This window comes from Myodes glareolus, chromosome 5, assembly GCF_982192425.1.
Source record: "Myodes glareolus chromosome 5, mMyoGla1.1, whole genome shotgun sequence".
NCBI classification, from domain to species: Eukaryota; Metazoa; Chordata; class Mammalia; order Rodentia; family Cricetidae; genus Myodes; species Myodes glareolus.
This window is the reverse complement of record NC_142030.1, coordinates 119,067,078-119,139,166: the sequence shown is the minus strand read 5'-3', so window position 1 is coordinate 119,139,166 and position 72,089 is coordinate 119,067,078. Positions and strand designations below refer to the sequence as shown.

General features: G+C 36.4%; 1 pseudogene; it reads left to right on the top strand.

Annotated features, from left to right (window-relative positions):
* Positions 1-42,141: 42,141 nt before the first annotated feature.
* LOC125406684 (high mobility group protein B2 pseudogene) lies at positions 42,142-42,859 on the top strand (annotated as a pseudogene).
* The last annotated feature ends 29,230 nt before the right edge of the window (positions 42,860-72,089 follow it).

Genomic DNA, 72,089 nt, shown 5'->3' with positions numbered 1-72,089 from the left:
TTTGGGATTTAATATCATCAAAATACATTACAACTAGTCTTCAAAGAATTACAAAATAGTATCATTATTTTATATACATATAAAGTATATTGACAAATATGTAATTATGTTATATAATTGAATTAAACCACCATATTTGCAAAGGAAACTTCTACAGAGGTATCATTTCAGGAATAAAAAAATCTTTATGTGCGGAGATAAAAACAGTACTGCTGTTGCCTACAAATCATAATATTTTATAATGATGATAGTGACCTACTCCACTATTTCAATACTGCGAAAAATATTGAATTCTAAGTTCCATTAATTATACTCCTTGTCCAGTTTTATAAAATATTAGCTCCATGAGCAACGGGAAGAAGGACCTCCAAGTTACTGATAATATGTACTAAAAATATTTTAGGGGCTTAGGTAGGCATCTAGAAATTTTTATTACTTTTTTCCATAAAGCAGTTCTGATAAAAAATTTGAATTGGCTTGGAATGCTTCAGAGTGACAACTTAATGTGTTCAAACCTTATTCAAAAGCTCGGTAATTGTTATTTTTCTTTAAATATATTATACTATTTATCTCTTCATGTGAAATTCAGGTTTTAATCTTCAAGTTTAAATAAGCAATGGGCATTACACATACATAACCACAATTAAACATTATGACATTTTACCAAGATTTATATAAGAAGGATTATAAGTAACTTAACAGTCTCAGTAATTCAATTTTGATAATATTTTACATTGCAATATTCCACTCTTAGTAGCAATGCACAGATAATAATAAAATATTATATTCATGTTTATTATTTCCCTGAAGTAATAACTCTAGCATCAAAAAAATATTGATCCTGTGTCATTTATTTCCACACAAAAGACACATCAAGCTTGCTAAGCCCACTAAGAGCAACATCATTTAAAATGTGGTATTAAAAAAAAAATGAGGCTTGGTACACTGTGAATTCTTTTGAGGAATTAAAGGATTTTCTATAGCTGTAGTATTATTCCTGCTATAAACAAATAGATTTCTTTCTTATTGTCACAGAATTGAAGGGCGTGGTTGATCAGTAGTTAGAAATTAACCAGACTAGCTTAACATAAAAGATTCAGCTTTAAATAAACAGAGGAAAGGAAACCTAAAAAACCAGGGTCCCAGCTGTCAAGGAGCACAGGGAACAAAAGGACAGAGGCGAGCACATTTGGGTGTTTTATCTGTTTTCTTTGGCCCCAGGGGGACACACCCTAAACAGAATGTGATTGGCTGAGCTTCCCCATCACAGAATAAACATGTACTTACAAAAATAATCTGCACAGAACTTTAGGGTTAAAAGGGCAAATGGAAATTCAATGATATCAAATATCTAATAAAACCATTTGAAAAGACTACACTTTGATAAATTGTTGAAGGCATCTTATAAAATATTATTCATGTTGTTTATTTTCATAGTTTAAGTTTGTTGGTGATGTAGTCAAATTGGGTAAACTTTTCCTTAATTTATCAGTTAGTACTAGGAAGTGATAAGATAGTCTTAGATGCTGAATTTTAATTTCAGCAATTTTTTAATATGGTCTTACCAATATTACATTGCATCTTCTGACAAGAATTCTGAGTTTTGTTTTAGCTCAATGCATTGCACAAAAAGATATTATTTTTACACAGAAATATGTACTATTACTTTGCACTGACCATGATGACTCATGTTTGTTTGTTGTTCTCTTAACAGCTGTGCATTTTCAAAGCAAGACATTTGTGAATATTGTAGACAGAGTACTCTGTTAATTGAAATCAAACTTATTATATAAATTACAAATTTTCAATCTTAATGTCTTCTTTACATTAATAAGTAAGTGAATATAACTGAAACTAAAAGAAAATTCTACTTAAGTATAAAGAAAAATTAAATCAAGAAGTTTACAGGTAAAAAGATGGATATAAAAGTATTATAATGAGTGATGTGACTCAGTCCAAAAAGAAAAATCTATTCACTCACCTGTAATTCTTACCTCTAAAGTCACATATATGAGTATAAAACATGGACTAACCACGGAAACCAAGATTTTAAAGGGACACTACATTGGGGAAGATGGACTTGAGAGGGAAAGAGCAGGGTACAGGTGACATAAAATGGGAAACAGAATGACAGAGAGGGAATTTAATATGGTTAAAGGAGAGAGAGATCAAGGACAAAGGTGAGGTTAGGGCAAATAATACCAAAAGTGTCTTTACAAAGCTTGAAGGAATCATATTGTTTTATATTTGCTGAAAAGTATACGTAATACTTATAATGGCATATGTGTCCATATCTATCTCTACTTACCTATAGATCTATCTATACTCGATGAAATATATTTACATATGTGTTAAATAAATTTATATTGCAAGGGCTAAATCACAGACTAAGGTCAAGTTCAAAAACTCTGATCCAAGTTAAAGAAATTCCTTTCAAGTAATTGATTAGGTTTTTCAAGTGACTTCCCAAATAACACAGACTATTAATGCATCTATGGTAACTTCTTAAGGTTTGAGAGTGGTACCTTTATTTGCGGAAGACTATGGTCACTTAAAACAAAAGAATAAGTTGAACATGACCAAACTCCAAATCCTCTTTTATTCAGTCTATTTTCTATGGCACCATAAAGTTTTGCATATGTAGACAGAGGAGAAGAAAAAGTAAGCCACCTTTAACCAAAGAATCATAAAAATGACAAACACGTAAAATATGCATAGTGGTTCAATAAGGGCAAACACATGTTGCTGGAAAATGACAGCTATCTAATTTGATTCAAGGCACACTCATCAGAAAGAAAATTTTGCCTCAATTGGAAAATCTAGATAGGTTCCCCAGTCTAGTGAAACCTAAAAATAAGACTCTATTACTGTGATTTTACTAGACCAGCATGATCACTTATTTGACTCTAAATTATTCTTATACCTAAAGCTAAGTATACCGCCAACTCTCATCAAAAAAGCTTCTTTTTAGAGCAAGTGGAAACCATAAAAATAGAAAAAAAACCACAAGTACATATAATACATTAATCACATATATCAAAGAATCTTGGGGAAACTAGCTCCACCAGTTCATCTTCTCACAGGGAACACTGGGGAAAATGGGTCCAAAGAAATAAAAGAGATTGAATAGGAGAAAGTCTGCAATGAGGAACTTTCTCCTAAAAATGGGTATAAAAACAAGATTAGAGCAGTGGCAACAACATTAAACAGCTAATGTGGAAGTTGGAAAATTACACAGTGATTGAACTCTAGAAAAAGTATATGCAAGCAATGACTGTTGAAGAAAATATTTTGTTCCCAAGAGATGATTCCCATTTCTAGACATCCCTAAACACATATACACACATGTGTTCAGGCATGCATACACACACACACACACACACAATAAAGCAAGCAATTTCAGCATCAAGTATTTATATACTTGTGAATATACACGCATTCACACATGATAATAATTGAAGAAAATGGACTAATAACTTGTAAGTGGGAAGAGAGAACTTGAAAGATGATGGAGGGAAGGATCCTCAGAAGAATTGGAGCTAAGAAAAGTTATGTGATTCTTATCATTTTTTCTTAATAAAGAAAATTAACTGACAATTCCTGACCATCCTTGTTATGTAACCTAATACATAACAAATACATACATAGTAAATCTTTGCTATCTAATTTCATTTTTTTGAAAATATTTGATCTAGAAGAAGTTGGTTGTGTATTAAATGACAATAAGATAGATATTATGTGGCGAGAGAGTCTGAATTGGAGGTTTCCATCAGTTCTCTTTTCTTGGAGATCTGGGAACCCCTCAGAAGAGGGCAAAAAAAGTTATAAGACTCTGAAGAGATGGGGCATACCAAAAGAACATGGACCCCTGAATCTACTAAACAGGGCTCATATGATATCATTGGGCATGTACACAGCCTCCATGAGTCTGTACCAGATTATCTGTGTATATGCAATGTCTGTTACAAATTTGGCGTTTCACTGTATTTACTAAGAGTGGAAGCAAGTTTATTTATCTCTTACTCTTCTGCTTACTTTAGAGACTTTTTTTCTCCAATTTCCCTTGTTAATCCTTGCTATTAGGACTTTGCCTTGCTTTATTGTATCTTATTTTGTCCTGTCTGATGGTTGTCTCTTGGAGAACTGATTGGTGCTGGCATAACTGGATGTCAACCTGTAAAAAAATGAAAGTAGATCCATATCTATCACCATGCACAAAAATCAAGTCCAAATGGATTAAAGACATCAACATTAATCCGTCCACTTTGAACCTGATAGAAGAGAAAGTGGGAAGTAGTCTACAAGATATAGGCACAGGAGGCCTCTTCCTAAGTAGGACCCCAGTAGTGCAGACAATAAGAGAAACAATGAAAAAATGGGATCTACTGAAACTGAGAAGGTTCTGTAAAGCAAAGGACAATGTCAGTAGGACAAAAAGGCTGCCTTCTGACTGGGAGAAGATCTTCACCAACCCCTCATCAGACAAAGGTCTGATCTCCAAAATATACAAAGAACTCAAGAAACTAGACACTAAAACTCTAATTAACCCAATTAAAAAATGGGGTACTGAACTGAACAGAGAATTCACAACAGATGAACTTCGAATGGCCAGAAGACACTTAAGGTCATGCTCAACTTCCTTAGCGATCAGGGAAATGCAAGAATCCATTTTTAATTAAAAAAGAAAATGTTAAAAAAAAGAAATATTGGATTAGTGGCTAAGACTTTTATTATAGGCTATGATTTTCCAATCCCACTGATATTAAATGAGTGCTAGTTGAAGTATCTTTAAGAGTGTCTGAAATGAGAGAAAATAAAACTAATTTCCAGTCTGTTATACCTCACGTTTGAGAGCAGTGCTCCACCTTTGACTTACGGGTAAGTCAACTTGTGCAACTCCATGATGAGAAAGCCAAAGAGGACATAAAGATAAACACAACAGAATTTTATTTGGAATGTTTTATAAAGATATCACTTTAGAACAAAACAAATAGTACCAACCACTGTGGCTATAGATTTAAAAGCTTCCTCAAATAGTGTTTTCACACATGTAGAAAAAGAAGAAAATGTAAAATTTATGTATGAAATCTGGAAGGTTCTTTCCACCTAAGAAATACAATTTAATAAAATAATTGTATACGCTGTTAATGTCTCAATAACAATATGCCTTCATATGGTAGATGTTTGAAGGTGCAAAGTAATTCAGTTACCATCAAGCTTGATCAAACTACCTTTCATTTTATTGACTCACTGACAGTAAACCTGATTTCAAACACATATGTTTATCCTTCCTTAATTTTTTTTCTTTTAACCTTTTGGTCTGTTTAAATTCTTAGAAAATTGTTTAGCTGGAGAGAGAAGGCTCAGGGGGCAGAGCGCCCAACCGCTCCGCCCGAGGACCCGAGTTCGATTCCCTGCCCGGCACTGCATGTAGTTACAATACAGCCAACGGCCCGGCGGCCTGCAGAACGAAACACACACATGACCTCCTACCATCCACCGTAGATCCGCATAGAGTAGTAGGCAAAAAAAAAAAAAATTTGTCTGACAGATTAATAAAAGGTTTGTTAACTTAATAGCTGAAAAATTTTATTTTCTCTTATTTATTTAAATACTTAGATATCAGGAATTATTTTCTTATTTTTGTACATCAAGGTGACTTTTAATTTAATCACGTTTTCTCAGATAAGGACTTTATAAAATATACACCAATGCCAAAAATTTATATATTTCACATAAATAACTCTGTATTATGAAAACAATATGTGAAAGTTTACATTCATAAGTATTTTCAGAATCTGCATGTTTTCTTTTTTAAATAAAGTCCATGAAATGTCAAGGAACACACATAAATTCTTGAATAAATTAATTATTCAATATCAAATGCACTAAATACAACAACAACAGATATTAGTGTTATTATGTGACTAGTTACAGTTGTTAATTTTTATACACATTTTCTTAATAATATAGATAGTAGCTGCTAGTTTATTCCTAACTTCCCAGATCTGAATAATCACACAGAAACTAAATAATTTACAACATTGTTTTGCCTATTAGCTCAAACTTCTTATTAACTAACTCTTACATCTTAAATTAACTTATTTCTATTATTTTTTGTATATCGCTACTACTGAATTCCCAGGTAAAGTTTCAGCATCTGGCTCCTTTTGCAGCAAAATTGTACCTCTCCAACTCTGCCTAATCTCTCCCTCCATCTCAGTTCTGATTTCCCACCTGGTTATACTCTACTAAGCCAGTGACCAAAACACCCTTATTCATTATCAAATAAAAGCAGTACAGATACAAAAGGATATGCCACATCATCTTCCCTTATCTGTCTTATTTAAAAAAAAAGTTTCAATTTTACCATAACAAAACTATATATACAAAACAGTTATTAAGAAAGAATTATATTTAAAATATTTAGTCCATTTACATTTAGCAAATTAAGAAAAATACTGCATCATCAATCTTATCTTGATGATTCTAAAGTTTTATATTGAATGTATTTTTATCATAAATAAGAAAAACTATAATTATAACTATCGATTCTATAACCTCATTCAAGATCCCAGAAGGTTATAACACTACCTAAGTGAATAGGAATTGTATTGTAAGCAACAGCCAAATCTCTAGAATTGGCAGAGACATCTTGCTGTCTGGAAAGTCACCCAAAGTTCTTTTGTAACATTGGGGCATCCATCATCTGCCTTCAGGCCTATCATATTCAGCAGACTTTTCCATGAATCAGGAAATTTGAAATAGTGTTTTGCCTATATTGACAGTTTGTCAGTCACTTTTCCTAGTATCCTGCAGAATATCTTGCAGTTTTCTCTTTGAAGTAGGTACCCTGAAGAACCATTTTGTCTTTTGGAATGTTTAGCAATCACTTTTCTGTAGATCCTGCATGTTCAGCACATATAGAAAGCCATCAAGAAGTTCAGGCAAAAGCAATTTCTTGACCAAATGTCTAATCTTGTCACATTAAAGGCAAATTTTATGTTTCTTCTATACCCTGAAGTTATTGGTGCTGCCAGAAGCAGATATGTCTCACTGTTAAGAAAATTCTAAGTTCTTGAAACATTTTTAATGCAATATTCCATAGTTTTTGAAGTGTTGAAGATTAGCTGTCTAACTGAAATATATCTTTGTATATCTAGAAAAACTAAATAACATGACTAAAAATTTGATTATTTTATATAACTCTCTATTATTCTGTATTTTAAATTATACACTACATTTTTAATAGAGCTTCAGAAACAGAATACCTTAAACAAGTGAATGAAGTCATACACACAGTGTATCAAATTGACCAAAAATTTGAATCAATCGACCGAGATCCAAACCAATGCAGAGTATTCATATTTAAGCCATAACTCCCCCCAAATTTTTTAAAGAAAGAGATTGACCTTGCCCATTTAACAATTTATAATCAACTCCCTTTAAATTAAAACAAGCATTTATAAACAATTATTTTGGGAATTTTGGTAGTTTCCTCCAAACTGCTTTCTCCTAGAGTTGGGTGAAATATTTTTAGGGTTTATAGTGACTTTTGGGGGGATCTTGTTCTATCAAGCCACATTAGCCTTCTCAGTTTCTGTTGAAAAAAAAAAGTCTAACCTCTTTTCTAAAACAACATCCTGAAACCCACATTTTGAAGTGAAGATACTTTATGTTGGGTTAACTTAGCAGTTCCCAAAAACAAATGTCTTTTTTTGCAGTTAAAAAATATAAAGAAAATAAAATAATATGCATAATCTAGACTCTCTGTGTATATTTCACCTTTATGTGGCTTATTATTTTACTCTTTTAAGCTATGACTGTATTCTTTTACATTACTTTTACTGTCCCTTTAAACACTTTACTTCTTTTTATAACTGTTTATACTCTTTTTCTTCTCTTTCTCAAGCCTTTGTACATTTTAAACACACCGAGTCTTGTTTAGAGGTCTTTTATTTCTGAGTCTGTCTTATTGTGTATCTGAAATCCTTTTCTGACAAGAAGTATTTTAAAACTGTAAGCAGTGTTGTAACAGCAGCCTTGGATGCTGGCTTTGCCTCTCTCAGCCTTTCAATATGGTGGAGGTATCTTTACTGCCAGGTCCGGAACCATTTCTTAGGGACCATGCTCACCACTTCAACTCTGGGAAGGAGCATGAAACACATAAGCTGCTTTGATCTGAATAAAGCTAAAGTGCTATTCAGTGTGCTTTGTGGCCTAGAAAAATCTCTTTGTATTAAATGGTTGGAATCTGTCATTCTTTCTTGCCTGTGCATGCCTAGCAGACCCAATTTGACTGGTTGGCCAGGCAGTATGAAGAATTGCTAGCATGCTCTCAACTACTTCTTTCCTAACCCTGTGCATGTGTACAAGGACTCAGACATAAAGTATGTCGCCTGCCAAGCATGTTGGCCCCATGTTGGATGTCTTTTGTAGACAGAGGCTTCTCATTCATTTTCAAGCATCTCAGGTCCTAATAATCATACAGAAACTAATTACAACACTAATTAGAAAACTAATTTCAAAACTAAATAAAACACTGTTTGACGTATTAGCTCAGGCTTCTTATTAACTGACTCTTATATCTTAAATTATCTCATTTCTTTTATTTTGTATGTCACAAAAAGGCTGTGGCTTACAAGATAAGGTTCTTGCATCTGGCTCCTTTGGAAGCTACATGGTGTCTCTCTGTCCCTGACTATTCTTTCCCTCCATTTCTGTTCTGATTTTCCACTGTAGTATCTATCATGGCTCTACTCCTCTAAGCCATTGGCCGAAACACCTTTATTCATATCCAATAAAAGCAAAAAATATACAGATGGACATCCCACATCAGGATAACATACTCTCAAATTATTTCCTTTATTTTTGGTAATTTGAGTATATACAGAATAAAATATAAATATATTTTTCTTCTACTTCTTTCTATATTTCCACATTGCTCCCCTCAACACATTTCACTACCATCAAGTATTTTTCAATTAAAAAACATTTTTATAGAATAATGTGTGCAATTATAAAGGTCACGTGTGTTCATGGATATAGGACCACTTACTGGTACGTATAAATCCTATCAGCATCTACATCCTTAAAATGGAAGTATCCCCCCACCCCCAAGTGTCTACAAATTACTAATATCTCTCTGTAAGGAATGGGACTTGGGAATCATCTCCATCAGGAATAGAATTTTGACTGGTTCAATTTTTATACAGATTTATACAAATTATTTGACTACTATGCTTCAAAGAGTATAATGACCATGTCACATACATTCACAACTTTTTTCTTCACCAGTGCTTGTTCTTTATCTGTGATCTCTTAATGTTGAATTATTCTTGGTTCAGAAGAAGGTGGTCTATGTAGCTATCCCATTTAGGATTGAACATTGATCTCTTATTCTTAAGACTTTCAGAAGGTATTCATATTTCTACTGATTGCTGATCACTGAGAGAATTTTAAGCTAACAAGTTTGGTAGAATGTAGATGTATGGGTACAAACACAAATATTTGGAAGACAAATTGCTACTATGGCCCATAAAACGTTCTACACTGAGGTAGAACCATGCAATTTTTGCCATGATTACAATAATGGGCATGTATTTTTTTCTTATGTATCAGGCTTCAAATGTAATCAGTGTTTGGTTATCTCTTAACCATTTATTCACACAAGTAGAAATATTTAATTTGGTAGTCTAGTATTGTAGCATGGTAAGTTTAATGCCAGGTAATATCACATATACATTTTCTTTCTCAGCAGTCTTGACATTATCTTCTCACATTTAGACAGCTGGAGAGTAGAGAAAGACTGCTTTGGTGTGTTGAGATTTTATCTTTCTTCGTTGGATATTTTCCCCAATTTTTCTGCTGAAAATCACAGTAATTTTATGGTATCCAGTGATACCATTAATTGGGGTCATATGTATGTGCTCTCTGTAATAGTGATTCTATCAAATCTTCCTCTGAATCTGGTTCTCTCCACTTTGGATCAGATTTCTTCTTTACATTTAAAGAACATGAAGTAGCATATGGCAGAGAGTCATAAACTCTTATGCATATCTTTGAAATTAGTCAATAAGGGTTTTTGATATTCAAAAGTAGGATATATTTTTTAGGCTTCTTGTCAAAGTTACTCTGTTCCCAGGAAGTTTTTCCACTAGACTCCATCTTGTTTAACAGAAGAGAACAATTGTCTTTTACCCTTGGCATCTTTATGAGTAGATTCCCCATAGGATTATTAAAAATATAAAAAAGTTGCAATATAAGGGTAGATCATGGATAAAGCACTCAAATTTTGTATAATGGAATAAGGAATTTACCAAATGAATAATGGGATGAGTAAAGGACCAAAGTATTAAATAAACAAATACTCAAAAAGCAAATGAAAGAAAAATAACATGTGAGAATGTAAATAATAATAATAACAACAGTAAATTAACTCTAAAATATACCATGTAACTGTCATTAAATCAGAGTAAGGTTCAAGTAAGTAAAGAAAATAAGAACATTTCACCAAAGCAAACAACATGGAAGCATTTGCACTAAGGAACCATTTTCGCACATGGTTTCCATCTTGGTGTCCCCTCTGAGGAAAATGATTATCTTTTAAATTGTTCATTTGACCCAAAAAATTCCAATGAGAATCATATCTTTTTTATTAAAAAAATAAAAGAAGTTTAATTTTGCTCCGATTACTAGTGGCTGTAGTTAAGGAGCACAGTTTCTGGCTATAATAAATAATATATCCAAAGGTGAAGACAGTTTTATGATATATGTTAGAGATTCAGTGCTAAAATAAATTTTTTAATTAAAGATTTGTTCAAGTTTATCAATGGAAATATCAATTATATGGGATAAAACCCAGCAAAAAATATTTCTGCTATTGTTTTTCAAAGCTATTAGCCTTTTTGGTTAGTGGACTCTAGTGGCACATAAATTAATACATTTAATAATACTAATTGCATGCCTTTCACTTTCTGAACCTCACTTAACACTTCATCCTATCTATAAAATATTTTAAAGTATTTCTCAAATTAACAAAAACTTTTGAGGAATCATAAAAGGATGCTGTCAAATTAATTTAAATATATTGTCACAAATATTGGCATATTTCCTTGAGTTCTGCTCTCTCAAAAGTAGCTCATATTAGTTTGACCGTACTCCAGTGGATGACCATACATCTGAAATAAGATGGGGAAATATGAAATTTCTTAAGAGAATTGGGCTTCTTTCTATGCTTGTCCTCCATATGGATGAAGCAATGCTCATCTCCAAAGTTAAGATCATGACACCCAATGACAAGAAGCTAAAGAAATATGATTTAAGTGCCTTTAAGGTACTGTTCAAGATAGAGATCTCTAGGTGCAGTTACAGGAACTCAATTTCACCATGGTCAAGTAAATTGAAGTTGGTTGTGGTCAGAAAGTTGTAATAAATTTGTACCAGTACCTGTGGAGGGCCGGACCACATTCTCCATTGCTTCTAGGAACAAAGGTAGAGATTGACCTCTGTGACCCCAAGGTGTGGCGGCACACGCCTTTAATCTCAGCGCACGTGCTTTGTAACTCTCTACCGCTGCGTCCCTGCCTACTCCCGAGGTTTCACCTGGGACTGGGAGCAGTCAGCCAATCCGGGAATGACACGTCCAGGGCAGGGTCTGTTTCCTTTATAAGGGATGGGTTCCATCTTATCTGGGTCCCCACGGCCGTGTTGGCTTATGCTCTGCTCCCAAGAGACATAAAGCTATTCTGCAGAAGGATCCTAGTGTTCCGTGTGGTTCTTGCTGGCGAGACGGTAGCGCGGGACATCTGGTGCCGAAGCCCTCGGGACGCCGAGGAATCCTGACCACCGCACCGACGGGGATCTCTTGGATTCACTTTGGATTCAGGAAGGATTCAGAACTGCAGGGTCTGCATATCAGAGAGGTAATGTCTGTTCCTGGATTTTTCGGTTTTGAGCTCGACTTGTCTCCGCATTGGGAAGGTTTCATACAGGCCTTGATGCTTATCTTAGCAATTCTCTTATTTTCCATCAAAAATTGCTTAAAAGATGAATCTTGCCAAGCGGTTGTTGCAAGGGCGGAGGAAATTCAGGACAGAATATCAGAAACTGAATGCAGTGGGAGGTTAGACGCGCGCGTGAGAGAAAAAATTAAGGAAAAAGGACCCTCCAGGAATTCTAAGGAAGTAGAAATGGGGGAGAATATTGGCCCACAAGGCCAAAAGTTTTCTGCAGGAGAAGAGGAAGGAGAAATGGATACAGAGGAGGAAGTAGAATTAGCCAACGGCAGGGCCATGAGGTTATCCCAAACGGTCCATCCGCCTCATTATAGGCTACACCTTCCCTCAATTGCCCCTTCGGCGCCTCCTTATGAGGAAAGCCTTGGGCCAAAGACCTTTTCATTTATCCCTGATAAGGTCAAGAGAAAGCTACACTTGGCTTTCCCCGTTTATGAAGGGGAAAACGGGCGATTACATGCACCTGTGGAGTACAATCAAATCAAAGAATTAGCAGAGTCAGTCAGAAAGTATGGAGTGACTGCTAATTTTACCTTAGCCCAGTTGGATAGATTGGCCTTGTCTGCCATGACTCCAGCGGACTGGGAAACAGTTGCAAAAGCATCGCTCATCAGCATGGGTCAATATTTGGAATGGAAAGCGCTGTGGCACGAGGCAGCCCAGGAACAGGCCAGAGCTAACGCTCAGGCCTTAACTCCAGAACAACAGCAATGGACATTTGACCTCCTGACTGGGCGAGGGCACTATGCCGCTGCCCAGACAAACTACCCTTACGGCGCCTACCGCCAGATAGCCGATACAGCTGTAAGAGCATGGAAAGCCTTGTCAAAAAGGTTAAGTGGAAAGATGTGCTTTCTAATGAATGGAAAGGCCCGGATCCCATCTTATTGAGATCCAGGGGAGCTGTTTGTGTTTTCTCACAGGATCAAGAAAGCCCATTCTGGCTGCCAGAGCGATTGACCCGAACAGTGAAGAGTGATCCACAACACACGGATTCGCCTGAGGACCTGGCTGCTGTTCCTCCTGCCATTTTGCGGATGGATGACAGAGCACCGATGGAGGACACTCTCAGCCTTCCTGAAGTTGTTACCAGTCAACCATAGGATGGCTGTGTCTCCCCGATTTTTTACAACCAATAAGATTTTGGGCCCCCTCCCTACTGTCCTAGAGATGATTTATAAGCTTGGCCGTAGGACTTCAGTCCTGGGCCGTGTCTCTCATTCCCCTACTTCAAAGAATGGGTGGGGGTGGAAATGTTTTGGAACAGTCCTATGCTATGGATTAGTGTTTTTCCTATGGATGGTCTGCTGACTCAAATCCTAAAATTGTAGGGACAAAGTGGTTATTGCACAAGCGCTGGCTGCCCTGAAACAGGGGGCCTCTACTGATGTGTGGTTATCTAAAGCAGTAGGGTTTAAGCCAACCAGCTCCTGCACCCCTAGGACTGTGGTCCATTGCACAGGGTGGAGTGCTTGGCTTAGCTAGCCCTGAAGGTTGTCGAGCTGAAGAGCATCGCACAGAGAATGGCCCTCTCTGAGAGATAAGTCGCTCTGCTTAAGGGTTTTCTGCTGTATATTCCCTTTCCCAGAAAAATGGCAGAGGGCAGGCCGGATAGGTTCCAGGTGTCATGAGCCTAGGGACAGATTCCGTGTAAGCCCATTTTTATGTTTTCATTTTGGGAAGTGCGACCTCTATCTTTACCTTCCTAGGGAGTTGCCTTTCTGCAAAGAAGTAAAAAAAGGGGGATATGTGGAGGGCCGGACCACATTCTCCATTGCTTCTAGGAACAAAGGTAGAGATTGACCTCTGTGACCCCAAGGTGTGGCGGCACACGCCTTTAATCTCAGCGCACGTGCTTTGTAACTCTCTACCGCTGCGTCCCTGCCTACTCCCGAGGTTTCACCTGGGACTGGGAGCAGTCAGCCAATCCGGGAATGACACGTCCAGGGCAGGGTCTGTTTCCTTTATAAGGGATGGGTTCCATCTTATCTGGGTCCCCACGGCCGTGTTGGCTTATGCTCTGCTCCCAAGAGACATAAAGCTATTCTGCAGAAGGATCCTAGTGTTCCGTGTGGTTCTTGCTGGCGAGACGGTAGCGCGGGACAAGTACCTAAAGAGAATGAGCACTGTCCAGAAATTCAAGACAAGCTAGATCACAAATTGGAAGAATAATTTACTAGGATATGCATAGTTCGTTCTTGCCCAGATAAGTGTTGTACCTAAGCCACCTCAACAGTTAAAATAAGGAAAATCACAACAGATGCCATACCTCAATGAAATGCAGGATATCACCTTTGAGAAATTGGTTTCCTTACATGAAATTGTGAGTAAGAAAATCCAATGAAAATGAATGGCAAAGTTCATTTAGACAAAGAACAGCAGAATAACACTGAACAAGGTCAAAACATTTTCTGGAGTCTTTAAGAAACTTTTGTACACATCAAAAGAGGGAAGATGTGTTTGTCACTGCCTGGATGCCGGGAAGCCTAGATACCTAGGATAGAAGCACACATGAAGAAAAAAGCTGTCAAATAAATGGTTTTTAAATATAATCTGCTATTCATATAGATCAGTGTTTAGTTCAGTCATCAGCAGATAGGCTGCATCCATAAGTTCATGAAAGTAGATGCAGAGACTCACAGCCAAAAATTAGGCAGATCTCAGGGAACTCTACATAAGAGGGTGAAGAAGAATTGTAGAATTCAAAGGAGTCTGGGACATGGCAAGGACATAGTGAGAACATGGTTTAAAGAATCAACTAAACAAGTTTATAGGTGCAAACAGAGACTGAAGCAATAATTACGGAACCTGTTTGGGTCAGAGTTAGGATTTCTTCATATATGTCAAGGTTGTGGATGTTGGTGATCTTGTAGGACACCCAAAAGTGATAGTGGAGTTTTTCTTTGACACTTTTATTATTGTTTGAGATACTTTTCTTACTACTGGGTTGTCTCATTCACCATTGATATAAGACTTTGTGCCAAGTCTTACTGTAAATTGTTATATGATGTGCAGTAGGTATCCTTCTGAGACCAACAGAGAAGGATGAATCTGGGCAAGAGGGGAGGTTTTGGAGGAGTAGTGGTGGGAAAGAAAACTGCAATCAGAATATAATGTGTGAGAAAAGAATAAGTTTAGAAAATGTTTAAGAAAAAAAATGATGAAAAAAATTTCATGGCCAGGGAAATTATTTTTGAATTCTCTGTGCTTCATTTGTAGACAAATGGCTAAATAGAATGTCTTATGTTAGAAAAAAAATAATTGGGAAACAAAAGTTTGACTTGGTGGGTTTAAAAAAAAGAAGGGAAAGTAAAAGAGAGTTAAATCAATAGGAAAATGGGTAGATAAGGAAGCAACTGACAGGGGATAATATTGTCAAAGCACACTTTGGTAATGTTTTCACTTAACATTAATTAGCTTCCAAATGTCTCACATATAAATACCATTAATCATATTAATATTCCTTTCTCTTGACTTTTTCCAATACAGAAACAATTCTAAATACGTATCACTGGGATCGTTCAAAAGGTAACAAAATTTATAATTTCTTCGAAAAAGTCTAGTACATGTTTGTATTCAACTAATGTTTCTTCCCTTAAAGTAGATATATGAGCATATAGTGAGCATGGATGTATCTGTTAAAATGAGCTCTCAACACTTTCATAAGTATGTTTTATTTCTTAGTTGATTCTTCATTGAAAATAAAAGAAGTGTGATTATAAATACATATGATGCGCTATCACAATTCTGCAAATTATTTTTTGAAGCAAGTATAATTCAGGAAGTTGTGGTAGAAGTTAAGAATAGAAAATTCAAAACGTTGATAAACATCTTGACTAGTACTGCTAAAATTTTTAGACAGTAGGGTGATGAGATGTTTCATTAAGTAAAAACAATTGTCAACAATTCTGAGGAACTGAGATTAATCCTTGGCTCCACAACTTTTCAACATATAAAAGTGTTCTCTAATTTCCAGAAGCATATCTTCTTCTTCTCATCCCTCCAGTCATATGCACACACACACACACACACACACACACACACACACACACACACACTCACACTGATAACTCAATCAGTAGATAAGTAAGTGTAATAATACCAGTTTTCAGAAAGCTAGAAAAGAGTGAATATGATAAAAAGAAAGGCAAAAAAGAAAAAGATTTCTGACATAAAATAAGAAAATAAATTTTATGTACTGTGTATTCTTATGTGGGTGGACAATTTTGCACTATTTATTTGCATCATTTTTCCCATTAGAGTGAACTATCATTAGTGTCTGTAATAACCCATCTGCTGTCGGAATCTTTTAGCCAGTAGCCTTTAAATTACCAGCCACTTTGTCATGACCTCTTTGAATATTTATATTTATGCTATAAATGCCAATGTAAAGTGTGCACTCCCTCTCTCTTCTGGCTGCTGGATTCAGTTGCTATTCCCCATTTAAGCCGAGGGCTGTGATTTGTGAGTCTATGCCTAAATAAATAACCCTTTATTATACTCAATTTTGATCTAGTGTGGGATTTCTTTTAGCATCCGTGTTCATTTGGTAACCCATGTGGATCCCAATCCACAACTACTGAGTGGACCAGTCCAAAAGGCCTAAAAGGGTTATTGCACATAAGGTCTCTCACCCCCACATGCCATGCTTGCTTTTACCTACTAAGCATTTTTTTTAAAACTACACCACAGTAGAACTAAGTATGGTGCCTCAGAAATTTCCCAGGCTTGCATACATTTTCATACCCCACTTCCACATTTCCTACTGAAGATCAATTTGTGCATCTTTGGGTTTGTGCTCTCTGATCATGAGTTCTGGGATCCTTGCTTCATGTACAGAATTGACTTGCTTATGATTTGTCAGGCAAATCACATTTGTCAGTATTTAACCAGGCACCAAGGCAAAAAAATGAAAGGGGCACAAGACTGTCTGTGCTGCAAGGAGTTGTTCAGTCGCAACTCTTTTCCATGTGGCTGCAACTGTGACACCTTCTGAACAATAAAGATTATTATACCTAAAACAACTTCCTGTAATCCCATAACAAAAGAAACTTTTTGATTAATAAATAAATCGATAAACTTGAAAGTTATATAATGGCAGACAGCATTATCATCCAGGAATTTAAAAACCTTTTTACTTATACTATGGATTGTATTCTGCAAGGCTTATATGGCTATTGTGATACACTCATTCACTGAATATTAGGACTCAGTTTTCTTCTTCATCAACCTTAAGAAAGTGGTTTAATAACAGGGCCAAGAATGAGGCACTTTAAGAAATGATACAGCCTTTACAGACTAATAATGAACAGTAGCTGACAAGATTAATGTCATCAAAAGTTACCTGAAAAAAGTAATACTATTGAAAAAGATGATATTAATTTGACAGACCAAATTTAATCTATGTCAAAATGTACTGAGAAATTATCTGAAAAAATTCACATTGTTTAATTTGACACTCAAAATCTGTTAAAAAGTTATGATAGGTTAAAAGATAGAGTATCTCTCCAGGAAGGCAATATGCACGCCACTCAAATAATGTCCAAGGATAGGATGTTATCTTTAAAGGAAAAACTTCATGACTTTGAATTATATGTGCAGAATGAGGACCAGAGGTTAAGTGCCTCAATGAAATCACTAGAAATATGTACAGGCTAGGGATTTAGGCTTTAAAATGACAGTAGATTTGAAATGATTCAAAAAAGATTTGAAATGATTGAGAAAATTATTGAAACTTATGGACAGAGAATGAAGGTAAAAGGACAGAATTCAACATTGCCAGTACCTGTCAGAGATGATTTACCAGGGTTTTAGCTTCCTACCTGGTAGTCAACTCTGAAAAAGCATTAGTTCTAAATACTCAGAAGGGTCCAAAGAAGGTAGATGGATACATGGCAGGGTCCAGAGCCAGGCTGGACCATAAATTATTTCTCTGGACCAGAGGGGAAGCATGGGACTAAAGGCACAACTCACATGGCTTTATCATGAAATCATGAAAATTCCTCCACCTTTATTCTCCAAAACAGTTTTTATACCAAAACATAAACTGAGGGGCAAATTCATTACCATTCTGTTTCCTGCGTAACCAGTTGAATGGATGGTCATATCCACACATCTAGCTATGCATGCTCTGTCACATCTTCATGTCTTTCTGCTCTGTGTGTCAGCTCTGTTTCATAGGCCAAATTAACATCTTTATTCCAGGTGTCCTCAAAATTACAAGAAAAGAACAGAACAACATTAGCATATCCTGATCTTGGCCACAGCATGTCTGCAAATGCTAGGTGACCACCTCCTGTGTGGGAGGTGCCACTCCTTTACTGTACATCAGTCATCTCATCCAGATTTTTTTCTTCTGTTAAAAAAGTACAAACACATCCTCAACCTCAAATTAGTATAGGTTGCATCATTTTATAATTCATTCTAAAGGCTTTTTTTCACCTTGTTTTAGCAAACGTCACTTTGGTACCACATGGTAAAGACAAGGGCTTCAATCAATAAGTCTAACTCATATGTCTGGCTTCAGTTAAGTTTCAGCAGTCCTGTATGATGGACAACAACTACTGAGAAAATTTTATTTGTGAGAAGCAACAAAATTTTTATAACAACAGGGAAAAGCAAAAGGACTTGATACTTCCCAAAATCAAATTGATGGTGAGGGCACTTATGCTGATCCATACATTGTAAATATCAAGATCTTTACAATGAACAAATCTTGTCCCAATGCCACATTGGCAGCCTTAAATTTTTGGGACAGGATTCAAGAACTCAGAAAATGGATTGAATCATATACTAGGGTTAAATAGGACCAGATATAACTCTTTAGTGACTTTATATAAAGATTAACTAAGGCTCTACAAATAAGAGTAACAGACTCAAAAGCTAGACAATTACAGAAAAGCTATGAATACCATCAAAATTAATAATGATTCATTTGAGAAAGAGAAACCTCCTGAGAAAGATAAATAATAGCTAATTCACAGAGATGACAACCATACAGGTTGTAAGGAAACTTCATTAGGGTTGGTACAAGGTTCTGTTCTTTTCTTTGAAGGAAAAGTTTTGTTCTTCAAAATGTCAAGAGACCCTTGAAATCTAGATGCCTAAAGAAGAAAAGATAATTGTCCAGATATATCACCAAAGAAAGAAAATCATGGCTTCTCAAGATCGATCATTTGAGAGTAAAAATTACTGAACATAAATTAGAATAATAGCCATGGCTTACTTAAAAATCAATGGCTTTGTCCTTCTCTAAATCCAAACAAGCTGTTAAATGTAAAATTTAGAGTTTCTATCTCATGTTAGGAGTCATCTAATAGGGAACAGAAAGAAGAAAAAAATTAAAAAATTTACTTTTATTCATACTTATTTTTGTTTTTATCATATTTTTCATTGAATATATGTCTGTATATACAATGTTTAAGTATTCAAAAATGAACAATAAATATTTCTGAAATAATTCTTGAAGTTTCCAGGAAGTAGATGGGACCCCACAGCAATGTCTCTGCCTGGTTGATATCATATCATGATGCTGACAGCACTACTATAAGACCTGTTATGAGTTCTAGCTGCTCAAGTTGATTCCAATATGGTTGGCTGAGATGCTGCACATTTTACAATGTTCTGGCAGGAACACTAAATATGATTCTCAGAAAAACACTACCAAATACTCAGAGACTATTTGCAATGATATCAGACAATAACCTTGAAATTTAATCATAATTTTATTTTCACAGGATCTCATAGAATAACATCACCCCCATGACACCTGGAAGTAATTCTAGAAGATGACATCCTCGTTCCCAACAAAATGTCCTCAGTGTTAGGAACATCAATTAGGGGTTGATTATAATTGGTATTGGGTTGGGGGTTGCGGTGGAAATTATGTAGGCTCAGGGATCTCTTTGAAAAAACAGAAAATTGGAAGAAATAATAGATTAGTGTAAGCTTACTCACACCAATAATAACAGTAATAGAGTGAGTACTTTTGAACTATTATATATAGGTAATTTATATTGGTATAAATTCTTATATATTGATACAAATTCAAATTATGTTTATTACCTTGAATATGTTTCTATTTCTGTTAACAGTATTTGTACACCTAGGCAAAGTTATTTTATTTTATTTTAAGGATGCACACTTCTACCTCTGCTTAAAACATTTTGATTATTGATACAATTTTAGGATATATATATATATATATATATATATATATATATATATATATATATATAGTATTGCACTATACATTTCAAACTCTCATCATGATACTTACACATTGTTTACATTTTGAGGTCATTGTCCTCATTTGTTGCACAGTTCTTTAATGATTGTTTAATGTTTTAATATGAAATCTTAGTCTTTAAGCTACATAGGTATTTAGAGTTACAGGTCAATAGTCATCCATGTTTGTCAAACTCATAGACTAATCAGGTTCTTTAGATACATAGAGATTATATTCTGCCTATATAGGTAATCTTCAACCACTTCAAAGAGCTATAGAATATGACATTAGAATAACTTAGGGTTCTGTTGACACGAGACATGATTGCTCCTGACAGCACCAATCTATTTCCGATAGAGTGTTGAGCACTGAAAACACTTCTCTTGGAGCTTGTGTACATCTGGGCAAAACTGGTCTTTGGGCAAGGAACTGCCCATACAAGGACCATTGACAAAATGTATGATGTCCAGAAAAGACAAGCAGAATGCAAAAAAATAAATAAAGACTGTCAAATCCTATCAAGACAGGGCAAGATGGTTTTGAAATTTTTCCTGCCTCTTAAAATGGTCTAACAGTTACTCTAGGCTGAAGGTAAATTTGGTTGCTCTACCATTGCAAATGAGACTGGATAATTGCCCAGGTAGCCAGTTGTCTCTTTCATTTGTTGCACATTTTAGAAGCTGTTTGATTACACTTCCTGCTTACTTAAGTAATATTATTTCATTCTCAGGTCTTATTTTCCTCTCATGACTTGGCCAAATTATTGATGATATTAGACTGAGACTCCTTATGATAGGATAATTATTCAAATATTTATCAAATATTTCTTGTTTGATATTGTTTATGCTGTTTTAATTCTAATTATTATATCTAATATTTGCCCTTTTTTAATATAATTTTGTATTAGGTTTATAACTCTTTTATTTAAACAAAATGGAGAGGTGGTGTGGAAACACTTTAGCCAGTAGCCTTTAAGTTACCAGCCTACTTGGACATGGCCTCTTATAATATAAATGCCAATAATAAGCGTGTGCTCCCTCTCTCTTTTGGCTACCTGATTTGGTTGCTATTATATATCTGAGCAGAAGAGAATGATCTTTGACTCTACCCATAAATAAATAACTCCTTTTTTATAATCAATTCTGAGTGAGTGTGAGATTTCTTTGTAGTGTTCCATCTGTCTTCATAGTTTTCTTCAAGTTATTTTTCTGAAAATAAATTATATTTACATTTATTTAAAAATAAGTGTATGGTATGGCTGTTCATGTTAGTAAGTGAGAAATGTCAGTTTTACTAAGCATAAGAACCCCATGTCTTATAATATGTGCACCTGAATTTATTGCTTGTTCTGAATGACAGAAGCTTTGGTGGTAACATTTTGTAAAGGTAAGAAATACAGATTTGACAATTTTCTTGTTTCGTCCAAAAAAGTTTGATTCTACTCACGGATATCTTTCTGTTACAAAGTACAAACATTTAATGAGACTTTGATGTCTTTACTTCAGAAAGATGAAGGACCATTCAGGGTAATGAACTAAAAACATACAAGGACTTAAGGTTATCTTTTCAAACTTACTCTATGTCTGACAGCAAAACCATAAAGCTGATACTTTTGCGCCCATGTTTTAGCTCCTTAACCTTTAAATTTCAACATTAACAGGTCAATGAATCTTAGTAATATCCTCAAAAATCTCACATATTGTGCTTATTATTCTTACAAGAGAACCACCACAGTTAGTTGCAAAGGCAGTCTTAGTAAGGGGAAGCATTTTCAATTTTTTAACTATTGTTGCTTTCAAAAATCATAAATTGAGCAAAGTCAGGAAATTTACAATTCTATAAAAGTCTGTGAATTTAGACTATTGTATTTCCTAATATAATCATATGTTATTGAGGTTTTCAGAAGCTAAACACTAGCTATGGAGGTAAATACCACTTTTTATATACTAAAATAAACAAAATATAAAATGTTGTTATGAACAAAATACATGATACAAATGTTAAATTTAAGTGTTTTTAATATATCCTAGGCTTCCAATGTTCTAGTAAGAACTCTATCAGTTCTCAGAAGTTCATTGGGATGTGAATTAGATAAAATTTGCATGTGCTTATTGAAGACACATTAAAAGTGCTACATAGAAAATGGTGCTTCTTCTCTGGATTTAATCCATTTCCTTTTAAAATATTTTAATACATTTCTGTGCCATTAGAAAAATTCTCAGATAAATGGGATAAAATGCATTTAACAAATTCCAAGTTCTAACAGTCATTTTTTGTTCTCACATATCTGTTTCTCTCTGTTCCAGATTCAGGAATAAAGGTCATATATTCTATCTCAGAGATGCTGCTGCTTCTGGGTGAATATACAGAACATCACAAAAGAGAAAGAAATGTGTATGATAGTGTTTCACACATTCTTCTTGATAGTAATTGTCACTCTTGGAGAAATCAATGTGCAGCTTGAGTGGTCATTTTGCTTTATCTTCCTACTGTAGCCATCATAGCTAGTAAAAATCATTTTTAAACAATTCAAGATTAAACAATCTATTTAGAATAAGAAAAAGAATTTTGTCTTTCTCATAATAACATTCTAAAACAAGTAGAAATTTAGTAATGTATTTGTCAAATAATATGTGTATCTGATGCCAGATTAAGGCAAACCTAGTCCCATTCATAAACAAATTCAGTTTATAAGAGGAAACAAGGTAGATGATCTGTGAGTTTCTAAATGTATCTAAGTCATGAAATAAATTAGCATGTTCATGTGAGCTGTACTTCAAAGAAATTACTGCAAGTTTACTTAAAGAAGAATTATCATTAGAACTATTATAATAATATTTCCTTTTTGCTTAAGAATGCATATTATATTTTTTGAAAAGCATAAATAAAATTTGGACATTAAACCATTTTATTTTACTGATACATGCCAAATAATCTTGAAAATATTCTTTTTTCTAGAATAATGCTTATGTTAGTTGCCTCTAAATATAAATCCTCATAATAAATTTATATCACATTTTTTACTTTCTTTCAAATTATTTAATATATATAATATCAATCATTTTTTTAAAAAAATAGAAAGACTGGTATCACCCTGCAAAAATTCAAGGTACATTTATATGCTTTGGGAAAAAATAGTATCCACTGGTTTATCTCTGTGAATAAAATCATATCTTAAGAAAGAACTTGAGTTTTAGTCTTTTATTTTTATTGTTTCTTGCACAATATCACAATGTAACATTGGCTCACCTGAATCTCACAGAGTGGCTGAGACTGTCTCTTAATTCAGACATCTGTGCAACTCTCTCCCAAATCATGGGACTATGTTTATACCATATAACCAGACCTGAACCAAAGCCTCAAAATATCATATATTTATCAGTAGACCCTTGTACAAGTTTCTCTTAGTTAGAGTTTCTATTGTTGTGATGAAAAACCACAACAAGCAATAACTTGTGAAGATAGATTTATCTCAATTGTTATTGTCCAATGCTCCAACATAAAACTACTTTTCCCTAAATGCACTGGCATGGAGGTTTCATTCATTCCTGAAGATCACCCATTTTTATTATTCAAACACCTTTTATTTCCCCAGATAAATCAAGATGGGAGCTCACTAACATTCTCTTTTTGGGGACATGAGTGTACTGTTACACCTGCAACTCAGTCACCAGCTTGGAATCCACACCTCTCCCCAGGAGATCTACATAATAACAAAAGGGAAGGAGCAGTACATCTGGAAGCTTTTGTTAGGTAACCAAAGCTTGTCTGGCAGGATAGTGATTGACTTGGAAACCAAGCATAGCCAGAGAACTTGGCTGTAAATATCTTGTATGAAACATGGGCCTACAATCCACTCCCTTTTATTAATTTTAATAAAACCTGTGATTCGGCAACAGGACAAATTGATCATGCTTGGATTAGGTAAAATCTTCTTCATTTACTCAAATTTTCCCATCTTTGGAACAGGCATTGACATATACAAGCTCCTATCTTAGGCATCAGGTGAGAAGAAGCTTCAAACCTGTCATTGACTGCTAATCTTTGTAAAGAAAAGATATTAGTGGAGAGAAATATACTTTCGGGCTCTGTGTCTCATAGCCATACTTCTTTGTCAGGATAAATCATAACTCTTTATGAATAATCATGCTCCCAAAGGCTATAGTCTCATATTTAAAGAAGGGAATTACCTGAGTTGAAAATGATTCTTCTGCTGATTCAGAGCACTCCTTAAATCTAAAATTCTTAGCATATGTATTAAATTCCAAAATTTACAGTGTCTCTCAAACTTTTCTTAGTAGTTACCAACAACAACAAGGCAAAAATCATAATTCTTAGAATGGTTTGTCAGTACCAACTCTCCAAATATATTTGTCAGTATCATACTTCTTAGCAATTTCTGTCAATACCAACTTTTTCAAATCTCTTTTGGTCAGTAACATTGTTCTTGGTATTATTGGTCAATATCAATTTTTTTCATCATCTTATATGCAGTTGCAAATATCAGGTCACTACCAGTAAGAGTACAATAATATTTATTGTTATTAAACACCAGTTTCAGTCTCTGAGCAGCTATTAAGCTCATAGTCTGTCCCCTTCCTAAGTGAACAGGGGTTTTAGTCATTCCTTATTTTGAGTCTTTCTTTTCCTGAGTTCTTGCATTCAATATTTTAATCAAAATGAGTTCCTTGTCACAGAAATGAAAAGCACTATAATGTTCAGTCTGCATCTTAGTTCTAAAGCAAACAGGTTTCAAACCACAGCACGCTGCAGACACTATTCTGGTTATCTCAGTGGGGACTCTTTGTCCAATGTCTCTGGAGGCAGAATGACACTGCAGTTTAGAGTGGCTGCAGCTGGATCACCAGTTTCTCCTTGACATCTTCTTATTCTGTGTCTCCTTCATGGCCATTATCAGCTATATTTTTATCAGGTCTGGTATTCTTCTGCTGAATTCACCGAATCAGTCACTCTGGAAGCCATCTTGCTTCATTTTCATCCTTGGAAAAAATCACAAACAAGCCCTTGACCCCAGATTAATATGGGGTCTGGCCGTTTCCATATTCCATTGCAAGGTCTCTCCATTTTGCTTTAGAAAAGATGGTCTTTGTACTATTATGCACAATCTGTCCACTGCTGATCACTCATGGACATCCATATTTAGAAAGTTTAGCATAAAAAGTGCATGATTTAAGGCATTGTATGGTGTTTGAGGATACAACTCCCATTTATATCTTTTGGAGTTGTATTTTCAAGGAGCTATGGGCATGCACCACAATTCCTTGCCCTTGAGGATTATAAGAAATATTAGTTTTGTGTACAATATTTCATTGAGCACAAAATCTTTGAAATGTCCTATTAACATATCTGAACCCATTGTTCATCTTTATTACTTTTGGGGTTCCCATGCATAAAAAGCATTTCAAGCAATGAGTTATTACACACTTGGTGGGTTCCCCAGTTTGTGCCGTGGCCATCATGAATCCTGAATACATATCAATTGTCACATGCACATATCTCAATTTTCCAAATTTGGTAACATGAATAACATCCATTTGCCATATATGATTAGGAAATAGTCTTTGGGGATTTACCCCCAAACGAGGCATGGGCAGATATTGTGGGCATCTCTCACATTGCTTAACAATTTTGGTGAACAGCTTCTCTGGTCAACTTAAATTGCTTTCTTAAACTGTTTTGATGGTGCAAGCATGCGATGTCTGAGCAAGTTCAATCTGAAATACAGCAATTATTTTTGTAAGTTTGTCAACTAGAGTATTACCTTCAGCTAATGGACCAATAAGAATTGAATGCACTCTGATATGTCCCACAAAACATAGTAAATTTCTATGTTGTATGGTTTCTTGAAACTGCTGAAACAATATCTTCTCTTGTTTATTGCTAGTTTCTCTATATGGCACTGTTTCCAATACTTGCAATGAATTATAAATCTACCAGCTATCAATATAAAGATTGAAAACCTTATGAGCAAATTTAACACTAGAGCTGCAGCTCACAGCTCAACTATTTGAGCTAAAGCTGGTTCTGTCTGCACCACATGACCTTTATCATTGACCACATAAGCTGCCTTTCCATTAGATGAGCCATCAGTGAAAATCAACAAAGCATATCTTATGGGATCCTTTGTTACTGTTTTAGGAAAAATGAATAAATGCTGTTGAGTAAACTGTAGTATCTTGTCAGCTGGGAAAAGATTATTAATCTGACCTTGAAACTGAGCAAATGCAATTGCCCAAGAATCACTATTTTGGAATAACCATTCATTTTGCTGCTTAGTGTAAGGAACATTGATCACAGCTTGTTATTTACCAAAATTTTTCCGAGATTCTAGCCTGCTCTTCTGTGCTAAGCATGCTACTGTTTCAAAATAAGGATTTAATACTTTAACTGGAGATACAGGAGGGTGCAGGCACAGAAGTGGTCCTTTATGCCATAAAAGTGCTGTAGGAGTAAGTCTTGTTTGTAAAATACATGCCTGCCATGTTTGGCTGTAATTGATAAAGCATGCTTGCTGTTCCTGAATAGCCTGCTTTATCTGTGAGAGAACCGGTCTGGCAGGTTCTGAAAACTGCCTGCTGGAATATGTATCACTATCCCCTTTAAAGATTTTACTTAGAGGCTCGAGGTCTCCTGTAGGAAACCTTAATTAAGGCCTCAGTCAAAGTAAACTTCCTAATAACCTTTGAAAGTCTTTAAAAGTTTTTAAGTCATCCTTTCTAATTTCTATATTTTGAGGCTTAATTTTTTGGGGGTGTAACATATGACTTAAATATTGAAAAGGTGGGTGCCTCTCTACTTTCTCAGGAGCAATAATTAACCCTGCATTGCTTAGGCTCCATTGTAATAATCCATAAATCTCAGCAAAATATCCTCTTCTCTATGAGCAAGCAGATCATCCACATAATGGATAATATAAACCTGTGAAAATCGATCTCTAATCCTTTGTTCAGCATGAGCTGTGAACTTCTGGGATAAGGTAGTACTATTTGCCATGCCCTGAGATAAGACATTCTATTGATATCTCCTCATTGGCTCTCTGAAATTAACTGAAGTAATACTAAAAGCAAATCTTTGGCAACCTTGTGGTGCTAAAGGAAAGGTATAAAAAGAATCTTTTAAGTCTAAGATAATTTTGTGTGCCCTTTGCTATAACTATAGGAGAAGGCAGCCCTGGTTATTCCCTCCCATTGACTGCATGGTTGCTTTAACCTCCTTTAAATTCTGAATCATTCTCCATTTTCCTGATTTTGTTTAAATAACAAAAATTGGAGAGTTCCATGGTGAATTAGATGGTGAAATATGCCCATTATTCAGCTGTTCCTGCACTAACTGCTGGGCGACTCACAATTTTTCTCATGTTAGAGGCCACTGATTCACCTATAGAGGTTCATGACTTTTCCCTATAATTGGCTCTACATGGAGTGCAGGTTTTTCAGTTACCTTTCCTAAAAATAGCCTAAACCTGCTCTAGGAGGTCTACTGTCTGGTAGGACAGGATCAATCTTTCCCTTATTATTCTTTTTTTATTATTTATTTATTAAAAATTTCCACCTCCTCCCCACCTCTCTTTTCCCTCCCTCTCCCCACCTCCCCCACTCTCTCTAGTCCTAAGAGCAGTCAGGGTTCCCTGCCCTGTGGGAAATCCAAGGTCCTTCCCCCTCCGTCCAGGTCTATAAAGGTGAGCATACAAACAAACCAGTTCCCACACAGTCAGTCCATGCAGTAGAATAAAATCCCAGTGCCATTGAACTTCATTGCCTTCATTGCCAGACACATTCAGAGTGTCCATTTTGATCATATGGTCCATTAGTCCCAATCCAGCTGGCATTGGTGAGCTCCAATTAGATCAGGCCAACCATCTCAGTGGGTGAAGGCACCCCTCGTGATCCCGACTTCCTTGCTCATGTTCTTCCTCCTTCTGCTCCTTATTTGGACTTTGGGAGCTAAGTCCAGTGCTCCAGTGTGGGTCTCTGTCTCTATTTCCATCCATCACCAGATGAAGGTTCTATGGTGATATACAAGATATTCATCAGTGTGACTATGGGACAAGGCCAGTTCAGGCACCCTCTCCTCTGCTGCCCAAGGAACAATCTGGGGACCTCTCCTTGGACCTGGGAACCCCTCTCGAGACAAGTCTCTTGCAAAGCCTAAAATGGCTCCCTTAATGAAGATATTTACTTCCCTGATCCCATATCCCCACTTCCTCCATCCCACCCATTCCTTTTCCCCGAGCTCTCCTGAATCCTCCCATTCTCCCTTCTCTCTACCCATCTTCCCTTACATTCACCCCCCAACACCCCAAAGCACCCAAGTTTTGCCTAGAAAACTTGTCTACTTCGAATATCCAGGTGGATAACTATATAATTTTCTTTGGGTTCACCTTCTTATTTAGCTTCTCTAGGATCACGAATTATAGGCTCAATGTCCTTTAATTATGCCTAGAATTCACTTATGAGTGAATACATACCACTTTCCTCTTTCTGAGTCTGGGTTACCTCAATCAGTAAAGTGTTTTCTATTTCCATCCATTTGCATGCACAATTCAAGATGCCATTGCTTTTTACCGCTGAGTAAAACTCTAATGTGTATATGTTCCACACCTTTTTAAACCATTCTTCTATTGAGGGGCACCTAGGTTATTTCTGAAAGACCTGGATAAATCCAAATCCCCCTAGCAGGAAAATAGAGCCAAAAATCTAGCAGGAAGAGAAGAATCAGAAATCTAGGATTAGCCAGTTTCAGGGTTTCAGGAACTAGCTGAAAATAAAGGTAGATTGTAATCTTGAGAAACAGGGAGATTCCCCCTAGTAATTATCACCCCCTAGCAATTATCATTGGTACTTTTAGAATAGGAAATAGCTGATTATAACCTTGAGAATGATCTTGAGAGGCAAGGAGTTGCCCCCTTGTAATCATCACTGGAATTTTCGGAATCTTCTATGACATCCTCCCTGCCCCCCCCCCCATCGGATTACTGGGCGATGTGGTTTCTTCCTATAAAAACTACTTCTCCCTGTCACTCGAGGTCGAACTCTTCCCTTGCGTGGGTTATGAGTCTCTGCCCCAGTGCACTGGTTCCCATCTTGTCGTCTTGTCATTAAACCTCGTGTGATTGCAGCAAGGACGGTCTCTTGTGAGTTACTGGGGGGGACACGTTATCCTGAGGCTTGAGTGAGAGTTTTCCAATATTTGGGGGGTCTATCATTTCCAGGTTCTGACTATTACAAATAGTGCTGCTCTGAACATAGTTGAACAATTGCTTTTGTACTATGATAGGGCATCTCTTGGATATATTCCCAAGAGTGGAATTGCTGGGTTCTGGAGTAGGTTGACTCCCAGTTTCCTGAGAAACCATCACAATGATTTCCACAGTGGCTGCACAAGTTTGCATTCCCACCAACAATGGATGAGTGTTCTCCTTACTCCACATCCTTTCCAGCATAGGCTATCATTGGTGTTTTTGTGTTTAGCTATTCTGACAGGTGTAAGATGATATCTCTAAGTTGTTTTGATTTTTATTTCCCTGATCGCTAAGGAGGTTGAACATGATCTCAAGTGTCTTTTGGCCATTTGTACTTCTTTGTTGAGAATTCTCTGTTCAGTTCAGTACCCCATTTTTTAATTGGGTTAATTTAGAATTTTGGTGTCTAGTTTCTTGAGTTTTTTGTATATTTTGGAGATCAGACCTTTGTCTGATGAGGGGTTGGTGAAAATCTTCTCCCAATCAGTAGGTTGCCTTTTTGTCTTAATGAGAATGTCCTTTGCTTTACAGAAGCTTCTCAGTTTCAGGAGGTCCCATTTATTCGTTGATTCTCTTATTGTCTGTGCTACTAGGGTTCTTCCTAGGAAGGGTCTCCTGTGCCCATGTCTTGTAGACTACTTCCCACTTTCTCTTCTATCAGGTTCAATGTGGTCAGATTAATTTTAAGGTCTTTAATCTATTTGGACTTGAGTTTTGTGCATAGTAATAGATATGGATCTATGTTCATTCTTCTACAGGTTGACATTCTGTCATGCCAGCACCATTTGTTAAAGATGCTTTCTTTCTTCTATTGTAAAGTTTTAGCTCCTTTGTTGAAAATCAGGTGTTCATAGGTTTGTGGATTAAGATCTGGGTCTTCAATTCGATTGCTTTGGTCACCATTTCGGTTTTTGTGCGAATACCAGCAGTTTTCATTACTGTAGCTCTGTAATAGAGTTTGAAGTCAGAGATGGTAATGCCTCAGGAAGTATTTTTATTGTATAGGATTGTTTTCGCTATCCTGGGTTGTTTGTTTTTCCATATAAAGGTGATTATAGTTCTCTCAAGTCTGTGAAGAATTTTGTTGGGACTTAGATGGGGATTGCATTGAATCTATAGATTGTCTGTGATAGAATTGCCATTTTAACTATATTGATCCTCCCAATCCATGAGCAAGGGAGATCCTTCCATTTTCTGGTATCCTTTTCAATTTCTTTCTTCAAAAACTTAAAGTTCTTGCCAAATAGATCTTTCACTTCCTTGGTTAGAGTTACCCCAAGATACTTTATACTATTTGTGGTTATCATGAAAGATGATGTTTCTCTGATTTCCCTCTCTGCTTCTTTGTTCTTTGTTTATAGGAGGGCAACTGATTTTTTCCAGTTGATCTTGTATCCTGACACATTGCTAAAGGTGTTTACCAGCTGTACGAGTTCTTTGGTAGAGTTTTTGGGGTTATTTATGTACACTATCATGTCATCTGTAAGTAACAAATGTTTGACTTCTTCCTTTTCAATTTGAATCCCCTTGAACTTTTTATGCTGTCTTATTGCTATTGCTAGAATTTCAAGCACTATATTGAAGAGGTATGGAGAGAGTGGACAGCCTTGTCTTGTTCCTGATTTTAGTGGGATGGTTTTGAGTTTCTCTCCATTTAATTTAATGTTAGCTGTCGGCTTGCTGTATATTGCCTTTATAATATTTAGGAATGAACCTTTTATCCCTAATCTCTCCAAGAACTTTATCGTAAAGGGGTGTTGAATATTTTCAAATGCTTTTTCAGCATTTAATGAATTGATCATATGCTTTTTTTCCCTTAGTTTATTTTTATGATGGATTATGTTGATAGATCTTTGTATGTTGAACCAGTCTTGCCTCTATGGGTTGAAGCCTACTTGATCATAATGGATAATTTTTTGGATGTGTTCTTGAATTCTATTTCCAAGTATTTTATTAAGAATTTTTGCATCAATGTTCACAAGTGAGATTGGTCTGTAATTCTCTTTCTTGGTTAAGTCTTTGTGTGGTTTTGGTATCAGGGTGACTGTAGCTTCATAAAAGAAGTTAGGCAATGACTCTTCTGTTTCTATTTTGTGAAACACATTAAAATGTATAGATATTAACTCTTCTTGGAAGTTCTGATAGAATTCTGCATTGAATCCTTCTGGGCCAGGGCTTTTTTTGTAGAGATGTTTCTGATGAAAGCTTCTATTTCCTTGTAACTTACAGGTCTATTTAAAGTGGTCACCTAGTCTTGACTTAATTTTGGTATATGGTATTTTTCTAAAAATGTGTCCATTTCTTCCACATTTTCCATTTTTGTGGCTTACAGGCTTTTGTAGTAAGATCTAATGATTCTCTGAATTTCCTCTGTGTCTGTGGTTATGTCCCCCTTTTCATTTTGGATCTTGATAAATTGCGTGTTTCTCTCTACCGTTGTATTCTTTTGGATAGGGGTTTTTCAATCTTGTTGATTTTCTCCAGGAAACAGCTTTTTTTCATTGATTCTTTGAATTGTTTTCTGTGTTTCAATTTTGTTGATATCAGCCCTCGGTTTGATTATTTCTAGTCTTCTACTCCTTCTGGGTAAGTCTGCTCCTTCTTTTTTTTTTCTAGAGTGTGCTGTTAAGTCTCTAATGTGTGCTTTCTCCATTTCCTTTATGTGGGCATTTAGTGCTATGAACTTTTCTCTCAGCACTGCTGTCATAGTGTCTCATAGTTTTGGGTATGTTGTGTCTTTATTTTCCTTGAATTCAAGGAAGACTTTAATTTCTCTCTTTATTTCTTCCTTGACCCAAGGATGATTCAGTAGTTGACTGTTCAGTTTCCTTGAGGTTGTAGGCTTTCTGGGGTTAGAATTGTTGTTTAATTCTAACTTTATTCCATGGTGATCTGATAGTACACAGGTGATTACTACAATTTCTTGATATCTATTCATGTTTATTTTGTTATCAATTATGTGATCAATTTTTGAGAAGGTTCCATGAGATGCTGAGAAGAAGGTATATTCTTTTCTGTTTTGGTGGAATGTTCTATAGATGTCTGTTAGGTCCATTTGGTTCAATACATCTGTTAGTTCTCTTATTTCTCTCTTAAGTTTCTGTCTGGTTGACCTGTCCATTGGTGAGAGAGGAGTGTTGAAATCACCCACTGTTAAAGTGTGGGATTTGATGTATGTTCTGAGTTCTATTAATGTTTATTTTATATATGTGGGTGTTTTTATATTAGGGGTGTAGATATTCAGGATTGAGAATTCCTCCTGATGTATTTTTCCTGTTCTGAGTATAAAGTGTCCATCTTCATCTCTTCTGATTTATTTTAGTTTGAAATCTATTTTTTTAGATATTAGTATAATCACACCCACTTGTTTCTTTGGTCCATTTGATTGGAAAGCCTTTTCCCAACCCTTTACTCTGAGGCAGTTTTTGTCTTTGTTTTTGAGGTGTATTTCTTGTAGGCAGCAGAGTGTTGGATCCTGATTTCATATTCATTCTCTTAACCTGTGCCTTTTTATAGGTGAGTTGAATCCATTGATACTAAGCGATATTAATGACCAGTGGTTGTTGACTCCGGTTATTTTTCCTGGTGCTAGTGTTTGTGTGTTTCCCTTCTGTGAGTTGTGTTCGTGGAGGGATGTCAGATGCTTTTGTTATTATGGGTGTTGTTGGCTTTCTTGGTATGTAATTTTCCTTCTAGAATTTTCTGTAAGGCTGAGTTTGTGGCTATGTATTGTTAAAATCTGTTTTTGTCCTGAAATATCTTGTTTTCTCCATTGATGGTGAATGCAAGCTTTGCTGGGTATAGTAGTCTGGGCTTGCATCCTTGTTCTGTTAGTTTCTGCAGCACATCTATCCAAGACCTTCTGGCTTTTCATGGTTTCCATTGAGAAGACAGGTGTAGTTCTGATAGGTTTCCCTTTATATGTTACTTGACATTTTTCCTCTCACAGCTCTTAATATTTGTTCTTTATTCTATATATTTTGTGTTTTGATTATTATATTGTCAGGTAATGTTTTTTTTTGATCCAATCTTTTTGGTGTTCTGTATGCTTCTTGTACCTTCACAGGAATATCCTTCTTTAGATTGTGAAAGTTTTCTTCAGTAGTTCTGGTGAATATATTTTCTGGGCCTTTGAGCTGTAAATCTTCTCCTTCTTCTACACCTATTATTCTTATGTTTGGCCTTTTCATGGTGTCCCAGATTTCCTGGATGTTTTGTGTTAAGAATTTGTTTGATTTGTTTTGTTCTTTAATCAGTGAGTTTATTTCCTCTACAGTATCTTCAGTGTCTGAGATTCTTTCTTCTATCTCTTGTATTCTGTTGGCAATACTTGTCTCTGCTGTTCCTATTTCTTCACTCAAATTTTCCATATCCAGCCTTCCCTCAGTTTGTGCTTTTTTTCATTACCTCCATTTCATTTTTCAAGTCTTGAACTGTTTCCCTTACCTGTTTGATTGGTTTTTTTCTTGATTTTCTTGTTTTTCTTGGGTATCTTTGAGAGATTTATTCATTTTATCTACTTTTTTGTTTGTTATCTCCATTTCTTTACAGCAGTTTTTCACTTCCTGTTTAAGTTCCTCTATTATTTTCATATAGTTCCATTTAGAGTCAATTTCTTCTATTTCTTCTGGAGTGGGGTGTTCAATTCTTCTAGTTTCATGATTCCTGGATTCCGGTGATGTCATTTTACCTTTCAGGTTGTTGGAGGAATTCATTCATTGTTGCCTGCCCATCTCTTCCTTCAAATGGGGCAGGAGAGTCTTGGCGTCTTGGGTCAGTCTTTGCTGTGACTGACTCTCTGGGTGGATATCTTCAGTACAGAAGCAGGAACTGTTCCTGTCCCTCTAGATGGAACTCCTCAGCACCCTCTGGATGGAACACCTCAGCACAGACACAGGGATAACCCTCTGGATGGAACTCCTCATCACTGAAATAAGGATAGCTGGTTTTCCAAGGAAACTACAGAGAAAAAGGCGAACTTGGGGGCAGGGCAGGATTGATTGGAATACAGAAGATCCTGCAACTGGAGCTTAGGGGGAGGCTGTGCTCTCTTCCGGGACAGTCTGCCCTGGATAGCACATACTCACCCCTCTGGATGGAACTCCTCAGCACAGACACAGGGATAGCTCATAGTCTAAGGACACAGGAGACAAAAGATCCCTTATTATTCTTGCCTAGACCTTGATTAGGTAATAATCCTTGTTGAAACATCTGATTAGTAACAGCCATGCTGGGAGAATATAAATATACTCCCATTCTGGACATAATATTTCGGCCCCGTAAATTCACAGGTAAATAATTAGAAGTTCCTTCATGACCTTCCCCATCTTTCTAATGCAGTTCATTACTACTCTGTTCAGGATTTCTAGTATGACCTATTCTTTGTAGTTGTGTAATAGTCTCCATTTTTGGTCACTGAAATATCTGTGTCAGTATCTAGAAGACCAGAAACTTTTTTTCCGTTAATAAACAAAGAGAGTTCTAGTCTGTGAGGACCTATGGCTTGTACCCAATATGCATCAGATGAACCAAATCTGTCCTTTCCTCTCGTTTCTTTCTTACTCTGATTATTGGTTTGCCCATCCAGAAGAAAGATTAGTTGTGCAAGCCTCTGATCTGCTTTTACTACAGAAACTCCATTTGGAAAATGAGTCATCACTTTGATCTCTCCCTCAAAATCAGCATCAATGACTCCAGGAGCCAAAATATCCCTTGCATAGTTATGTTACTTCTCCCTAGCAGTATCCCTACAGTACCTTTTCGTAAAGGCCCATAGACCACTGTGTAGAGAGCTTGCACACCCATTTCAGGTGTATAGAGTATATAACAGTGTATAGAGAAGAACTGAGATTAAGCTCTGCACTTAATGAGGCTGCTCTGAAAAGGTCTTTTATAGATTTCTTTGTTGGGGTGCAGATTTCTGGATTGCATAATTTTGTCTCAGGGCCTGAGGCTAGATCCTGCTTCCTTTTTCCAAAAGGGGATTTCTTTTATCTTTTCTCTTTGATCTATACTCACAAGTCCAATGCTTTCCTCTCCTGCATCTTCTACACAATCCTGGTTATATTTTAGTCCTCAGGCTTATTCTTCTATCAGGACATTGTCTGACCTGATGCCTCATAAGACCAAATCCAAAGCAGCCTCCAGACATCCCTGTAGCTTGCATTCTCCCTGGGTCTAGGTCTCCCTGCTGGGATAAGACATCATTTATTGTCTTTCCCTGTAAGGCAGCAGCTAAGGCCATTCCTTTTGTATATGACTGGCCAATATTTGAGCAAATTCAGATATAATCTGCAACATTACCCTGTTTCTTAAAGGGTCTTATGGATGCATTGGTGTTCTAATGCTAACTGTTTAATTATTATCTGTGCTGCTTCTGAATCTTCAATCAACCTTTTAGATTCCTGTGTTAATTTAGAAGCAAAGTCCTGAAATAACTCATCTGTTCCCTGTCTTATACTAGATAACTCCTCAGTCTGTTCTTTTGATGATGGAAGCTTACTCCAGGCCTTCTTGGCAGCTGCACTAATCTGGACATATGCTACTATATCGTATTCTAACTGTTGATTTTTTCCCATATAGGGTCCCTCACTCCCTCACCTGCCAGCCTCTCATACAAAACAGGATTCTGCTGAGCCCTGTTTCTCTTAGCTGTGACCTGACATTGTTCTGTAAATTCTGTTTTCCATAATAAATAGTCTCCTCCTAACAGACAAGCCTTGACTATCTGCTTCCAATCCACTGGTGGCAGAGCTTCTACAGCTATATTTCCACCAGCGTCTGGGTAAAGGATGCTTTGTCACCATATTTAGTGCAAGCAATTTCAATTCTTTGAGTAACTGAAATGATATAGGAGTATTCTAACCAGATTTCCCTGTGCATCTCTCTGTTCCATTACTGGGAACAATTAAAATTCATGCATCTCTTCTGCTAGTGGCTTCTCTGATACAAGCTTGTAGAGGAGATTCACTGCTATTGTCATACCTCTGTTTCACCTTCAGTGTACTCTGAACTGTGGGTGGATCTAAGCATGCTATTATTTCAGGAAGAGTATTGCTCTTCTGACAAGAGTCCTTTATCTGCTAATCTGTGTGATAGCGAGGTTACCATCCTTTTCAATGCTTTTATTTCTTTCTGAACCCTGGCATCATGTCTCTGTCTCTCAGCACTGCTGTTTGCTAGTGAGAGAGATGAAGACTCTCTTTAATGGTCTGAATCATTAGTCTCTGACCTATTCTAACTGCTCTGTTCCTTAAGAGTTATCTAGCAACTCCTCAGGTGGCACAGATGGTACTATCTCTTACTGGTCAGGATTTAAGACCAATATTTCCTGTATTAGCCTCCAGAAATAAGGGGTATCTTTAGGGATGCTTTCTGGTCCATAATTACAATAATGTTGTTCAATTTTTATTTCCACTTCTTTCCATACTGCAACATCTAAAGAACTGCACTGAGAAAACTGAGGGCATATCACCTCTATGGATTCTAAAAATTCTTGTGTCTGTTGGTGCTGTACTCTCTCTCTCCTGTCTTTTAAAATATCTTCAATCAACTGTATAGACATTTGGTTGCTTTCTCCTTGTCCATTATTTTTATATTTACAAATTTTACTCCCGATATTACTGTCCTGCTTTATTATCTGAGTGCTCACTACTCACATATCCATGTGTGAAAAGCTTTTCTTCTCCCGTGTTCCTCACAGTCTCTTTCATACTTCTGGTCCTTTCTTCATCGTTTCTCAGGGGTCAGTGGTCAGCCCTGCATTTGGCACCACTATGTCAGGGTCCGATGCCACAACATAAAAGTACTTTTCCCAAACTGGACTGGTGTGGAGGCTTCATTCCTTCCTGAAGATCACCCATGTTTATTATTCAAACTCCTTTTATTCCCCCAGAAAAAAACAAGAAGGGAGCTCATTAATATTCTCTTTCTGGGAGACATGGGTGTACTGTCACACCTGGAACACAGTCACCAGCTTGAAATCCACATCTCTTCCCAGGTGATCAACAGAATAACAAAAAAGAAGAAGCAGTACATTCTGAGGCTTTTATTAGGTACCCAATGCTTGTCTGGCAGGATAGTGATTGACTTGGAAACCAAGCATGGCCAGAGAACTTGGCTGTAAATATCGTGTATGAAATATGGGCCTATACTCAATTTACCTGTCCTAATTGCAGTCCAATAAGACATGAAGTCAGGGCTGAACTCTAGAATGGAAGCTGGATGTGACCAGAGAGGAGGTTATCTTACTATGAAGCTCCTCTTTGCTTGCTCTGCTTTCTTCCTTAAATGACCTAGAATCACCTGTCTAGATGTAGCACCAAGTTCCATAGGACTGTGCCCCCATGCAAACACATTAATCATTAGTTAATTATATTCTTTCTACAAAAATATGTCTAGACTTATATCACATTGACAAAAACATACAAGTGAAAGACCTGGATAAGTCCAGATCCCCCTAACAGGAAAATAAAGCCAAAAATCTATCAGGTAGGAAAGAATCAGAAATCTAAGGTTAACCAGTTCCAGGGTTCCAGGAACTAGCTGAAGATAAAGGTGGATTGTAATCTTGAGAGTAATCTTGAGAGACAAAGAGATTCCCCCTAGTAATTGTCACCCCTTAGTAATTATCACTGGAATAGGAACTAGCTGATTATGACCTTTGAGAATGATCTTGAGAGGCAGGGAATTGCCCCTTTGTAATCATCACTGGAATTTTCGGAATCTTCTATGACATCCTCCCTGCCCCCCCCTATCGGATTACTGGGCGATGTGGTTTCTTCCTATAAAAACTACTTCTCCCTGTCACTCGAGGTCGAACTCTTCCCCTGCGTGGGTTATGAGTCTCGGCCCCAGTGCACTGGTTCCCGTCTTGTTGTCTTGTCATTAAACCTCGTGTGATTGCAGCAAGGACGGTCTCTCGTGAGTTACTGGGGGGGTTCGTGTCTTCCCGAGGCTCGAGTGAGAGTCTCCCCAAATTGGGGGTCTTTCACAAGAACAAAGTTTAATTATCAGTTCACAAAGGATTGTATTTGTCATATTTTGGTTATTTTTCTCTCTATCAAGACATGTCGAAACTTAATTGGCAAGTGGGGAAAATAACTAAAGGAGATGTTATGCCACACACGAGTCTTCCTCACAAATTATTAAACAAATGCTTTAGTAAAAAAAAGTTTTGAGATAGAAACTGCTTGCTCTTTATTGCTCTTCTGTTAAACAGTGCCTCTTTCTTATAAAGAATTCCTCATCCAAGACACAGTTTGGGAAATGATTACATCCCTTTAATATATGCAAGTCTTTCCCTGACTGGAAATTGAACTCTATCTCCCTCAGAACTTTCATCAATACAATTTTGGTTTAAAGGGTTTACCAAGTGTATAATATTTTCTGAGAGGAGATCAAAATAAAAATAGCATGTTTACAATAAATATTCCATTAAGAAACTTGAACTTCTACATAATTCTTAAAGACAATTGAAAATCTGTAGAAACTACAAGAGGTATATAAAAATGCACTTTCTAATTTTTCAAAAACTAATAATTATGAATTATAATTTCTGATGGAATATGCTTTGACTGCATAAATTGAATAGAACCAAATATTCATTAAAGTCAATACTTTGAATTAGTGTTTGAGTATGTCACACAATTTATTACATAGGGTCTCAAATTATATGTAGCAATATTAAAATATGAAGGAATTTCTTAAATTTTTGTTTCCAAATTAGAAGGAATCATGTTACATTGTTATTTAGTATCTCTCAGAATGTGTTTCAGTTTTTAAATCATTTAAAGCATTAGAATATAGTATAAAACTAAGCTGAACAAAAAAATCAACCTATCATTAAAATGTCCAGCGGAGATGAGGAGAGAGCATGAGACACAAACAAACCCACGTGTATAAGTTTAATAAGTAGATTTGTGCGGCCGAGCTCAGGGGAAAACTGTGAACAGAAGAGGTAGAAGAGGCCGTGGGAATGACACCTTTAGCTTTTAAAGGTTTCCCATCACATGTGCACGAAGGGAAAGATGTATCTGCGTCAGACACTGATGACGGGCGACACTATGCCCCGTGACTGTGCACGGGGGCTTCTACATCAGAAGCTGTTAATGCAGATGGTGGACGACTCACGCATGAGGATGTGCCCATGATGACGGGTGACGGGTGACGCTATGCCTTGCACTGCACCTGCGTATAGGGGCCTCTACATCAGACGTTGGTGACACAGATGGCGGGCAACTCACGCATTTGCACCTGGGATATATGGGCTGGCCTCAGAACCCTGAAGTGCAGCTAAGGAATTAGATTTCACACTTTGGCTTATTGTAAAAATGGGGGGGGGGGGAGTAAAGATCTTAATGGGTAGGGAATGGGGGTTTAGCCAGCTCTCTCATAACTGTTTGCTGCTGACTTTGCGGGCTTCGAGGTGTTTGGGGTGTCCAGTGCATCCTGTCTGGTCACATCCTTTCTACTGGCATTCTGGGATGGCTGATAAAGACTGCTTTTCTTCGGTTTTGAGGAGTTGGGTCATCTGAGGGCTTGGAATTTGTAAGATGCTGGAAAGATAAAAATTATGTTTATGAGAGGAAAAAATTAGATTTAATAAAAAGGAAGTTTAAGAAAGGGGGTCTAGGGGTTCCCAAGACCAAGAATGACAGAAAAAGAATTAAATAGTGGCTGGAGGGGGATTTAGGGATAATAAAAAATTAAATGATACTTATTCCTCTCGAGTCTGGTCCATTCAGGTGGGTCAATCTGGCTCCCTGGAGCTTACAAAACGTCTTAAAAAGAAATAAATTTTAGAGATATTAACCGTGTGTGATTAGGATAATGGAGGGTATTATGGCATTACCTAAACATCCAGGAGACACTGCTGCAGTCAGTGTTGCACCTGCTATGTTAAGGAACTTGGAGAGATTTTGCTTACCACCTGGGCTTTTGACAGTTTTTGTACCTTTGGCTCTATGTCTGATGACGATTCCTGTAACAACAGCTGAGTGGTTATTTGGAAATTTAAACATGACATTGGAGGTATAGGAGAAGTTATACATAGGAAAAGGAGAAGAAGGGAGAGTATATTGGCACAAGAGAGTTGAATGAAGATGGGAACTTTATTTTCTTTGACCTGGAGTGAGGGAAGCTGAACTTGGTGTACTCTGGACCCTGAGGGAACAGGGTTCTGTTTGAGTTGAGTTACTGTGTATGAGGGGTCATTTTGAGCTGGAGGAGTAAATGGTTTTAGATGTGACAGGTGAATCCAGTGAGGAATTCCCTCGAGCTTGGCAGCTGTGGGAGTCAAAATAATTACTCTGAGGGGCCCTGCCATTTAAGGGAAAAGGGTGAGGGACGTTGACCTGGGGAAGAAAATAATACCTGATCTATTTTAATCGGCAGTGGGCATGGGTGAGCACATGGTTGAGGTTGTGAGTGGTCGGTAAAATCCCACAGTAGAAAATATAGGTGAGATAGTAGGGGAGTAAGCAGGTGATCAGGAAGGGGAGAGGCTTTAGGTGAGAGGGTGGGGATTAAAACTGGCTGTCCATACATGAGTTTGAAGGGTGAGATTAAAAGGGGGCTCTTGGGAAGGGCCCTAAGCCTAAGGAGGGCCAGAGGCAAGACATTTTAACAAGAACATCTTTTAAAGAGTGGTTAGTTCATTCTACTTTCCCTGAATACTGAGGGTGGTATGGGATATGGAAATGCCAAGGAATGTTAAGAGCCTTAGACAAGTTTTTGAAACCCTGGGAAGTGAACTCAGGGCCATTATCTGATTGAAGAGAGGTTGGGATTCCAAACCGGGGAATGATTTCTCGAAGAAGAACATCAGAAACTGTCTGGACCCTCTTATTAATGGTGGGAAATGCTTCAACCCACACAGACATTGTATTTACCAAAAGCAGGAGATACTTTACTCTTTTGACTGTGGAAATATGAGTAAAATCCAGCTGCCAGTCAGTTCCTGGAAGGGAACCCATGGCCTGGTGGGTAGAAAAAGGGAAACTATGGTATTTGGTCTTGGGATCTGACTTTTGGCAGATCTGACAGGAGGCATTGATAACCTTTAGGAACTTTATATCCTCAGGGGTTGGAGGTACGCCTTAGCAAAATGAAGTAGAGCTTTGTTATTAGGGTGAAAGAGCTGATGTAGGTAGCACAGGATCTGTTGGGTATCTGGGGGTGTCTGTGAGAATGTGGGCTGTACTGTAAGGACTTCCTGGGGTGATTGAGGTAGTCTGGGCTTTGGAATGCTGCTGATTTAGCTGCTCGGTCAGCCCAATTATTTCCCTTGGAAATAATGGAACTGTCAGTCTGATGAGACCAACAATGAATAATTCCTAAAGCATTGGGGATATGGGAGGTTTTTTACAGGTCCGTAATGTAACCTGAGTTAGTTATGGATCTTCCTTTTGTTGTAAGAAGCCCACGCTCCTTCCAGATAGCCACGTGAGAGGAGGATATGAAAGGCATATTTAGAATCTGTGTAAACATTTAAAGATTGTCCCTTTGGAAAAAACAAGAGGCTGAGGCTTGTGGTAGCCAGGAGCCAGTTCTTGCCTGAGCTTGGGGAAGGAAGTGTCCGTGTCAGTCTCAGAGGGACGTGCTCACGCCAGGTAGACGCCAGGCCATCATCAGCGATGGGCAAGGGAGACCCCATCAAGCCGCGGGGCAAGATGTCCTCATATGCCTTCTTCAGCAATCGTGCCGCGAGGAGCACAAGAGGAAGCACCCCGACTCATCGGTCAACTTCGCTGAGTTCTCCAAGAAGTGCTCCGAGAGACGGAAGACCATGTCTGCTAAGAAAAAGTCTAAGTTCGAAGATTTGGCCAAGAGCCACAAAGCTCGGTATGACAGGGAGATGAAGAATTACGTTCCTCCCAAAGGTAATAAGAAAGGAGAGAAAAAGGATCCTAATGCTTCAAAAAGACCTTCTTCCTGTTTTGCTCTGAACATTGCCCAAAGATCAAAAGTGAACACCCAGGTCTGTCTATTGGAGATACTACAAAAAAATTGGGTGCAATGTGTTCTAAACAGTCTGCCAAAGATAAACAACACTATGAGCAGAAGGCAGCTAAACTAAAGGAGAAATATGAAAAGGATATTGCTGCATACTGTGCCAAGGGCAAAAGCAAAGTAAGAAAGAAGGGTCCTGGTTGGCCAACAGGCTCAAAGAAGAAGAATGAACCAGAAGATGAGGAAGAGGAGGAGGAGTAGGAGGAAGAAGTTGAAGATGATGAGGAAGAATATGAGGATGAAGAATAAATGGCTGTCCTAAAATGTGTGGAGTGTATGTGTTCAGGCGACTTATTTTGCTAAGATTGTGAAATTCAAGTGGAGCTCATCATAAGCTTCAGTATAAAAACTGTACAGATTTTTTTGTATAGATGACGAGATTCTTTGTAGAGAAAATACTTTTTAAAAAAAGGAGTTTGTAGCTTTTGGGGGGCTACAACATACAGTTAAATTTAAATCTTTTGATGTTGAATGTTCCTAAATATTTAATGGTTTCTTTAATTTCTTATGGTAGCACAGCAAACATACATAGGAATTTGTATTACCAGTAATTTTTTTTAGGATGTTGCATTTTCTCTTGTTATTTTTTTAAAAAATTTGTAATAAAATAATGTATATTAAAAAAAGATTGTCCCTTTGCTAACTGAAAGACATGGGTGAGAGCTATCAGCTCAGTCTGTTGATCAGTGGTATTATCAGGGAGCACTCGTGCCTCCACTATCTCAGTATCTGATACTATGGCATAGCCTGTTCTACGGGTCCCATCACATAAAAAGGAGCTACCATCTGTGTACCAGGTAAAAGTAGCCTGGGACAGTTTGTCCTCCTGTATACGTGAGGGGTGGGGCAGTAGATCATCTAGGATCTCAATGCATGAATGAGATGGAGAATCATTAACATTAGGTTGAGGTAGGAGCTTTGAGATATTAAGGGGTGGGCAACATTAGAATGTGAGTGTGGCATCTTCTATCAGTGCCATCTGGAGGGAAAGAACTCAGGAATGGGGTAGGGTTTGTAAACCTTTGTAAGTTAAGAGATGGGACAGATTACGGTGGGAGAAGACAGTGGTGTGTGACCCAAATGTTAGTTTCTTTGACTCATGAATAAGAAGCTCAGCAGTCGCCAAGGCACATATGTAGGGTGCCCAGCCCCAAGTGTTGAAGTCCATCTTCTTTGACAGGTATGCTACAGGTGCAAAAGAAGGTCCCAGTTGTTGTCCTAGGACCCCAAGGGCATATCCCTCCTTCTCTGCTTCATAAAGAAAAAAGGGTGAGTCAAATCTGGAAGATGAAGAGCTCTAGACTGGATGAGGACCTGCTGGAGTCTCTGGAAGGGTTTGATAACAGGATGGAGAAGGGGCTCATGCAGAGAGTCGAGAGCTGCTTCATATAGTGGGCAGGCGAGGAGAGAAAAAGAGGGACTCTAGGAACGCTGGAAGGCAGCCACTCGTAAGAATGATAAAACTTCTTTGGTGGAAGAAACTGCAAGAGATTGAATTAGTTTTTTTCTGTCTAGAGTGATAGCCTTTTGGGTTGGGGTTTACTTAATTCCAAATAAACGACCTGAGTGGTAGACAGCTGAGCCTTAGAGGGTGAGACTCTATAGCCCCTTTTGGACAGAAAATTTAAAAGGACGGAGGTATTCATCTTGCTGATCTCCAGTGATGGGCTGCAAAGTAAAATGTCATCCATATATTGTATGAGTTTAGATTTAGGGAGAGACACTGAGAGCAGGTCAGAGGCCAAAGCCTGACCAAACAGGTGTGGGCTGTCCCGGAATCTCTGGGGAAAGACAATCCAGGTGAGAGGTGTGGAAAAATTAGTGTCAGGATCAGTTAATGTGAAGGCGAAGATGTTTTGAGATTGAGGGCTGAGAGGAATAGAGAAAAAGCACCCTAGAGGTCTAGAACTGAGAAGTGGGAGGTTCCTGGAGGAATATTGGATAGAAGGGTGAGAGGATTAGGAACGACCGGATAAAAAGGGACCACTGCAGAATTAATGAGTCAGAGGTCTTGAACCAGAAGATAAGTTCCACTAGATTTTTTAACAGCAAGCACAGGGCATTAAAAGGAGAAGAGGTGGGGCAAAGCAGCTTTTTCCTTACAAGGTCAGAAATGATAGGTTTAAGTCACTTAAGGCTCTGGAAAGAGAGGGTACTGAGCTTGGGTAATATATTTCGTGGGATCCTGCAATTGAATAACAAAGGAGGAATGGTGGTTAGCGACAGAGGTGTCCCAGACCTGGGGGTCTACCAGGGAGGTTGGTAGAGGAAAAGACACATTAGTGTCAGAAGGTTGGGGAGCTAGGAGAAGGAGGAGCGGGGTCACTGGCCAGTCTGGCATAAGGAGAATGGGAGGAGCAAAAGAAATGGAGGCTCGTACCTTTGATAAAATATCCCTTCCTATGAGAGGCACCAGACAGGTTGGCATAACTAAAAATGAATGAGTGAGATAAATGCCTCTAAGTACACAATTGAGTGCTGGAGTCTGTTGAGGTAAATAAGTCGGCCCCCTACCCAACAATAGGGGAGCTAGAAGGAGAGGTAGGCCCCCAAAATTCCCTCAGAACCGAGTACGTTGCTCTGGTATCCATGAGGAAGGAAACAAGCTGTCCTGATACTGTAATAAATACCTGTGGCTCCTGATTACAGATGACAGTGGCTATCGGATTACCAGAACCCGGGCACCTTCGGTCATCCAGGGCCAAGCCCAATAGGTCAACTTGGGAAATCTCCAGGTCTGATGCCTCCATGCGACTATGCACACAAGGACAATCTACTGACCAGTGACACCTTGGACAAGGTCTCCTAGGACAAAGATGAGGATTAGGGCATCCTCGATCCCATTGACCCATTTGACCACATTTGAAACACAGACCTGTTGGTTCGCGTGCCCTGGGAGGTGGGGGAGCAGCACGAATGGCACAATTTGGGCGGTCTGTCACCTTGGCCGGTCAGGCGTCTATGGCTACCACATGGCAGTGATTGCGGGCTTTGTCATTTCTCAAATGGTACACCTTAAAAGCCACCTCTAGGACTTCCACTTGCGGTGTTAAGGGTCCTTTCTCCAAATGCCTAAACTTGGCTCTAATGTCTGAATAACACTGATTAAAGAAATGGGTCATTAATAACTGCCTACTTTCTGTGGTTTCTGTGTCATGATTAGTGTACTGTAACAGAGCCTTTGTAAGGTGTTCCAAAAATGTGGAGGGATTTTCCTTCATATCCTGAATAATTTCTGAAAGTTTAACATAATTTAGTGGCTTGAGGGCAGCATTATGGATGCCTGCTAGGAGATAAGTCAAAAATCGGTCTCTGGCCAAAATCCCACCTGGACTGTTGTAATCCCAGTGTGGTTCTCTGCCCCAGGAGGGTGGGAGGCAAGAGTCTGGTGAACCTCATCTCCATGTTGTCTGCCCTGCTCCCAAACTCGCCTGCGCTCCTCAGGAAGTAGGTTATTAGATAAAATCATAAAAATGTCATGGAAAGTGAGATTATAAGATTAAGATATTGGAATTGTTTTACAAAGATGGATATGTGTGGAGGTCTGTAAGTAAGGCATTAAAGCATGAGGCTATAGGGCATCTAAAAGGCATCCCAGCGGGGAGGCCAGATTGAAAGGCTTAGAAGGCTTTCTCCCCATGGTTAAGGCCGTGGAAAAAAAAAACCACATCAACAGCAACACCTCAATGCCTACAATGAGAACAGCTCTCCATTTAGGCAAGATGCAGATCGGTGCGAACACTCAAGACAAGTGGGCGAGTGTCCCCAGTCCATGAGTGGAGTGCTATGGCCCAGCTGTATCTGGTCATGTGATGCAGAAATCAGAGAAGCCAGGGCCGCTCCGAGCAGTGGTTATGGCGAGAGGAAAATAAGAAAAGAAATGAAAATAAGAAAATGAGGAAGAACTAAAGGACCCTGGGCCTTCAGCCACGGGCGAGCTAGGGGCTGGCCACTGGCTGCACCGTCCCAGACACGAACTTAGCAAAAGGGAGAAAGCTGAAATTGAATGCCAGTGAAAGGAACAACCGAGGCCTTGAAGACCCTTGGTTGGGAGCATTCTTCCGGTCTCTAGGAGCACCAGAGGGTTTCGGGAGCACAACAGATATTCCTTGGGTTTAAGGAAACTGTTAAGCTGGCTGAAATGGGAACACTCACTATTAGAAGCCGGTGTTGTTCGGAGGGGGCCACGCTCAGGCACATGGAACATGTGGGTTGCTGTCGAGAAGATCCCTGGTTGTTGTGATTCGGTCCCAGGCATAGGTGCAGGTCCTGAAGCTGAAAATTCCGGCCCCGAGATGGAAGCCTCCGGTGGGCGAATCTCCCAGGTTTTGGCATTAATAAAATGTCCTCTGGAGATGAGGAGAAAGCACAAGACACAAACAAATCCACGTGTATAAGTTTATTAAGGAGATTTGTGTGGCCGAGCTGTGGGGGGGGGGGGGAGGGACGATGGTGAACATAAGCGGTAGAAGAGGCAGTGGGAATGGTGCCTTTAGTTTTTAAAGGTTTCTCAGCACATGTGCATGAGAGGAAAGACGTATCTATGTCAGAAGTTTATGACGGGTGACGCTATGCCCTGTGCCTGCGTTTGGGGGCTTCTACATCAGATGCTGGTGACTCAGATGGCGGGCAACTCATGCATGTGCACCTGGGGTACATGGACTGGCCTCAGAACCCGGAAGTGCAGCCTTCCAGGTGGCGAAGGAATTACGCTCATAGTACTTGTTTTAATAAATATTGAGAACATTGTAAAGTTAATATCAATGCTTCCTTCAAAAAATAAATTACTAAAATATAGCATATATTAAATAGCTTGAAATTAGTCTGACAATCCACTTTTCCTTTGTTGTTGTTTTTAAAATTAATATTTGAGATGATATACTAAAACCATTTTATGTATGATTACATGAGTCTATTTTAATATATTATTTTTAATTATCTAAATATGAAATATACGATAATTGATATTTTACTTCTTAATAATTAAAACTAAAAATTCATATTTTGAGATATCAGTATGAAGGTAATGTGACATAATTATTACTTATCTATTAACATTTGGATAATATCAAAAACTTTTCCATAGTTGATTTGTATAAGTGTCTTCCTGATGTAGTTTGGTTGTATAGACAGAAAAGTTAAATGAATGAAATAAGAGGGGAACTATCTGTGTTTAACTTCAAGTTTGATCCAAAATCGGCTAACTAGCTGACTTTACGTACAAAACAATTAAATTTCTTTAGTCTCCAGTATTATTAGAAGCACTTTGGTCATCTCCCAATATATTCATTAAGCAGGAATAATATAAAATTCAAATTAAAACTAGAAAAGATACTAAATAGAGGTAGTCATATTTTAAAAAATTCAGAGTACATATGAAATAGAATTATTTGAGCAATAGAAAAAATGTGTAAATACATATCGTGTTGCATTTAGTTGTCATTAATGCCAGCACTACATGTTTGCAGCTATTTTAGGTTCATTACGGTGACTGAAGTAAATAGAATGTTAATACAAATCTGTACTCATTGGAATGATGGAAATTTTCTCCAAAGTTTAAAAATAAAGTTAGATTTTTAATTAATTACTTAGTTTTATATTACAAATACTAACTGCACTTAGATTGCTGACAGCATGCCTTTCATAATATGGTTAAAACAAAAAGAAATATCTTCTTATTGGTAAGGTAATTTACAATAAAATATGTACCCTGTCTGATTTATTATAAAAAAATGTGGAAATTCTGCATTTAATATATTTGAATTAAAGGTTTTAACAAGCAGTGCCAATGATATAGTGAGAGAGTTAAATATGAAGAAAACAACTTGTGTTTTAGAGAAATAGTTAATACAATTTGTCAGATTATGCAGTCTTAAACTATTGATTTTTTTAATTTTTCTGTCTTCACAAAGGAAATCAAGTTTTCACATAATTGTTTTAGCTGAAGAATGCCATATGTATGTTTTAAAACAGATGTCATCAAGTGATAAAATATCTTTGTCATGCAGAAAAATGAGACAATGCTAAGCATTTCCTACCTGAAAATCAAGCGCTTCAGAGTCTGAGCATGAAGACTGCTACAACACTGAAAGAACCCTGGCGACATTGTAAGTTCAAGGCCAACATGAGTATGGTGATACTTTATCAAAAAAATGCATCAACAAATCCATAAGAATCTTGAATATAACATAAAAGGATGATCAAAATAATACTATTTACCCATTCCATCAATAGTAAACCACATCCACCCCAATTTTCTGCATAGGTGCATACAGAAACCCTTTAATGATGTTGAAAGGATATGTGTTCTGTCTACCAGCAATGATGTGTGAGTTTTAAAGAGGAAGCCTACAGATGAATGCTCCCCAAACAATTTTTTATATGATTTGACTGCAAAGGTAATGATTTCAAAATGTACCTTTCATTACCTTAGGTAATGAAATTTTTAAGAAAAATTTATTATGAAATACAGAAAATGCTGTTTTTTATGTTCATTTCCCATTGTCCAAGACACTAATCCAACACAGGAAACTGGAACAGTCCTATTTTAAAATAAGACTGCATGTAATAAAAAAATACGAAGAAACTTGTTAATTTTTATTAAAATATTCCTAGCAAATGCATCTTCTGAAATGATCTGCTGTTGTCAAGGAAATTATTATATGTACAATTTAAAAATAATTTTGTAGCAAGGCACATTTATTATGCTGTTGAGCTGGTACAATTTTCTTTAAAATAACACAACCAGATTTAGATTAGACAGTTAACTTATTGAGCATGAATATTTGTAAGATGTTAGATAATTCACAATATACATTTACAAAGCATGTTGCATTGCATCTTGGAAATTGAAGACACTGATATCAACAGTCTTTTTACTTTTGATTATGGTATCATTTCTGAAAGATTTTCAATAAAAGATAGAATTAGGAAGCTATACTCATGACAATGATCACAATTTTGATGATGTAATACTTGTAGAGGATAAATTCTGGAGAATAAGTGGAAATGTGTCAAGATTTCTCTCTGGGTGTGCATAGTTTGTCATTCAAGGTCATATATGCTCCAGGACACCTAAAATTTATATGTATTTATTATTATCAATAATATATTATCAATAGAGATAAAAGTGAGCTTTTTATAAATTAAAATCTGGATTCAGAAAGTCTAAATATCAGAATGATTCATCTGAATTTTCAAGAATAAAGATGAATCAATACTCAAACCCTGGAAAGAGAATATAGATTTACTGTGTTGGGGATCAGATAGTACAAAATTGAATAAAATGTACATGAGTGAAAGGGATAATACACAAAAGATTATGAAAAGCAAAGCAAAAATCAAAAAAGATCTGCAGTAACACCTAAAGCTGACATATCAATGGATTTTTTTCTTTTAATGTCACTACACATTCTCTGATAGAAGAGAACAGTAGGCAGCCACTTTCCAATGCCTACTTGAACAAAATTTATTGTCAGAATACCACAAATATCATCAGATTTCAATGTCTGCAACTTTCTTTTAAGTTCATTTAGAATCTCATAAACTCAGCACAAAGTGTACTAGTTTTCTGAAACGTCAGGGGAAATAAAACACTCACGGTTATTAGAAAGTCCAAGATGGATATTGCACTATGAAATAACAATAACAAAACATAATAAAAAGAGGCAAGACAAGTTCTTTGTGAATATTTAATATCTACTTCTGTCTTATTTTGGTTCTTCTGAATTTATATTAGCATCTAAGGGTATGTAGAATTTCTCAGTCAAGAAATATTTTTCTTCCTGTGAAATAAAAATGCTTCTCCAGATACTTTGTCAAAATAAAATAAAAAAGGAAATGGAAATTGAACTTGATGTCTTATACTCTAGGATATTCTTGGTCTTCCTATGTAATGAAGTGAGACCATGAACTTCTGACCCATAATCATCTATTTTCAAAATGGACATTATAGAAAGTGTATTTTTTATGCTGTACTTGGATGTAGCCAGAGCTTCCTATAAGCTAAACACCAGACCAACTGATGGATATCAGTTTTTACATTGATAATTTTTTGGTTGGATTACTGGCCTTTGAAAATTAATTTCTTTAGTGAACTACTTGAAATATATAGCCCTTATAAATAACATTGTTTACAAATGTTTTTTACACATTCCATGGGCTTTTTTGCTTTGAAGATTCTGTCATTTGCTGAACAGAAATTTAATTTTATTGTGGATGCACTTAAATTTTCTATTTCTTCTGGATGAAATATCATAAAAGAAAGTATCAAGAATAAAGCTATTGAGCTTTGTGAGTTTAGGTCTTCAAAATTAATTTTGATCTGAGTTTTAAGTATAAAATAAAGATCAACTGGTTATCTATATAACTTGCTTACGGGATATGAACATCAAATAGCAGTCAGATTTTCATTTTGTAACTATAAAAATGGATATTACCCCCACACACAGAAAAGTCAAAAGACGACAAGTGTCAGGAAGAATAAAAAGCAGAAGTAATTAATTTTTTATACCTTGGTTATGGAAACGCTAGTCACATATTTTGGGAGGAATTTCATTTAAAATAAGTTTCCACATTTAAAATAAGCCCAGAGTTAGGGAAACATTTTACAAGGAAAGAAAATCATCAAGTCCAAGAGATATGCTCACTGTGATGATTAGTTTAGAAAATATCCACAAGGTCAAGAAATGCATCTAGTCTTTTTGCAAATGGTAAATTGACAAAGAATCTTTTCCCTGTTATTTAGCCTTAGCACTGAAGGAAAATCTAAAGTATCTTGGAGCTAACTTGGAGTACATTTTTTTTTCTGAGATGGAGAACTGAAGAGAAAACAGATAAGAAAAATATATTGTGAAAATTTGTATTCTGAATATTTTGTTGTCTTTGCACAGAGGAATTTACAGTAACCTTCCTTACCTAGACAATATCTGTAAACAATCATGTCAGTCAAAATTATACCATGTATCAGTGTATGAGAAAAGTGCTGAAGGCACATCAAGCCTAACTAAGAGTTAATAGCAAGTCATGGCTGCTGAGGGAAGGATAGTCATTTTTTTTTCCCCTGGAAGCACAACTTCTGCCTCACACTTTATGTGTATGGGATGTCCTCCTTTAAATTTGTTACTTTATTGGTTGATGAATCTGTTTTTGCCAATGACTCAACAGAATAAAACCACGTGAAAGTCCAAACAGAGATATATAGAGAGAGTAGGTGGAGTAAAAAAGAAGCCATATATCTGTTGAAGGAGACAGATAACAGATTTCTACCAGTAAGCCACAACCTCATGCTGATGACCAAACTAATAGAAATGGATTAGTTTAAGAAGTAAGAGTTAGTTGAAAAGAAGCTTGAGAAAAAAGACGAAGCTATTTTGTAGTTAATATAGTTTCTGTGTGATTATTTGGGCCAGAGGGACTGGGATATCAATGAGCAATCTTTGCTTACAAAATGGGGCCCAACATCTTGGGCATGGATTCACATATGACTTAAAATAGATTAAGAAAATAAAAGAGATCTTCTAGACCCACAAAAATGAGAGCCAAGTGTAGCTTCTTGGTAGCCACAGTTTGCTTTCTTTCTTCTTTTTTTTTCTGATAGGTTCTGTTTGCTGTCTGCAAACAGATATATGGCTACTTTAAGAAACAGCTTCCTAGTTTGTACTGATAGTATAAATGGCTCTGTTTTTTTTTTCAGTAGGTCCTTCTACAGAGCACTTAGGGTTTGTGAGAAGAGTGCTACAACTTGCTTAATAGCAACGTAGACCCACTGCATGCCTGGAGTTGGGGCAGTGAGCTTGGCTCACAGAGGTGGTGAACACACCACTACCATGTTGAATTGGGTGGTGCAAACAGGCAGGGCAACATAGCTGATCCTAGCTATGCCCACTTAGCATTTAAAAATAAGAGCTCTTGGCCAGGTGGTGATGGTGCACACCTTTAATCCTAGAACTCAGGAGGCAGGGGCAGGTGGATCTCTGTGAGTTTGAGGCTAGTCTGGCCTACAGAGCAAATTCCAGGGCTGGCTCCATAGCTACTGAGAAATCTTGTCCCCATAAAAACAACAACAAAATCAGAATAAAAATCAGAAATAAAAACAAACAAACAGAAAAAAATCTCCTGGTCAGAAAAGGACAATAGATATACAGTAAAGGCAAATTCAGACAAAGAAAGACCTCTTAGTGGGTCACCGTGTTGTATAAATGTACATGGGTTTATGAGAGAGAAGAAAGCATGTAAAAAGTCATAGATTAAAGGAGTAAAGTTAATAAAGTAAATATTAAAGAGTAAGAGAGTAATAGTAAAAAACCCACACAAAGATGGAAAATAGATAGAAGTTTGGATTGTTAACATTTGAATTTGTTGATTACAGAGAGATATATGATACTGAGGACTGATAAGCTAAACAAACATATATATTTTCAAAGTATTTTGACTTCAAAATTTGAGTCTAAGGATAGGTTACTTTAGAAAAGAGGTTTTGCTTTTGTTTCCACAGAAGATGTGATCCTGAAAATTCTATCCAGGCTAATGTGGTTTGGTGGAAGAGGACACAAGAATGGTGACTATGAACTATACCCAACAAAAATCAAGAAGCAGTTTGGATAAAACAAAACCCAAATTTTTAAAATTATTGTTTAAATGGGTTAGGTATAAATCTTTAATGGTCACAATCATTCTCATCTTTTAAAAAAATAAGGGAGATGTGATATAGAGATGGATAATTGGCATTGATATCGATCTTGGTCTAGTGATATAGATTTAAAGTCAATTTTGCTATACTGTGTATGTTTTTTTGCTCTTGTTTAAGGTATTGTGTTTGTGTAGCTCATTTTAAAATATAATGTATATTTATACTGTATAAACTGGACATTCTGGACAGAAAGGTGACTACTGAACTTTTCAAAGGATACAATGGTCATTCAAGGGCCATTCTTCACTGAGAAAATAACTGCCAGACACTCTTCAGAGCACAGAAGAAAGCAACTGATGAACTTTGCCATTGCAAGGCAAAAGAGATCTTCAAATTTCCTGATGTGTAGAAAAGTCTGCTGGACAGTATGGGCCTGTAGACAGAAGATGAATGCCCCAATGTTACAGATGAACCTTGAGTGGGTGCCTAGGCAACAAGATGTCTCTGTCAATTCTAGGGTTTTAGAAGTTGCTTATTGCACTTACAGTTTACTTAGGAATATTATATTTTTCTTGGGTCCTTGATATAGTTGAAGACAAATAGTAAAAGGTATGCTTTTATTTAGTTATGGTAAAAGACAAATAATATATGAAACTTTAAATTAAACATACAATAGATGATGGAGTATTTTCCTTAATTTACCACATATAAATAAAATAATATTGTAACTATAATTCTTTCTTGATTATTGCTTTGTATATGTAATTTTATTGTTAACCTTAAAGCCTTCTGTTTTAATGTGACAGAAAGGGGAAGATGATGTGGAATGTCTTTCTATATATATTTTTATTTATTGATTGATAAATTAAACTTTTGGTAAATGTTTTAGCAGAATTATGCCAGGCTGGAAATCAGAATAATTATACAGATAGAGAGGAGATGGAGTCAAAGAGATGGCATGTAGCTGCCAAAGGAGACAGACACCAGATCCTTATGAGTAAGCCACAAACTCATGTTAATACACAGATTAATAGAAATGGACTAATTTAAGATGTTAAGAGTTAGTTAATAAGAAGCATAAGTTAATAAGCCAGGCAGTGTTGTAATTATTATAATTTCTGTGTGATTATTCAGGTTTGAACAGTTGGGAAATGAGCGAGCAGTCTCCAACTAATGTAATTACCCCACACTCAGTGCAAAAGGGATACACTATTGGACTTCTAAATGAATTATAGCTTTTAAAAAGCTATAAATCTGGGAGAAAATTATATAAATGGGAGTTTGTTTCCATGAAGGTTCCTTAGTCTGTCATCTGTTTCTGTATGAAGGGGAGTACTTTATGTTTTAAGAAGCACAACCCAGGCTCAATGGCTCTCCCTTCTCTCTTTCTGGTATCTGCTGTTTCTCCAGCAAAATGTATGCCTGCTTATTCCCATGATTCCGCAATAATGACAATAAAATAAACTTCTGAAACTGTTAGCAAACTCCAATGAGATGCCTTCTTCTATCAGAGATTCCATGGTCACAATGTCTCTTCACAGCAATAGAAAATTACCCAAAACAGAAGGTAACAGGGTACTGGGAATTGCTGTGAAAAAAAAAGACAATGTGGCTTGTTTGCAGAATATAGATTTTTGGAAATTTGAGCAATGAAACTGGTTCAAGGTTTTAAGCAGGGTAATGTGACATACTAGTAGGAATATAAAAGAAAGTGCAGATAACAAAGTAGAATATGGCAGCATTAACCAACAGGTTTCAGAGGAGAATTAGTGGCCTAAGTGATATTTTTGAAATAATGTGACTGTTATCTGCCTTTGTCCAGGAAATCTGCATGATATGGAATTGAAGTAGTTTTGATTAATGGAATTGGAAAAAGAGACTTCAAGTCAGTCTAGTATTGACTCTGTCAACTAACTGGCAACTTTTGGTTACTCTTATGTAGAGTTATAATGAAACCTTGCAAGCAGAGTTGTTTGACAGAAAATAGCTTTCATAGGCTCCAAAGTAATGGAATTATTAGGAGGTATTATTTTGCTGGAGTAGGCATGACTTTGCTGGAAAAAGTGTGTCAATGGGGATGGGCTTTGGTTTCTCAGAAGCTCAAACAAGGTCAAATGGTTCAGTCTTCCTCTCTTTTATGGTCAACATGTAGAACTCTCAGCTCCTTCTCTGGCACCTTGTCTGGCTATAAACGACCATGTTTCCCACCAAGACTATAATGAACTAAAACTCTGAACTCTAAAATAGTCATAATGTTTTGCTTTATAAGAGTTGCCATCATTATGATGTCTCTTCACATAAATTAACTAACACAGATAGAATATGGTACCAGGGACTCTGGTATTATTATGATAGGCTTAACCTTGCTGCTGTTGTGATGATTGTGGACTTGGGACTCTAGATTAGAAAAACCACTGAATTCTTTAAATAGGTCTTACTGGACCCTACTAGTTGTATCATTAAAGAGAGTGGCACTGAGAGTGATTTGCACTATGGGTTCCTTGATAATAAGAAGGATAGTATTATGTATCCTAGAGATTATTCCTATGATATTTTGACAAAAAATGTGAGTGCTTTTTGCCATTATTCAAAAAGTCTTCTGGAGAATAAGTTGAAGAGTTTTATATTAATTGCATTGGCAGGTGAAATTTCAGAATAGCCTAATATTGAAGCCGTCTGGTAGTTATTAGATGTTACTTTCATGAAGATTTATAATGAACAGGAAGAGGGTGAGAAAGAAAAGTCACAAAATGTACAATTTGAGGAAAAATGCAGCAATAGGATATTATAAGATGTTTGATTATACCATGTATAAATATACCACTGTGATTATGTAATAAAGTCTAAATAACCAATAGCAGGCCATATCGGAAGGACTTTTGGGCAGAGAAACATCTGAGAATAATGAAAGTAAATCAATTGGACATGCAGGAGAAAAAAACAATCCATATGTCACTTGACAGCACATTGATTAATAGAAATGCATGAATCTAAGTTATAAGAGCTAGTTAGAAACAAGCACAAGGTAATACTAAATTTTCATAGTTAATAAGAAGTTTCTATGGCATTATTTCTGAGCTAGCAGGTGGGAAAGAGAAAGAATCATTGTACCTGGAAGCAAAATGGACCTAAGTCCCATGTTGAAGTAAATAAATGCATAAATGAAAAGCATGACATTAAATAAAATAAAGGGATTGGTGACCTCAGGACATGATCTACCCAGTCAAGCTTCCAACAGGTAAAAAATGTTTAAATGAAAGTTTAATCCTGGTGTAGTGATATAAACCTTTAATCCCAGCACTCTAGAGGCAGAAACAGTCATAGTTTTGACTTGAGGACAGCCTGGCCTACATATCAAGTTTCTGGACAGAAAAGACTAGCCAGTGTTTCCTGTCATGATCTTGACTTCCCTTGCTCAAAAATTCCCTTCTGTCTCTCTTTAATTGGATGCCTGGAGCTTGGCCCCGTGCTTGACTGTGGATCACTGAAACTGCTTTTAGCAGTTACTGGGTAAAAGTTCTATGATGACAATTAGGGTAGTCCCCAATCTAATTGCAATAAATCAAAAAAATATTTGGCAGTGATTCTCAATAGCTGAATATTTACCTCTTGGTATGATTTAACTACAATATGACTATGTCCATTTTTCAAACCTACTCTGTGAATGTTTCCATGCCTGTTGCAATAACTCTTGAGTACATGCAACTGAGACTAAATGTTGATAGCTGAAAATATCATTCAAACCAGAATTTTTTTTCAGGCATTGAACTTGATAAAGAAGAGACTCTACAGTCTCTTCAGAGCCTGGTAAATTTTAGGTTATGTTACTTCATTAAGTCTTTGTAAAATATAGGAAAAAAACTATTATTTTTGTTTATGTATATAATAGAGACAAATGTTAATACTCTTCAAAAAACACAATGTATTTGCAGCATACTTTTTATATATGGACCCATTTTGAGAACTCTGTTGTATAATTTTGTCTTATTTTCCAATAACTAGTAATCAGATAGACATTAATGGAGATGATACATATTCCATTAGTAAAATATGAGTTGGCATATATGATCAAGTTATTAATTTAAGTGTTTTGAAATCCTGTGCACCTTTAGATAATTTAGATAATGAGCCAAACTTCATATATTCTGAAGAATGACATTGTGATGTGCTGATATTTGCGTTATGTGTTATATTTATTTTCCAAGAAAAGCATGACTCCTGTGAGTTGTTTCATCATATTTCTGTTATTAGATTAAGTAAAACATGTGATTTCATAAAAATTACTTGATACCCTATTAATTTTTCCCAAAGTACTTAAAATTAATCCTAAATAATACTTTAGCTTATTATATGAATGTCCTTTTTTTTTGGTGGGGAAATATCTGTATACATACTGCTTTTAAAATAAGAGAATTTTTGCAAAGAAAGTACATAAAAATTCAAAATTATAAATTCAAAAGATATTAAAATCTTATAATCTGCTGAGTCACTTAAATGTTCAGATATGGATCTGCATTTGGACATATGTGATCTTTCAGAGGACATCATCTTGAAGAAGACAGATTCTCCAAATTTCAGCAACTGTACATTGCATATAGCTCTTCATTAAAAAATAAAATAAAATAAAATAAAGGCTAGACCTTTGAAATTTGCCCAATCTTTTTAAAATTCTTACTAATCCTTTCATAATTTCATACACTATATTTTTATTATACTTAAACTTCTCTCATATTTGCCCTCATTAAAAATGTGCTACTAAGGATTAGGAGTAAGGATTAGAAATTTATTTTAAGTAGACAATACTGAAAAACTATTTTAATTTAAAAACAAAACTTCTAGTAAATTTGAAATGAAAATTCCTGAGGTGTGGTGGATGATTCAGCAGATAAAAAGCACTTGCAGCCAAGCATAGTCATCAGACTTCAATTTCCACAACCTAACTTATATAAGAAATAAAGGACTTGGATAAATATTCGACTTATCTTCACAAACATGTGGGGGCACACAAGTACACACACACACACACACACACACACACACACAAACCTTAAATGAGTAAAAATAATAAAACCTTTAAAAAGAAAATTCATTTTTTTAGGTTAATGTGTCATCCATGATTCACTTAATTCATTTTTTCTCACAAAAAATCATTAACATTCATAACAACTGAGACATTAAATAAAGATTCAGAAGTTATATTTCTGACAAGACTTTCAACTGTAGACATAAGTACATAAAACAGTCATACTAGCTAATAAATAAATATATGCTTTAATGTTCATACTTCTTATAATATCCTCACTTCCTCCATCCCAATAATCATTAAATCATTCTGTGCTGTCTTTAAATAAAGAAACCCACATTAAAAATACAGTATTGGGATCTTATTTAATCTAGTGATGTGACTTTTGATTCTTCTAATGCTTTCTACTATTTCATCAGTAGAAAATTTGTTTTGGTCTTTAAGATATAAACACAAAACATGAATTCAAAAATAATTTGAGCATGAAAGATAAGCTGTTAGTATATAGTTAGAGCTATATTATTTGGTAGGAGTTACAAAAGAAAAATGTTAAATTCACGTAAAAAAAGATGGCATAATGAGCATTATAATAGACTTACTTGTTCTTTTCCTGGATATATCACTCACTATAGTTTTGAGCATCAAGGCAATGTTTCATTAACTTTGGCACAATACATACATTAACTTTGGTGCAATGTATATAGCTGTCCAGTGTTAAAAATATACTCAATTCATTTAAAAGAAATAAAATGAACAATTTTTTAGTTAATAGTGTTTATGAATTTTTATTACTCATTTAGAAATTTCTGAAATTTTTCTGATATGAATATTTTCAGTTGCTTTGTACAGAAACAAATAACTTTTGTTATTTTCTTTTAATAACCTTAGTAACTGCCGAAAGATAATAATCAAAACATGGCATCATCACTACTTTGCCACCAATACCCTCCTCATATCACTGGTAATATGAACAGGGTTCGTTGTTGTTGTTGTTTATTTTCCTACAGTGTATATACTTTATTGTACCTTACATTTTCCATGGTCATTATTTTCTCATCCACAACCAATTTTGTTAATTGATCCTAAATTTGATCATCACAAATTTTTAGAACCAAAATTGTTAGAAATTGATCTCAGTGTTTGGAAAACCAAAAAGAAAAGGACAAAGACATGAACATTTGTTTTAAAAAGAATTACTCCATTTAGGGCCAAGTAAGATCTGTCAATGAAATGTTCCACTTTCCTTCCTGTATATCAGATACTAAAATGATTTAACGTATTAAGTGCAACATTTAGAAAACTGGAGAATGCAAAAACTGATCTTGTGTATAGCAAATAACAACATATACAGGGAACTAGTAGAAAGGGACCTTGACCACTTCAATAATCTTTTAGTTTGACACTTTTAATTTAAGAAATAGCAATGAAATATTGAAATTATTTTTCCAATTAAAGTCAATGATAATCTTCACAAATGCAGATATGTCATGAAAGCTAGTAATCTGATGAAACTACACAAACCTATGCAGATAAATCTCATGTTGCAGGTTATATTGAGCAATATGCTGAATCATACAGAAACTCGCAGAATCTCATGTATATATGTATATATATATATATAATATAAAGAGTTATTAATGTTATTCTGTGAGATTTTCCAGTTTCTGACTTTCGAAGAGGAAAATAACTCTATTTTGGTGTGAAATAACCTTATATATCAGTTTTAGATGTATACGTTTAATTATAAATATTTATAAAAATATGTGCAAATGTGAATGTCACTAAAGATTTAAAAATTAAATTTCTAGAATTTGTATTGTTTCATGTTTTATAATATTATTGGAATTATTCAATTTAATGATAATGACAGGAATAAGCTTGGGGAAAGCATATTCCACAATTCAAAGCCTGCTGAGGTCTTAATCAATCATCTTAGAGTTCACCTTTATATATAGTTTCCTGAAAGGAGGAAATACAGAACCTGGGACAAAGGTCAATCAGATCAAAAGGAAGTCTCAGCTGGAGCACTAGAGATAGTGAAGCTAGAAAGATGGAAGATCATGGTGACTGTTCTTAGTGTACCACCAGTGATGAAGCTAAATGTGATAATGACCCATGGCCTAAATTATCATAAGATTATTTGGAGTGAGAATTGGAATATGTAAAATACTCAAATATTTAGAATTTTGTAATATTGTATTAGAATTTTTGCTTCTTTAAAGAAAGATAAAAGCATGCTGCCTTCAAATAATTCACAAGACACATAGATGAAAATAACATTATGGTTGGAAGTTTACCAAATAAGGCATATTTCCCATAATCTTTTTCAAGATTCTATTATATTTGTCTTTATTTATCTTTTTGGCTCTGTAGATGAAAACCAGGGCCTCTTGAATCCCAAGAAAGCACATTAGCATTGATCTACATTCCCAGCCTAAACATTCTTTTTATTTCACTAGATTTGCATTTGTAATCTCATAATATATGCAGCATAAAATTAAACTTGCATTTTCTTACTATTTCTCTGAAAAACAGTCCACCACTCCACCCCTTCCTTCAATCTTTCCTTCTACCTCACTCTCTTTCTGACCCTTTTTTCTGCCTTATAGTTTATTTGTTTTAAAACTCTGCTTAGTTTGATAACTGACAATTATCTATGATTTTCTTTATGAATCTGTTCAAGTAATTTTAGTCTATATGTTAACAATAACTTGCCTGCTGATTTCTGTAGACTCTGATGTTTTCCAATAGTCAAGTAAAAGGCAAACTTTTAAATATACACTGACCTATTATTTTGAGATTTGTATAGGTAAAATGCTTCTTTGGCTGATTCCATGTTACTTACTTGGCACTTTCTCCAAGTACCATCATAAAATCTCTTTGCCATTTTTTTCACTTATCAATAAAATTTGTCGGAGAACCATGTTCTAAAGTGAATCATTAGCCTATTCAGCACTTTTATTAGTATTAAGTAGAGCCTGAAATACCCCGGGCATTTAATATTCCAACAAAGATGTCAGCATTCAAACAATTACCTATTAACCTAATGCCACATGATCCTTTAATATTTTTGCTCACTTGCTCTCACTATATTATATTTGGTCAATTCAAAAATGAGCAAACTAATTTTTGTCAATCATTATATCATTCTGGGTAAATCCCATGATGCAACAAATTACCCTAATATCTGATATGGAGTAAGCATGTTAAACATGGAATTTCAAAAACTATGTGTTTATAAACAAACTTTAAAGATTTTAATCGAATCACATGAGTTAAGTAGGATTTTTTCTTCTACATTACATAGTACAAATATATCTAAACTAAAATAAGAACAAAAGAAAACCCGTTCTTAGTCATTAGTATTTATGGCACAAAAAGATGATATACATGACATACAGTATTTTCAGTCACAAAATAATAATGGAAGAAGAAATGAAAGGAAAATACATAAGACAAGTACTCTACAGAGGAAGAAAAATACTAGTGATGTGGCATTTACAGGAATAAAGGATCCAGCAGTGGCACAAAGTAAAACCCAAGAAATCCACTGACAGTGTTATTGCCTATTTGTTCAGTACATATCTGAGTGATTTTGTGGTATTAAGTATATAAAGAATCATAGACTCCTAAAGGAGAAAGTTTGACACTAGTTCTGCCTCCTCATTTTATAGACATATGATATAATATTGCACAAAATAATGTATTTGGGTACATGGACATTCTTACCTTTGACAATGATGGAATATAATCCTAAGGAATACAAATAATTCAAGAAGCCAGAAAAGAGTATGATAAAGTCACAGTTAAGGGAAAATCTGGCTTTAAGAAATCTTGTTTCTATCTGTTCTCTGTTGAGTGCAATTTGGATATCAACTTTGCCTGAAGCAAAGACTCTGAGGTCGAGTGTAGATCTCCGGGAAATGTCAATGACACTCACCTCTACCTTAGTAAACAAGTAAGTATATTAATGAACTTGTTTTTTTCTTCTCAGAGTAAAACCCCCAGTAAATAAATAAATAAATAAATAAATAAATAAATAAATAAATAAATAAATAAAAGCCTGCGGTATTGTCTCTTAAAACCCTTTTCTTTTACATTCTAATTGGATTGTCTCATGATGTTATAGAGAGTACTTAAGATTACCTACAATAGTCTTTCATCTTCATCTACATGCAATTACCTGGAAATCAAGACATTTAAACTTTTTATCTTATGAAGTTTTCAGGTTCTGTATGTACTGAAAAAGTATTCAATATCCCTGTGTTAGAACCACTGTGTGTTTCACCTTGAGCTAATTACTCTTGTTTCTACATTAAGCCATTTCTAACCAAGCAAATCTCAAGAATCTAGATCCAGGACCCACATTATAAACAGTATTTTTACATAAAATTTAATCAAATTAGAACTGGGACATTCTTAACATTTATGAGGAGACTTTAATTACTTTTCTCTTCAAACACTGAAACCACAATAGAAATGGTTGAACTAGTCCTTATTTTTTGCTTGTCTGAAAGATCCTAATGAAGGACAAAAGATTTCACTTTCTCAAGATCCATTTTTGCTTGATGAATTTAAATATTAATATGAGCATTATACCCTAAGAATCTCTGTATGTATTTGACCCAAACAGTCTGGGACAAAATTCATTTAATTACACATTTGCAGCTTTAAACTAGTTATTAATAAAAAGCTAAAGATGCCAGACTGGAAACACCTAATGACAGCAGTGCGTTTAATATACTTTCAAACTTCTTTTTCAGAACACTGCAAAATGTGCATAAATAAAAACAGTAGTGAGCAGGAAGTAGGCTGATAATCTGATTATATCATTTTATGATGCATACATTGGGAATTAGAACTGCTAAATTCTCATTTTGGAATCCAATATAATTTGATTGTGTTGGAATCCCTTACACAAGATGAAAATATCCCACAATTCTACCAACTCTGCTCTCATAGTATATAATCAGTAAAGACTTACATTGTGATATTTAAATTTTTAAATTAATGTCTTATTTATTGAGATTATAATAAAATTAAATCATTTCTACATTTCCTTTATTTGTTCTAAATCCTCAGAAATATCTATATTTGCTTTCTTTCAAATGTATGGCCTTTCTTATTATCTGATTTTACACGCTTACATACCTGCATGTATGTGTATGTACACACACACACACACACACACACACACACACACACACACGCACATGCATATATACTCCTTCTGGAGTTCACCAGAAGGTTATTTTAACCTGGTTGTTAGTACCTTTTCTGAATGAGTGACCAACATCTAATAGTCATTTATATTATGCACTGTGTATGGCCTAATCTTCATTTATATGTTGAATAATTTGAAGGCATCTTTACATTATTAATGTACTTGAAAGATTAATATATTAGTTATTTGAGAATTTTATATTGTGTTTTGAACAAATTTCATTAATATTGACTCCTTCCAAATATATGTCATTATCTAACCTGTCAGGTTTCTTCTGTTAATTCTTTTTACCAAATCAATTTTGATTTATGCTGCCCATAAATTATAGGATGTGTGGCTTTCCTCTAGAGTGTGGTAGAATTATCAAAGTGTAAATTCTTAGATAAAACATACTCCCCCTCTCCCAGCAGTTATCAATCTATAATTGCTCCTTTGATACTGATGAGACATTATGTTCACCTCTATTCAATAGTGTAATTCTTTTTCCAGCTTCAGCTTACACAGGTGTTGTGAATACTGCAATAATCCATGAATTGATATGAACAACTGTCTTGCTGCTTTTAGAGGACACTGTTGATTTTAATCATAAACACTTCCACTTCCTCTGCCCAGTCACGTGGTGTGGAAATAAAGTGATATACATTCCAACAGCAAATTATTCTTTTTAAATTTTCTTTTCTTCATCTTGGGCAGTTGTGGGTCTTTGTGATAAAAATAATCAACTGTAACTGGAGATTTTATCCACTAAGCAGTATTAAGTGGAGTAGGTTATCCCTACAACCAATGACTTAGGTTTCAGTACAATAATGGTAATATGCATGGATTTCATTTTGTGGAGTGACAGTTAAATCCAATCAGTAAGTGTTTGGTTATATATGTGTTTGTGATATATGTGTCTTGATTTTTATAGTGGGAATGTCTTGTTTGACAAATTAGTATAGTAGATTGTAGGAGCCATATCTCCGCAACATTGGTGATGGCTAGGAACAAGCAGAGAACCTTTTAGAACAATGAAGACTACCTAGTAGACCTGAAGATTCTAAGTTAGTAACAAGTTAATATCTCCAAAATTTTGATAAAATACACAGAACCCTAAAAGAAAACTAAAAAAAACTTGAATGAAATGATAAAAAAAAATTCAAGACATGAAAATGGAAATAGCAGCAATAAAGGAAACACTCAGGAGTAAATTCTGGAAAATGGAAAATCTAGGTAACCCAATTGAAATAACAGAAATAAGCATCACAAACAGAATAGAAGAGAAGAAAGAGACAATCTCAAAGTTTGAAGATATTTTAAAAGAAATAGATATAATAAAGAAAAAGGCAAATCTAAAATGCTCCTCAGAGATATCACCCAGGAAATCTAAGACATAAGTCTAAATGAAGGAGATGAATCACAACTCCAGTCTCAGAAAATTAACATTTTCAATCAAAGCACAGAAGAAAAATGTCTTAAACTTATAGAAAAAGAAGTTGGTAAAGATATCAGAATATAGAACAACAAACATATTGGACCAGAAATGTATAGCCCCTTGCAACATATTCAAAACAATAAACACATAGAACACAGAAATCTTATTAAAACTTTCTAAGAAAAAAATGAAACAACATAAAGGTGTGGGGGCCAGTCATAATAAGCTTAGTATGGACAAGTCACACAAAGGACATTCTATATTTCCAATCATTATCACATGCCAGAGTAGAACTCTGGTCCTCAATAAATTTAATAAGAGGCCCAAGTCTCAGTAGGGTACCCTGAAACAATACACGATAGCAGGAAAGAACCACAAACTGAGATATCCCAACCACTGCCCAAGAGCAGACAACTTAAAGGAAATGCCTAACATCCAAAACACTGCAGAAAGGATCACTTGCCAAAGCACCTCACCATAACACCCCTAGACAAATGTTAGCCAATCAAGGGTCTTAAATATCAGAGACCTCTCACCCCCACCTTTACTACTATAAAAACCCAATTCTAATTGAGCTTGGGGCTCTCCGGTTATTCCAATATGTTGGCTGTGCAGAGAGACTGAGTTTGAAACTTGATTAAAATAAAAGCTGTTTGCTTTTACATATGGGGCTGGTTTTCCTTGTTGGTTTTTGTGGGGATTTTGTGGATTTAGGCATAACAAAGGCAGATATGTTAGAATTATACTTGACCTCCCAATGGAGATACTAAATCATACTCAAAAAAAGTTACAGATTCCAGTGCAGACTACTATAACAAGAAAAAATTTTGAGCACCATAGATAAAAACAAGATATTTCATTATAAAGATAAATTTAAACAGTATCTATCTACAAATATAGCCCTTTATAGAATATGCTATAAAGAAAACTTCAACTTATGTATGTGGAAAACATCCATGAAAACACAGGAAATTAATTTTTCATACCAGTAAAAGAAAAAAAGAAAGCACATGAAAACACTTACTCACATGCCTCACCACGACTACCAACAGCAACACAACAAGATGAAACAAAAACCCAAGAATTAACAGGCATTGGACAATTATATCACTTAGCATCAATGGTACACTGATTAACAGAATGAATGCAAAAACAGGATCCACCATTCTGTTGCCTCCAAGAAGCATCTCAACACCAAGGATGCGTACTACCTTAGGGTAAATGGTGGGAAAAGAATATCCCAAGAAAATAGACCTAAGTAGAAAACTGGTGTATCAATTTTAATACCAGAAAAAAATAGACTTTAAAACCAAAGCTGAATGTTTTTTATGGCCTGATAGTCCTCTCTGTCAACACTATAATACAAATCACACCAAATTAAACCAAATTAGAAACAGCACTGGTTTAATGGATGCCAGCACTCTTTCGGAGCCTAGAAGGCCCCCTGAAGAAGAAAAACTATGGAGAGGAAAACGAAGAATCTCTTCAACCAAACATCTAAGACTCTTTGGGTATAGGAGGTGCTGGCTCAAATCTGGCTACTTCCTATGGGCATGGGGCAATGTAGGAGAGGGGATAGTTGATAATTACTGCCATCCTGGAGACCTCAGGCATCAATTTCATGAGGGAGATGAGAAGGCAGGTGGCTAGGAGAATAAATAGATTATTATCATCTGTCTTGGTTGTATTGATAAAAGTGAGTGTGTCAGGATGAGGAGCAGGTAAGCCCTTTATTATGTAATCTTGGAAAGCTGGAGGGTAGAAAGTTCCAACTGCTGGATAGACCTAGTATCAAGGTACCCACTTGAGTCTAGAGAGGTGGTATCAGCATGGGTGTCCCACAACCTGTGGGACCCTGTCCTCCCTGATCCTTGAGACCAAAATACTGGATGCAAATAATGTTTACGCTAACCAGCTAAGCTTCCTGCTAGTTCCGTCCTTGGTTCTGCTACAGCCTGGTACATTGGCCTGAGGGATCTATTTTACTTTAAAATGGTAATTTCTCAATCTGCCTCAAAGAAGCTCAGGCGCCAAGGCCCATCTAACCTGTCTGACATTGCCTTGTACCCTCGACCACCTGAATGAGGAAAAACTCCCAAAAAGGCCAGTTTCCCCAGCCCCCTCTGGGTGGGAGGAGTTTTCCTTTACTGGGGCCTTTATTCTCCTTCCTGCTTTGTTGGGAGGAGGCCTTGCCTTTTTGATCCTGGTTGCCCACTGGTATAAATACCCGACTTGAGTTTAATAAAGTGGCCATTTACTCTGGTAAATGAGCAAAGGTCTCTTTTTTGTGTGTGTCTCTTTTAACCCTCAGGACAATCGTCCATTCTCGTGGGCCCGAGTTTGGGAAAGCGTGCGCCTGGGTCGGGTGTGGATGTCCACTGAAAAGTGCGGGGTCTTACAACAACCTTGGCAGCTGAAGGGGTTGGGAGGATTACTATGTGAGATCCTTTCCATCAAGGTTCAAGAGGTTGAGCTGTTTGAGGAGTACTCTGTTGAGAGTGGGGCAGGTTCGGTGCATTTGGGTATTTTGGTGTGGGATCAAGGAGATAGCTATCATCATGTGAAAGGAGAAAGGACCTAAGAAGGGAGAGATATGTAGGTACCCAGCCAGTGGAGGAGTTTGGGCTAGGAGCTGGTGATTAAGGTGAAAGGCCTTGCCATAAAGGATCTCAAAAGGGATTAGACTCATAAAAGAACATGGGGTGGCCTGGAGATGGGTAAGGGCGATGGAGAGAAGGGAGGACCAAGACAACCTGAGTTCAATGGAGAGCTTGATTAGCTATTGCTTGACGAGTTCATTGACCCTCTCCACTTTTCCTGAGGGTTGTGGTGGTAGGGGTTGTGGAGTTTCCAGGAGATGTTGACAGCTTCTGACATAAACTCTATGACCTTGGAAGTGAAGGCTGGCCCATTGTCCGTTTGAATGTCAAACCGAGGAATGATGTAGTCCAGAGTTACTTGGGACACCACATTTGCTATTTTCATGGAGGCTAGAAACACTTCTATCCATCCTGTAAAAGTGTCCACAAGTGTTAGGCGATAACAGAGTTTTTCATGAGTAGGCATATGGGTGAAGCCAACCTGCCAGTCTTCACCTGGGTGAAGTCCACAAAGCCGATACAGAGTCTGATATATATGGAGATCCCCCTGTGGATTGGCCTTGGCGCACATCTAGAAGTGGAGTGAACCTGTGAAATACGTTCTCAGAGATGGGTGGAGTTGAAGAGGGGCTCTAAGAAATGAAAAAAACTTTGGGGGGGTCCATGTGTAAGGTCTGGTGGATGTCTGAAATGATTGACAATGCCTGGTCTTTTGGAAGAACCAAAAGAACCAACCATCCTTTGATTTTGTGGCCCCCTTTTTTTATGAGCTCAACCTTCTTTTTTGGTTGATAACAAGGCTGATAGGAGCAAGTCAAAACCAAAAAAAATATTCTGTTTAATCAAAGAAGCTGGAGGCCAGCCCCTGAGCCACCGAGTCAGCTTTGGCATTGCCTAAGGGCACTGAATCCTTGGAAGACTGGTGTCCCCCATAGTGAATTATGGCTACTACTGCAGAGAGCTGACAGGTCTCCAAGAAATTGGAGGTTATTATGGTAGATTTGGTATCAATTAACTATGGGAGTTTACCTTACCTTCCAGAGCACAGAATGGGTATGGCATATTAAGAACACATATTTAAAGTCAGTATAAATGTTAGTCTATTGGTCCTTGGCTATCTGGAGTGCACTAGTCAAGGCAATTAATTCAGTCTTTTGGCAGGCAGGTCACTTCAACTGTTTTAGTGGAACTGACCACTGCATGTGCTGCCTGACTGTTTCCTGATTTGTCTATAAGGGAACTTGCCTAAACAAACTGGGTGAATTGGGGATTTGTATGCGGCTTTTCTGGGAGATGAGGCTAAGGTGAGCATAAGTCCTCTAGCGCCTCTGGGCAAGAGTAAGAGGAGGTTCCAGAGGGGAAGGAAACAGGAAGGAAAGTTACAGGTTTTAGGATAGGACTGGAAGCCAAGATAATTTGTGGATATTCTAGAAACAATAAGTGAAAGACTTGAACTTGTGAAGGCCCAAGGAGAGAGTAAGAGGAAGGTCTGAGAAGCAGTGGGTGGGATATACCATAACTAGCCTGGACAGGGTGATCTTGAAAACTTGGGTGGGTTCAGCTGCTTCTGCTAGAGCTCCCAAGCTTGTGTTATGGGTCAATAAGCTCCTCAGCTGGCACAATAATCCAAATCAGACCAAATAAAACCAAATTAGAAAAAGCCTAGTTTAATGGATCCTAGCAATCCCAGGTGGTTTTCCAGGCCCTCAGGCAAGAAAGACCACAGAGAGGAAAATGGAGAACTGGGAAGACAATGTGTTCATTCTCGGGGGGGGGGGGGCAGATAAATAATCTGTGGAATTGGTCTTGACACTCTCTGGGAGGGGGTCACCATTTGACCAGCTTTCTTGAATATGGAGTCTGGACTGAGACAATTCCCAGAGGAGGAGGACTGGAATGAAAAGTTCAGCACCCCCCCAAAAAAGCAAAAGTTTTGGGGAAGGACACTTCATTCTGATCAAAGGATAATTCCATCAAGATGAAATATCAATTATTAACATCTATGTTAATATATATATGTTAATATATACAAAGGTACCCACCTTTGTCAAAAAAACACTACAACAACTTAAATCACATTTTGACTCTCAAAATTGGTATTGGGAGACTTCAATACCCTACTCTCAGGAATGGACATGTCATCCAGATAAAAAGTAAAACAGTGAATACTAAATCTAGAGGACATTGTAAACTAAATAGACCAAACAGATATTCTTAGATTTTTTCACCAGAACACAAAAGAATATACCTTCTTATCAACACATCATGCAGCTTATTCCAAAATTGACCACATATATTAACACAGTTCAAGTATCAATGCATACAAGAAAATTGTAATGATTCTTTGCATCCTATCAAAGAAACATGGATCAAAACTGGATATTGGCAAAAACAGAAATTATAGAAAGCATACCAAGTAACATAAATTGAACAATCCTACTGAATTAATAACAACTAAGGATAGAAATAAAGCAATAAACTAAAATCTTTGTAGAATTCCATAAAATAGATACACACCGTAATCAAACTTATTGGGCATAATGACAGCAGAGCTAAGAGAAAAATTCATAGCATTAATGCTTACATGAAAAAAAAATTAAGAAATCTCATAAAAATTAACATCACACATAAAAGCTCTAGAACTAAGAGAAGTGAGCATACCTAATGATATTATACAGAAGAAAATAATGAAACTAGGTGCTGAAATAAATAAAATTTGAAACAAAGAAAAAAATTAAAAAATCAATTACAAGATAGTTGATTTTCTGAAAAAATAAACAAGATAAAACCCTTATCAAAATTAACTAAAGGGCAAAGAAAGAATTTCTAAATTTAAAAAAATCAGAAAAGAAGTGGAGAACATTATAAACATTGAAGAAATCCAAAGAAATAAATAGGGGAAAAAAGGAATCCAAAGAATCATAAAGATATACATTAAAAACATGTATTCCATTAAATTGGAAAATATAGATTCTGCAGGGGATTCTCTCCCCTGCTACTACCTCTCTCTTCCTAACACATCCAAGCTTACATACAGGCATCCCTCCCTTCTTCCTCCCTTCTTCAGGTCTATAAGATCCCCCAGCTCAACCAGTTTGGGCTCTGGGACAGCATGGTGAGTGAAACAAGCCAGGAGTTTCTTTGTTTCAATAGCCTGCTGGCAGCAAGGTAGGCTTTTTGTCTGAGAGGTCCCTGACCAACAAGGGGACCTGATCCTGTACCTGAAGATCCAACGGAGAGCATTTGAAAGAAGAGATGGGCAGGCACCAATGCAAGATTTCCTCCAACAATATGAAAAACAACATGAAAACACCAGAACCCAGCAAACTTACAACAGGAGGACTTGAACACCCTAATCTGGAAGAAGTAGAAAAATTTGACATTATGAAAGTGATAGAGTACCTTAAACAGGAGGTTGTAGTGAGGAGCTGTGGGCAGGCCTGCTTTTTGTTCTGCCCAGCTCCCACACAGCTAGATTAGCCCCAGAAATAATAGCACACAAATTGTATTCAGTTAAACACTGCCTGGCCCATTATCTCTAGAGAGTAAATTACTGGCTAACTCTCACATCTTGATCAACCCATTTCTAATAATCTATGTAGCACCACAAGTTGGTGGCTTACCAGGAAAGATTCAGCATGTCTGACCTGGTGGCTGACTCCATGGCGTCTGCTTCGTTGCCCTTTTCCCAACATTCTGGTCTGTTTACTCCACCTACCTAATTTTCTGTCCTATCAAAAGGCCAAAGCAGTCTCTTTATTAACCAATGAATATAACACATAGACAGAAGGCCCACCTACATCAGGAGGTGAAAAACTCCCTTAAAGAAATGGATGAGAAGAATAACAAAAAGTTTGAAGAAATGAGTAAATCCATAAAAGATACCCTAGGAAACCAAGAAAAAACAATCAAACAGATAATGGAAACAGTTCAAGACTTGAAAACTGAAATGGAGGCAATGAAGAAATCACAAACCAAGGGCCAGCTGGATATGGAAAATTTAGGTAAATGAACAGAGACAAGCATAACCAATGGAATGCAAGAGATAGAAGAAAGAATTTCAGATGCTGAAGACACCTTAGAGAAAATAAACACACTGATCAAAGAAAACACCAAATGCAACAAATTCTCATCACAAAACATTCAGGAGAAGAATTACAGCTCAAAGGTCCAGAAAATATGTTCAACAAAATTATAGAGAAAACATTCCCAACCTATATAAAGATATTCCTATATTCCTATGAAGGTTCAAGAAACATACAGAACACCAAGAAGACTGGATCAAAAAATAACATCCCCTCGAAATATAATAATCAAAACACAAAATGTACGGAATAAAAAAAAAGAATATTAAGAGCTGCAAAAGAAAAAGGTCAAGTAACTTATAAATGTAAACCTATCAGAATTACACCTGACTTCTCTAAGGAAACCATGAAAGCCAGAAGGTCCTGGATAGATATACTGCAAAAACTAAGAGACCATGGATGCAAGCCCAGACTACTATACCCAGCCAAGCTTTTGTTCACTATCAATGGAAAAAACAAAATATTCCAGAATCAAAACATATTTAAACAATACATGGCCACAAATCCAGCCTTACAGAAAGTAATAGAAGGAAAATGATAACCCAATGAATCTAACAATGCCCACAATAATTTAAACATCTAACGACCCTTCTCCA